This window comes from Azolla caroliniana, unplaced genomic scaffold (genome assembly GCF_043228905.1).
Source record: "Azolla caroliniana isolate FFs.n. ecotype wild unplaced genomic scaffold, voAzoCaro1.0.p SCAF_6, whole genome shotgun sequence".
In the NCBI taxonomy this organism is placed as follows: Eukaryota; Viridiplantae; Streptophyta; class Polypodiopsida; order Salviniales; family Salviniaceae; genus Azolla; species Azolla caroliniana.
Window position 1 is genome coordinate 12,282,584 of NW_028230441.1, and position 72,089 is coordinate 12,354,672.

At 44.8% G+C, this 72,089-nt stretch overlaps 1 protein-coding gene across 3 annotated transcripts; it reads right to left on the minus strand.

The window, feature by feature from the left end:
- Window positions 1-11,281: 11,281 nt before the first annotated feature.
- LOC147863106 (uncharacterized) lies at window positions 11,282-32,522 on the minus strand. 3 transcript variants are annotated; one of them, XM_087321172.1, is made up of 14 exons: window positions 32,211-32,521; window positions 31,550-32,106; window positions 29,779-29,907; window positions 24,338-24,541; window positions 23,969-24,111; window positions 19,723-19,837; window positions 17,868-17,978; window positions 15,295-15,397; window positions 14,944-15,115; window positions 13,248-13,395; window positions 13,017-13,148; window positions 12,786-12,926; window positions 11,675-11,875; window positions 11,283-11,541 (listed from the first exon to the last, which is right to left on the minus strand). In XM_087321172.1, the coding sequence occupies exons 1-14, from the start codon at window positions 32,464-32,466 to the stop codon at window positions 11,353-11,355; spliced, it is 2,601 nt and encodes an 866-aa protein (XP_087177298.1). In that variant the 5' UTR covers window positions 32,467-32,521; the 3' UTR covers window positions 11,283-11,352. The 3 variants fall into 3 exon arrangements, 2 of the variants coding, with proteins under 2 accessions (XP_087177299.1, XP_087177298.1); XR_015529935.1 differs by lacking the exon at window positions 11,283-11,541 and having other exon boundaries at window positions 11,736-11,875; window positions 12,786-12,922; window positions 32,211-32,522; XM_087321173.1 differs by lacking the exons at window positions 19,723-19,837; window positions 23,969-24,111 and having other exon boundaries at window positions 11,282-11,541.
- Between the last annotated feature and the right edge of the window lie 39,567 nt (window positions 32,523-72,089).

Genomic DNA, 72,089 nt, shown 5'->3' on the forward strand with positions numbered 1-72,089 from the left:
TCAGCCGGCGACGGTTCCTCATCACTAAGGTTAACCGTTGTCGCTTCCCGTGCTTTTTCTTCCCGCACCATGGACCGCTCGTAGCTTTCAAACTGGATTTGAGCGTCCAGCCTATCATCGTCCAGCTGAACTACGACCTGCTTGACCTGCGCCAACTGTTCATCTGCCAGGACTTGGAAGTCGTCGGCCAGCTCGTCCCGTATGGCGGTCAAGTCCTCGGAAGTCAATGTATAACAGTCATCTCCTTCCTTTCGCCGGTTTGCCACATCTGCCCGTAGCAACTGGAGTTCCGCCGCGTTTTTGTGCCCACTTTGTCCACCATTTTACGGAGCTTTCATCAATCAAGTGTTTCGTCTGATTCAGCCATGCCCGGAGGATGGACTGAATCCGGCTCGTTCCCAATTGCGATTTGGTTTCCGCCGCTTGCCGTTCCTCCTTCAGTTGTTTGATGATTTTGACGTTGTCCTCCGCCTGTGCCTTGTAATGCGTCAATTGCCTTTGATATGTGCTTTGTAATTTCTGCAATACTGTTGACGCTCTCTCTTTGTCTTCCTGCTGCTGCTTCTGGAGCTCCATCCGGACCTTCTCCGCCTCTTCCAAGCGTCTTGTATTTTCCGCCCGTTCGTCGGCGATCGCCGTCGCGGCCCGATCAACTGCCTGCTGGAGCTCGGTCATCCGTTCTTTATGCTCCGTTTCCAGCCGTTTGTAGTCCCGGTGCAGGTGCTCAAAATCATCCGTCTTTTGCTTGAGCCGTGTGTTGATCTGACGACGGGCCCGGTCCTCGCGGTCCTTCTGCTGGCGGAGCTCTTCCTTTAGCCGTTCAATCTTTGTTTCCGCCGTTTTCTGCAGCTTGTCCTTTTCCTACAACACTTTGTCTTTCTCCTCCTTTAGCCGGTCGTACGCTTGATGGCCTTTCCGGAGGCTCTCCTCTGCTCGGCGGAGGTTCTCAGCAGTCTTCTTTAATTCGGCTTCGGCCGCCGTCTTCAATTCTTGTTCACGGCTCCTTAGCGCGTCTTGTGCGGCAAGTTCCTCTCTCAATTCCGCAAGCTCCTGAGCTTGCGCCGCATCTCTCGCCGGAACGGTTTCCGTTGCCGGGGTCTTATTGCTATGTACAGGTCGTTCCGTTTCATTATTCTGTACACTTACCGGAGTCACCGGTGATTGGATCCGTATTTTGGCCATCTCTGTCGTGACCTGATCCAAGTCTTTTTCAAGGCACCGGATTCTGGACTGGGCTGTCTCTAGTTGTTCGGTTGTGACGAGAAACCGTTCGCTTTGCGCTCTTTCTTCCGCCTCTATATACCCCACTGCTCCGGCTATCTGTTCGCCTATCCACCGGAGCCACAGGCTACCGGTGCCTTGTTGTGCTTGCACGGAGGTTTGACAGATGGGCTCACTTGTAGAGGGGTGGTCCCGCCTGGTTGCGCCGAGTTGCAGTTCTGTTTCTGCCCGTGGACCATCCTGCTATCCTGGTTCCCCTTGCTCTTCTTCTTGGCTGACCGAGGGAGGCTGCAGTGACCTTTCCGGCTCTGGCGGGATGGGACTTGCCGGTGTTGCCGGTGTTGCCGGGGCTTCTGTTTCCGGTGCCATCTGCACCGGTTCCGGTTCCTTCCTTGGCGTGGGAGTCTCATCAGTATGGGGAGCCGGTGTTCCCTTCGTCTGAGGGTTCGAACGTTTCCCGGCTGTCTCAACGGTCCTTGCCGACGACCGTCGCTGGAGGTGCTCCGTAGGCTCCTCCTCTATTTCCTCCTCCTGAGCTCCGGCATTGAGTTTTGCCGCCAAGGGGTCCACTTCTCGATTCACCGGTCGGCGGAGTGTGACCTTTACGGGCCGTGCCGGTGGTTCCTCCTGCGCCTCCGTTGGGCACTTCCGGCTGCCACTTCCTGCTGCCGCCTGTTCTGCATCCGCCACCTTTCCCTTACTGGCCTTAGAGGCCAACGGCTGTTGCCGTTTGGAAGCCGTCCTTGGGGTGCCGTCAGCCACTCTTCCTCGCTTCTTGGGCTGGACGGTCTGAACGGGTGGCACCAGCAAGGTGAGCCACTGCGTTACGGCGTGCCATATCCTTCGTCCGTCTCGGCCTTCTTTGCCGTCTTTGCCTCTGACGATCTCGATCGCCGCACACAACCCGTCTGCGATCAATACCGGCCAATCCACCTTGATCCCTTCATAAGTGGCGATGATCATCCCTGCCCGGTTGTGCGGCATGACAGGGGGTCTAGGGTACACGTGGCCGTATTCATGGAGCACACGAGCAATTTCGCGGAACAACATATCTCCGCCGCCCTGTGTCCGGTAGCCCTTGTTGGCTAGAGAGTACTCACCAAAATACCTGATGAGTTGCTCCGGGGTTGGATTGTCGATCGTGAGTATGCCTCCCTCCGGAAGGCCTGTTAACGCTCGAATCGCCTCTGCCGTTATGACCTCTGTATCGATTTCCTTGATCACTTTGTCGGCTTCTTTGTGTGGCGGTACTTCCATCATCATCAAGAAGCCCTCGAGCCCTTGTTGCTTCAGCCATGTCTTGGCGGATTCCGACAACGTTTGCGCGTCCATCTCTGTGTCGGGGTCGGCTTGCGGTGGCGAGGATGGATGGTGATGAGAGTGGGGTTGAGAAAGAGAGAGTTCAGAAGGCGGGGGTTCTCTATGCGCAGGTTCTCGTCTGATGATCTTGCAGCGTTTCGGTGCTTCTGTGCTCCTGGGTTCGCGAAAGTAGAGGGTCTCTACGCGCAATGGTTTTTGTCTGTGCATTCTGCCGCCTTTTTCGAGTTTGTGCATGTCGCGTACTTAAAATAGCATTATGTCCTGTGGTGGCGCTTTAAATACCCACTACGTACCTTTTCGCTCCACGCTCTTTCATCCATTCATTCCTCGCTTTTGCATGATTGTTTTTTTTTTTTTTTGTTCAGTTATTATTATTATTATTGTGACGTCACTTGTCCGTTGGTCCTCTTGAACCCTTACCGGCCTCGTTCTCCCCAGTTACCAACTCGCCTTCCCTACCGTCTTGGTGGTTGCCGTCCGTCCTTTGCTCAAACGGGTTCTTAGGCATCGGTCCTCTATATGCCTTTAACCGGAATCCGTTGACCCATTTGTCCAGCACTTCGCCGGCAAGTGTCCCCAACTGGTAGGACCCATTATACTCCCGTGTTAGCCAATATGGTCCGGTCCATCTAAACCTTAGTTTACCCGGCATCTTGCCCATCTGGGTTTGGAATACTAATACCGGTTTGCCGATTACGAACATTTTTTCGTTACCTTTCCTGTGCCGGTCGACGAATGCTTTCCGTCGCCGTTGCTCCAATTCTAAATGTAGGATGCTGGCCAACCGTTGTTCCTCCAGCTCACACAGCGCTGTCAACCTTATTGTCTCCGACTCCTTCTCGTTCAGCCGTTCTCGTAGCTGGATCCGTAAGCTAGGTACTTGAAATTCTACCAACATGACCGCCTCGAGTCCGAATGCCAACCGGAACGGTGTTGTTCGGATGCTCGTTTTGTATGCCGTCCGGTATGCCCAAAGCGCACTATGTAGCTTTGTGTCCCAATCCGTCCGGTTCTCGTTGACGATCTTCCGAAGGATATTCTGGAGCGTCTTGTTTGTTGATTCCGCTAATCCGTTCGCCTGTGGATAGTAAGGTGTGCTTCGTTTGTGGACCACGGCATAGAAGGTCGTTAGGCTTTCTACTACTTGTCCGAGAAAGTGCCCCCCTTGGTCACTTATCAATTCAATGGGGCATCCGTAACGGCACCAGATGTACTCATATAGAAACTTTGCAGTTGACGCAGCGGTGTTATCCCGTAAAGCTTTGGCCTCCACCCATTTCGTGCAGTAATCCGTCGCAACGATAACGTACCGATTACCCGTTCTCATTGCCGGTGGCTTGAATGGTCCTACAAAGTCCAGCCCCCACTTTTGGAATGGCTCGAGTGGTAGTACCGGCTGGTGTGGCATATGAGCCTGCTCCGTTGGCTGGCCCATTCTCTGGCATAGGTCACATTCTTTTGCGTACCGTACCGCATCTCTTAATGTCATTGGCCACCATATGCCACTTTGCCATATTTTTCTGGCTGTCGCATCTCCGGCATAGTGACCTCCGGCAACTCCGCAGTGGGCTTCCCTCAGTATCAGTTCCTTTTCATCGCTGCGCACCGCCCGTCTCCATATGCCATCAGCGCCCTTGTGGTACAGTGTGTCTTGCAGTAAGCAGAAATGTCAGCTTTGTACCGCCAGGCGTTTCCGTTCGTCCCGGTTCAGCTCTTCCGGAGGCAGTCCTGTGCTCAGAAACTGGTGCATATTTGTGAGCCACTTGTCTTCCTGGGCCACTGCCTCATCTACTGCCGTCTCTGTAGTGACTCGAAACAGCTCCGCATCCAGAAACTCATCCGGTACTCCGTCACCCGTCTCTCCGGACTCCAATCGGCTTAAGTAATCCGCTACGGCATGCTGTATACCAGGTCGGTGGAATATTTCAAACTCGAACTCCTGTAACACTAAGGTCCACCGGGCCAATTTTCCGGTGAGTGACGCCTTGGACACTAGGTAAAGGAGTGCCGAATAATCTACATGGAAGGAAAACTTCCTTCCCAATACATAGTGCCGAAACTTTGTCACACTGTAGATCATTCCTAGAGCTTCCCGTTCCGTGGTAGAGTAGTTCCGTTCTGCTTGGGATAGCTTCCGGCTGGCATAGTACACTGGTCGGTACCACTTTGGTTCCGTAAGCTTCATCAGTACACTTCCGATTGCGATGTCGGAGGCGTCCACGAACACGTGAAATTCTTTACTCCAATCCGGAGGTTGTACTACCGGTGCTTGCGACAATAGTACCTTGAGGGCCTTATACGCCCTATCCTCAGTATCGGTCCACTGGAATGGTATCCGATGTACGGCGCCATGCAACGGTGTAGCCAGGTCGGCCAAGTATCGGAGCATCCGGCTGTGCCACCGGATCTTGCCTAAGAACCGGCTTAATGCCTTTGTCGTTGCCGGCGCCGGTGCTTCTAATATGTCTTTCACTTTGTCCGGGTCGATTGCAATACCTTCCTGGCTCACGATATGTCCTAATAAAGTTCCACTGGACACGCCAAACACACACTTTGCCGGATTCAAGCTTAGCCGGTACGCTCTACACTTTTCTAGACAAAGACGGAGGTGCTGAAAATGGTCCTCCTCCCGGCTATAGACGGCGAAATCGTCAAGGAAAACCTGCATAAAAGCCGGTATATATTCAACAAAGATTTCCATGATGATTCTTTGAAACGTTGCCGGTGCCGTTTTGAGTCCAAACATCATCACCACGGCCACAAACACCCCCCATTCGGTGACGAATGTCGTTTTCTCTTGGTCGTCGGGGTGCATCCGGATCTGATTATACCCGCTGAATCCGTCTAGGAAGCTATAGACCTCATGGCCGGCGACGGCATCCAACACTCCATCTGTGAACGGAAGTGGAAACGCATCCGTTACCGTAGCCGCATTGAGTTTCCGGTAGTCCACGCAAACTCGAATTTTTCCGTTCTTCTTCGGTACGACTACGATCGGGCTCAGCCATGTCGCTTTCTTTACCGGACGGATAAAGCCAACTCTTAGCAGTTTGTCGATTTCTTCCTTGACCTTGGCAGCATAATTGGGATTCATCCGATACCGTCTTTGTGCCACTGGTTTTGCGTCCTTGCTCAAGTGCACTTGATGCTAGTATAACTGAAGGTCGAGTCCTCGCATATCTTCGTATGACCAGGCGAACACATCCCGGAATTCCGTGAGAAGTGTTATCATCGCCGTTTTGTCTTCGGACTTCATCTCCTTGGCGATGTGCACCGGTTTTGCTTCGTCTGTGGTGCCTAAATTCACCTCTTCCAGTTGCGATGCTTTTACGCGCTGTGAAACGGTCATTTCCCGTTCCAACGCTTCCTGCGCTTGTCGTAACTCCCGGATTGCGTCTTTATCCGGTTCTGCTTCCGCCTCTTCCGGTTGCGGTAAGTATGGTGCTACGGCTTCGGCAATGTCAATTTCGAAGAGGGGTATGATCTTCGGGTTTTCCTGCAGGTATTGAGCTTCTTCTTCGTCCGCTAACCCTTCTAGCATGTTGAGGCATTCCGCATACAACGGTGTACATTCCTTGCCAGTGCTCGTCCTTGGCTGTGTTGGTACCCGTACCTTGGCTTTTCCTCGCCGGAAGGTAATTATATTTTTTCGCCAATTCTGTTTGATATGTGCCGTTTTCAACCATGGCCGCCCCAGCAATAGCGGGTATGCGCCTTGTGCCTGTAATTGTAGCATTATGGCCGAGATGTGAAATGTATGACCGCCGACAGTGACTTCTAATTTCCGTATTAATCCTGTCGGCCGTACTGAGCTTGTATCGGCCATCCGCAACCAGAACGGACACGGCTCCCACTGGTGGATTCCTAGGTCATCACACGTCCGGAGGCTTATTACATTTACCCCAGAGCCTCCGTCTATGACTGTGCCGGGAAGTTCTTTCCCTTTTACAATGGCAGTGATTACTGGGCTGCTGGTGTCTATCACCGTTGGTCCCTCCTCCGGATTCGAGAAGAGTACCGGTGCCGGTGATGGTTCTCCTGCCGTCATGGCCGTCTTCAGTCCTTCCGTGAATCTTGGCACGAGTTGTAGGAGTCTTCCTAGTGGTAACGTAATCTGGCATTCTTGCAACACCTGGCCGGACAATGGCCTAACACAGGGTGTCTACGGGAGACACTTCACCAAAGGGTGTTACAGCAACCGGATTAGACTTCAACGCTTAATCCGACTTAATCAAGTTACTTATTAGGATCGTCTTCATAACACGCGTAAGATATAACAATTAAGACAGAACGGCAATTAACACAGAGAGATAACAACGCTTAAGCTTTCATTAATTAACCGCTAACTATTACATTGTATCCGGGCCTTTAAATAGGTTTCCGGTCTGTATTACAAAACGGTGCCCTCTGCACCTGTTCGGGATCGGTCCGGATCCGGAATGGCATACCGTTTCCGGTCCGTCCGTCCACACTCATAGCTTCATTACAACCACATTCCTACTACTTAATTAGCTCTCCGTTCCCCACTCTGGACTCCTTTCCCGGCCGGTAACAGAATGCACATGAGGAAGGCTTACACATGGACACACGAGGAAAAGTCTTACTTACACACACGAGAGACAGAGTTTCGAATGCCTTTGTGAAAAGAGAGGTGCATGGGCAAGCCCGAACGCTCCCTTGTTACAAGACACGCGAACACACAAGGAAAAGGCTTACTTACACACACGAGAGACAGAGTTTCGAATGCCTTTGTGAAAAGAGAGATGCATGGGCAAGCCTGAACGCTCCCTTGTTGCAAGACACGCAAACACACAAGCAAGGTTTACACACGGGAGACACAATTTCGAATGCCTTTGTGAAAGGAGAGGTGCATGGGCAAGCCTGAACGCTCCCTTGCCACAAGTTTCACAAACACACAAGCAAGATTTATAGTAACACGCAAGACACGAAAGTTTGAATGCCTTTTTTAAAGGAGAGGTGCATGGGCAAGCTCGAAACACTCCCTTGTCACAAGACACACAAACAGATAAGCACAAATGACAATAACATATAAGATACGTAAGTTTGAATGCCTTTGTGAAAGGAGAGGTGCATGGGCAAGCCCGAAACTCTCCCTTGTCACAAGACACACAAACAAATAAGCACAAATCACAATAACATATAAGACACTAGGCGTAACCAAAATTTAGTTTATTATAATATAATAGATTCTTTTATAAAATAAGAATCAATTTTACAACGGGTTTGATATGATAATGAGAGATAATTTATATAGGAAGGGGGAAGAGAGGTGGAGGAAAGAAGAGAGTGGAATATAGAAGAAGGTGATTCTTTGTTGATGATGCCTCTCGATGTTGTTGATCCTTCTTCTTTTGCCTTCCAATTGAGTAGAGCTTCCGTGTTCCTTGTCCCTCCCCCCATCTTCACTAGAATAGGCTCTTATTTATAGGTTTAGGATTGCTTGTCTTTTTCCTCTAAAAATAAGCTTGTCTATATGTGTCGACTTTTCTTTTCCTCACTATTTCTGTTTTCTACCGCCAAATTTCACTTGGAAGATATTATTGGAAGCTCTTTGGGTTAGCTTTCTCATGCATCTTTTCTTTTCTAATTTGGACATCGGACGAGGAAATTATGAGCCTTTTTCTCTACTGTGCTCCTCATATCCACGCGTGCTTCTTCTTTTTTACTCTCCATCTTTTTCTCTACTTTTTTAAAACCGCTTCTAACTTAATATTTATCATTATTTATTGTAAGGTTCAATCCTTTGACCGTTTATTTATAATGAATTATCTTTGGCAAAATGAAAAAGTATTTTTGCTACCAATAAAGTTGACTTCACAATACTAGTTTATTTAAACTACTATTTTGCTTCTTTTCGAGGGTGATTTCACACTGTGTTAGAAACATCACGACAACGGAAATGTATCCATTATTGGATATACAAACTCTAACTATGTTGGCTATGCTAACAACAGAAAGTCTACTTCGGGGTATAATTTTCAGTTTATGGGAGGTGTCATATCTTGGAGATCTCGTCTCCAAGAGTGTACTACTCTGTCCACTACAGAAGTAGAGTATGTTGCGGTTAGTGAAGCATGTAAGGAAGTTGAATGGCTCTCCAGATGAGGTTGTGACATGGGCATACCTCCACTTGTACCCATACTGTTTTGTGATAGTCAGAGTGCCATTGCATTGGTGTCTTTGTCCTTCCGACAAGCTGCTTCATTTAACAAGCTCGACTTCACCTTCTCTAGGGATAGATTATTCCCTTCCGTTCTGGTGTTGCCTAATGTGACAACCAGCGTCTCCGAGCTATCCGGAAGGGATCCCAACAACAATAGTGCTAATACCTCATCAGCAAGATGTACTTCTAGAGAGGTGTTCTGATTTATCAGTCCCTAGAAGGCATTCAAGTGTTCTGCCATGTTGGAGCCATCCTTATACCTGAGTCTCACGATCTTTTTGAAAATCGAGACTCTATTCATGACGTTCTTGTTTTCAAACATCACGCTAATCTTCTTCCAAAGGACGTCGGCACTCATCTCTTCATCAAAGTTGTTATATAGACTCATATCTATAAAACACCTTATCTATGTTGCCGCCTTCATATGCATGACTTCCCAAGTCGATGCATCGATCTTGTCTAGCTTCGTCTTGCCGTATTGCACCGGCAGCCACAGGTCTTTACACACGAGCATATCCCACATTTTCAACTTCCATACTGAATAGTTGGAGCCGATCAACTTGAACATTCCACCAAAATGTTCTTCCATCGCCCTGATACCAGTTTGCCAAGAATCGACCGATCATAGCCTATTTCACGTATACGTATATGGGGTACAACCATCACAATCGACAAAAAAGCAAAAGGTACACAAACACGTATTTTTAACGTGGAAACCCCGAATGGAAAAACCACATGCAGTCCACAAAGTTCACAACGAATCGCTATGTCGAACGGAAGTACAATAAGAAACTCTAAGGCAACGACCTCGAGATCTTCTTCATCTGACAGGTAGATGGTTACAAAGTAGACATTCACTAACTCTCACTCACTCTCTCTCACACACAGTTACAGAGGCAACAACCTCGTCAATAACTATATAACTATGTTCAACTACTCTAATGATTCACCACTTCCATAAAGTTTGCTCTAGTTGCATTTATACTAATACAACTTTCTAGGCTATTTACAAATATGGCCCACTAAGGTTATATTTACACTATTTACAAATATAGTCTCCTAAATCGGCTTCGACCGATTCAGCTAATAACCGAGTCGATTTTCAATCTATTGTCAATTTGTCAAAAAATTTCGGAAATCGATTTTTGACCGAGGCCAATTCGGCTCGTGCTCTTCCCATTCTGAGGGATCTGTTTTCCCAACAAGTACTACATCATCCACATATAACAAAAGAATAATTGCACTCCCAATGACAACTTCTTCAATGCCTTTCTTCCTTTACAAACTTGGTGATTATTTGTTCTAATTCTTCAATGCACGAACCAAATAGAGTCGGTGAAAGTGGACATGCCCACTTAACACCAATAGTGCTATTTTAAAAAATCATTAAAGATTATGGTGCATCAAGTTGCAAACTTCTTGTATGGGCATTCATTTCACCCACATAAACATGCAATATCATCTTCTAGATTAACAATGATCTTTATCCAAATAAACATCAAAGTTAGAATCTTGATAAGGAACGTCGCATCCAACTACAGAAGTGGGCATTTCATTTGGTATTTCTATTTCAAGCCATATATAGCATTTATGTTTATCATTCTTAATGATTGACACATATTTCTCTCTTTCCCTCTCAATCAAACACACCACCTTTTTAGTTCTCACCATTGCTTGAACTTTTTGTCCATATTAAAGAGTTTACATTGTGATTTCCTAAACCTTGATTTGAGTATCGTGCTCACATGTTTAAACAAGAAGTATAATATTTGAGTCATTAATCAAATCCTCTATGCCAAATTGCTCTTTCCATCGATATGCATCGCAATTCCAAAAGCATAGTCATAGAAGGCGTGAATTAGTCCTATAAATCATGGCTCTATTTGTCTATTTTTTTTGTCTTTAATTACATCCTTACCTTTATTTTTCAATCTTCCTTCATATGTTTTATGGCAAGCATTTTATTGTAAGATAATAACTCACAAAGCATTATGCACTTTTGATGTACACCTACCTATTTTCAAGTATGATTCTTCTCTTTGAATTATCCACCATTATGCATACCAAAGATTCATAGATAACCTTTCTAAAAGATACACATGTTTCCATACTCTCCTTGACATTGTATTAAGGAAACCATTGAATAAAAAAGAAATCAATCAGTTCAACCCAAACATATTAAGCCTTAACCGATTTAGCATTCATCCCAGTTCGATCCAATTCAATTAAACCAGTGAGGCTTGATTAGTTTGGGATGGACAAAGCTAAACCGGCCAAAACAAAACCGCTGCCAATTCCTACCACTAACTACCATGCTAATCATAGTTAGCTACCAAGTAATATCGTCATGCATATCACTCAAACACGTGTACAATGGATTCTATGCATATTCGTTAATACTGTCATTTGAGAAAACAACAAACAGAGGAATGGAATGACAAAAATTGACATGAGGGAATTACCTACGCATATTTTCTACTTCACATTGTGCCAATGTAGCATATAAAACAAAAGTTACGGTAAAACTTCAAATGACATTTGAAGGTTTAATATTGGATTAAGTCTTTTCTTTTTCAAAACAAATATTGGTAGATGGAGCAAGACATGCAGATTTCTATAAAATAGGCTTAACTTATAGGAATTACATCTTTACACTCTAAATCTTCCTCCTTCTGTCGCAGTTCAAGATATTCATAGGATTGAGAAAGTTTTCCCTTCAACAAAATAATGATAAATACGAGTAAAATGATTACAACACCCAATATTACAGGACTTCCAATCCATTCCAATATGATTCCTAATGGATTCCCAGCTTGCTGAAAGAGAGACAGAAAGAGAGCAAGTAATTTAGAACATCACTATTCATTATGAAAGTAAACTAATATAGCAAGTATGATACAATCTGCATTAAAAGAAAACATATATAGCAGCAATTTGAGGATAACCTACCCCAATGTAATTTGATACGACATCATACATCGTAAAATTGGATGCAATGGGTCCACAAATGCCACTACTGGGGCTGGTGACAAAAGCTGCTTCCGGGATAATAGATAATATCAATGCTACAAGCAGAACGCCGTAAGTCAAGACTGATGTTCGCGATGCACTGTATAGCTTCTGCATTGATGTACAAGTTTTCAACGTTACCTGTCAGATTAATGGTGCAGATTTAATGAGAAGTCTTTATGGAACAAGGTAGATAATATATCTTGACAATATTTATTTATTTTACGAACAAAAGTCAGGTTATAATAACCATACAAATAACAGAAATTTATGAGAAAACATTGTAAATATTTCTCTCATCTTTGTAGAAACTCAGTTTCATTCCGTTTACACATTGCCAGACATCAAGATTAAATATTTGGCCAAAACTCTAGTGAGCAAGGACATCTTTTATCAAAATAATTCTCCCTATATTGGTATCTGACGTAATTTTTTCAGGTAATATTACAGAACAAATCTTGAACATGCACTTTTTACCCAGATCTGTGTGAATCACGAAACAGTGCCATGATTATTGAAAGCCTGCTATATTCTGCACCATGAAACTTACAAAGAGAACTCCAAATTTTGTGAAGTGACACGGAGTACCAAAAGGAAAGTCACAAGAGAAAACTCTTTGCAAGCAAGACACATACAAGATGTAAGGAATGTCTGAAAGGTACAGAGTGGAGGAATATGAATGAGCGAGTTCATGAAGCGAAGGACTTGGACACAACTAAATAATTAAAACACAGTTTTGGATACACTGATTGTAAGCTTGGGTCCTAAACAGTTTCATAAAGCCAAATGCTTGGCTACATGTAAGGACACTCGTCACACACAAGCAATCAAAATGGTGGAATAAGTGTATGGGTGGGAAGAGAGAAATAGTTTATTGAAGTCATGACTGCTGCCAAAGAATGTGCAAAGGAAACTTCTGCTATATTTGACCAAGAGTTGGTTGGAATTTGAAAACATGCACACAAAAACTTCTACAAATGAAGATTTTCAAGGCTATAAGATCTACAACATTGTTTTGAATTAATTAAAACTAAATATTTAAAGACCTTACCTTTTTTGAGTAAAAAGTTAGCAAATGGCATAGTACTCCAACTGTTGCAGTCATCGGACTAAAATGTGATCCCGTCCACACAAGAACTTGTAAATACACAGTGTCGATTGCAAAATCAGGAATAGACAACTGTTGCTCTATCTAATCAGCCAAATATGTAAAAAATACACATCAAGATCATAGATAAATGTTCACATCTGCTAATATTGCACAAAAATGACTGAAATTTACATGCAGGAGTACTCCAAAAAGGATGCCACAGCCAATATCAAGGATACTGCCAATAAAAGTGTTCATAATGATCAGTTTCAAAATTTGAGTCCCTACTTCATTCTCCATGCATTTAGATGCACAAAATCCAACCTGAAAAGTAGTGGAAATTCATGCAAGTAGGGTAAATAACAAAACATAATTGAATGTCATATTGTTTAAAAACTCGAAAAAACAGATTACAATATTTACCAGTTGTGTTGAGCATGTACCCCACTCCCCATCACTTGGTGAAGTGCAACATAAGAATCCATCAAGTGGACACTGCGAAGTATCTGTACAAGTATATGAACTTCCATTGTGTGTTGATAAATATCCAGTTTGGAGTATCAAATATAACCTGAAATGAAAGTTTTCTGCAATATTAACATGGTCAACAGTCCATTATAAAATATACAGGCCCATAAACTGAAAACAAAATATCAATAGAAAGCATTCAGTTCAGTCACTACTGAAGTGAAACATAAAATGGCAGCTCACCCTGGAACTGTTTCTATGTAATATGGGTGAGATGTCTGACTACATTTTCAGAGGGGATATAGGAGTTCCTTTGGCAGGTAATTGGATACCTATTCTGTTATATATTGATGCTATTGTCATTACAGCAGACCTTCCAGATTGTTTAAAAAGACACCTTGATATTCTACATAGTTGGATAGTGGACTCTCAGTGAACCTTGGGAAACCATGATCGTGATGTTTAATACTTCATCTCAGTGGGCAAGAAAGGATGCATTATCATGATTCATACCCCTACCTTTGTGTAGCGTCCATGGGAACTATCTTCTATATTTGATAGGCTCAAATTACTAGGGAATGTGAAGCATTAGGAGGACTAGAGAGGAGATGCGCAACATCTCAGCTACAAAGAGCCATGTGCTAAGTTGTAGCTTTTTGATATTCATGTTATCTCTACAGTTCCTCATGGAATACAGATTTGGGGCCTATTTTAGATCATCATTGCAGGTGTGGAGGCACTTCTGTTGGGGATAAAGGCCCCAAAAACTCCTTTTTCATATACTTTGACTCTTCCATGTGAAGCCATATTTTCACTATATTTTTGGCCCCAAATTTAGGAGTTATAGGCATTTACATTATCTTTACCTAAAAGCCACTTATCAATAAGAATTGGTCCCAAATCTCTCATAATGAGATAGGGACCTTCAGAGGCTAGGGTTTTCTCTCAATCTTCCTGCACAGTTTTCACTACTTTCTTTCTCCTCACACAGCAGCCTATTCTCTTGGTTTTTTGGAGCAACTGACCACACCATCACAGTTTCAACCTCTAATGGTTGGACAGAGAGACCTGTCATGATCTCTAGAACACTTCCAGCTAGAACATTCACATTCTACAAGATTATCTGCACTAAGATGCCTGCACAACCGATCGCCATAGGTAATGTAGTCAAGCCAGTGTCCTTTTTCATACTACATGGCAGCTCCCTCAACATAGACATGCCAGGTTAGATCTGGAGTCCTCTAAACAAGTATGGGGTTGATACTTCACATTGGTAAGTCCAAATTGAATAGTGGTTCCAGTTCACATCTCACATAAAGTACACCCAGAGATTAGCAAAGTTACCAGGAAGATCTCATGGAGCTAGAGACTATAAGCACATAGGTAAAGCCTACATAGGAGTTAGAGAGGAAGATGAACTTATATTGAGATCATCTTCTCCACAACACTGAGGATGAATTTATATTACACTCTGGATATATGGATATAATCTATTTGTGATGTTTGACAAACAGACACCTCATCACATCAGCAAGGAAAAGAAAAAGGTACAATACACATGCATTAAGGTGTACAATTCACTTCCCTTTTCATGCATGCAAAATTATCTGAGATGGGATTAATAATGAGAATCTGCCTTGAATAATAATACCTATATAGAAATGTGGAAAGATTCAATGCTCGCAAGAAGAAAAGCTTCATGATAACCACTCGTTCTGCAACTGCAGGTTTCCAATCCTCCCACGTGACAAGCAAGCGAACCAAGAATGGTCCAATAACACTCACTAGAATAGTCATCAATGTAGCTTGAGCATAGCCTGTCTCTGCAGATAAAACAAGGCCATTTAAGAATCTATTCAAACAAATCATAATTTTACACTAAGGTTCTTGCGAAGGTACATAATTGAGAATTACGTTTGGCATTAGACACCATAAAAATAATGGGTAATTGAAAGAATCATTATGATATTATGACCTTACAAATGAAGAAATAAATACATACTAAGTTTTGCATTTATAATATCTGATTTTGAAACAAGATAGTAAACAGCTGTGATTGTTCCAGCCATAACCATTGGCCACAATATACCCAAAACTGCATATCTCTGCCAAAGCAAGGACAATCAATTTAAACCGGTAAGTTACAACAATATTTTTGCTTGAAAGAAAGATGTATATATATATATATATATATATTAATTTCTTTTAAGAAGCCAAAATGGTCTCTGAGACCGAACAAGAGATAAATTCTTAGAATGTGCTCTCATCTTTAAGGATAAACCAAAATAAATATTCTAGATTAGTGAAACGGTACTGAATATTCTCATTAGCTAAGTCTTCACATTCTAAGCTTAGATGGCCTAAAAGTCCTGCTTTAGAAAGGTCTCCAGCATTTTTTGGAGTTAGGGAAGCACTTTGGTGAGGTCTCCATAGTGAGGGACATACTTCTGTGTTGGATGATAATGACCTTCATTTGTTGATGACAAGATTGATGGTGTAATTGATATGGACATGTTCTATCACAACAATTTGTTATTGCCCAACCTATGAAACCCCTTTAAAATGCTATGGTCAAGACCCTACATGGGAAACGCAAGATTGACTTGTTGAGTGAGCAATAAATGAGGTTTAGAAACAAAGAAAGAACGAAATAGAAAGAAGAAAGAAAGAAAGATATATCAATGTCTTTTAAGAGGCCAAAATGGCCTATAAGGCCAAACAAGAGATTACACCTTAAGTGTTGTCTCATCTTTGAGAACAACAAATCAAAATAAAATAAATATTATTCCATAAATATAAAAGTAAATAAGATAAAAAGAGACGAGGGAAACTGGTTTTCGGCATATGTGAGATGCTCAAGTTAGATGTATTGTAACTTTTGTCTTCAAAAGATCTCTAGCATAGGTCAATCCAGAATGGACAAGTCTCCGAAACGAGGGAAGCATCTATGATGGCGGGAGATAATGGCTTTTATCTGTCGATGACAACGGTGTTGAGGTCGTGGTCCATGGGGCCAGGGCCTAGGTGCATGACAAATTGCTATTGCCCGATCAATTGTAACCCCTTAGTTATGTCCTGGTCGGGAGCCCATTTGTGTATACCTTGATTGACTTGTAGCATTAGTAGGAGTGATGGGGGTAAAGAAAGTTGTGATTGTTCTTTGTGGATGAGCTCGTGTGGCTGTATTCTTCAACAACTTTTCCCGATGTCTCTTGAGCTCTAGCAAGAAAAGTCCTAGGCACCGATGGTCCTCATATTCCATTACCTTGCGTAGCGAGCCAAAGCCTTGTTTAAAGAAGCAATGGTATCTCCCTCTAATTTCATAAAAGACACTACAGTGACAAACAATTGATGACACAATTGGCAAATTCCTTCTTCTAGAGGTATTCCTGTATATCTGCCTACCTCAATCTGTAACTGATGTGATGAAGTTCGCAACTGCCCTATCACATTGCGCAGCGCATAGGATAGATGTATGCCCATATAAGGTGGCCTGATGATGAATTCATCCTCCAATGTGTCTAAGAAGTGTGTCTTATAGTGGGCCATCTTCGTACCAAGTGATATTTTGGGGCTGATCCATGGTATCTTGTTTTCCAAGTTTAAAATATCAGTTCGGATCACTCTATTCTTTTCCACTTTGATCATATTTAGATGGGGGTAGTCCAAGCTATATTGGAACGGTGGTAGTGCATCTATACTCAAGCCATGTAACTCAAACCACTGTTGCATTTCCCCATGTGACTCGAACCACTCCTAAACCCCCGAATCCCTCTATGTAATGTGATACCTCATCTATATAGAGACCGACAAGGGTGGGTGATAGTGGCATCCTTGCTTCACTCTGATTGAGCTAGCCACAGCCTCTGACAAACCCTTGGAAGACCGCACTTTTCCTAACACAAATTCATAGAGTGCATAGATTCCCCATTGCATATCTGTAGGAACACAACTGGTATTAGGCAACTGGTATTGTGCATAAATAAATACAACTGGTATTAGGCAATCTACATATCTAACAACTTAAGATTCTAAATTTTGAAAGGAGAAAAATCTCCAGCATGGACTGCTCCAAGATGGAGAGATCTCCAAAGCAAGGACGGCACCTACGGTTCCAGGTGATAACAGCCTTTATTTGTTAGTAACAAGGGAGAGAAAATGAGATCTAGAATGAGAAGCTATAGATCATCTGTCAACCTGATGGGAGAAAGAAAATGTGATCTAGAAAGAGACCTCCTAAAAATTACCTGATGCAAGTAGCCCATCTTTTCCTATCACTCTTTATAAAGCATTCAGGAGACACAATTTATCAGTCTCATTATTCTATATTGAGCTGAGTGTCCAACAAGCTTTCCTTGTATTTGTCTTGCTTAAGCTTGTAGTAGTACAAGAACACGGAGCATAAAGTTTTTTTTTAACTCTTATGAACTTTTCAGAGTGCAATTTAGTTTTGCTTTATTTTACCACACTTCTATAACAGTCACATGGATGAAACATTTGTTCTCACGGGTCACTTTGGATTTTTGAAGACATCAATCAACATTTATCATCCTTGACAAGTTGAGAAGATAATACCTTGTAGTACTTCCATTTGCTTTCTTGATTAATTCTGGAGTCCTTAACCATGGAGTCAGCCAGCATCTCTCTCAACTGCATACGAATTCCCTTCCGCAGTTTTGTTGCTGCCTGTATAACATTATTTTAAACTTGTTCACAAAACAATAGCAAGATAAACAAACAGTTGTACCCATGGCAAATGAACAAATATATATGAATCGGTGTCCAATAGACATGCACACTCTCTTATCAGTGACAAAAATAACATTGTTCCATCAATAATAATGAAATACACCAGCTGAAATACATTCTATCTGAAACAATGTTAAAAATATAGTAATAACAGTTCCTATTGCATTCTGTTCTTATCCTCTGGCATGTCGCAATATAGAGTATCTATTGAATGTCTATAAGAAGATGCAAGTCATGTGGGCCATACTGGAACCAATCATAGAAAGAGGTAATTGGTGAGCTTCATAATCGACTTGTGCTACTGCAACAATAGAAAGAGATGCGTTCAAGAGGGTAACCAATTAGGCCAACCGCATGTATGAGAAAGGACCTTAGAACTTCTTTTATGTGAGGACATTGACTACAGGCTTTAACGTTCTCCATTAGATACTAAAGGCTTTGGAGGAGGTGACAGTTAAACAGATTTGTGAGTGCTCGGTTAGTGAAGCAGAAATAAGTGGAAATGTTTGTGGGACTCCTATGAATGCAATGCTAAGGAAGAATGGTTATCCCAATTGTGCCATCAAGATGTGAAATTAGAGGGGTACTGTATACCTTTGCATTATTTTTATCAATATAGAAGAGGGAAAGAGACAATTGCCTATTCCGTCAAGAAAACATTGTTCACGAGGCAATGGAATATGAAGACCAATGATGCTCGGTGTCATTCTTGTTAGAAATCAAGAAAGAAAGATATATTAATGTCTTTTAAGAGGCCAAAATGGCCTATAAGACCATACACGAGATTACATCTTAACTGTTGTCTCATCTTTGAGAACAAATCAAAATAGAGTAAGTATTACTCAGTAAATATAGAAGTAAATAAGATAAAAACAGACGAGGGAATCTGGTATTTGGCACATGTGAGATTCTCAAGTTAGATATATTGTAGCTTTTGTCTTCGAAAGATCTCTAGCATAGGTCGATCCAGAAGCTGTTGAAGGAAAATGATACAACAAAACCTCATTAGCAAAGAACTTCCACAACCTTCTTTAGCACCATTATTCGTGATGCTATGAGTCAATTAAGGTCTTTTGAAGACAGAAGTTTTCAGTCCATCTTAGCTCAGGATGTTAAAAGCTTAGTTTATAGTTAACAAGAACATTTGGGGCCTTGAGAAATTTTACTAATCTAGTTATATTTAGTTTGCCTTATTGTAGATGAGAGAAGAATTTCAGATGTTAATCACTAATTCGATCTCATTGCCCAAGTTCTAGATGGGGTTCCTCGCTTCAGAGACCTCCCCATCTTGGAGATATTTCAAAGGCAGAACTCTGAATCCATCTTAGGTTAAAATGTGAAGTGCTTAACAAACAATATTCTCTGGTACATCAGGCAATTTTTCCATGAAACTAAGCTACAACTCAAAACAATTTTTCTTTCATGGTTCCTTGTGGGGGTACTCTTAATTGTTGTATTCTTTGCTCATGGATAACAGATTTTTCCAACCACCTCATGAATAGAATGTACAAGATTTTTTTGCATCCATACTTATCTCATCAGTGCTCAGGAGTAGGTGAAGGCTCATTTATCAGCATTCATATAACATAATGTTATTCAATATGAGAATAGTGGCTTTGCTAAAGAGTGTCTTGTGTGTGTGCTGTGTCTGCAGAAAGGAATAAACAAGGAATATACATACTTGCAAGGAGGTGATTCGAAAATCCCATGAAGTAAATACAAGAGTAGCAAATGGAGAAACGTCACTCATGTAAACCATGGTTGCATCACCGCTGCCCATTGCTCTTCGTGATATCCTACACTCAGAATCCCATAATTATAATCGCATCTTTTCAAATAGTAATGAATATGAAGCATGTATTGACCATGAAATAAATATGTACTCTCAATTTTATGGCCTCTAGTATATATAAACTATTTCTCTTTTTTAATGAATGCAATCCACCTTGTACAAGAAGATCAGAATACAAGTTAACCAGCATAAAATCCCCAGGGCACAAGTGACAATTCAAGCTATCAAAACTCTTATAACGTAACTATTAACATCTTCAAAAGCCCAAAGGGACCTATGACACAAATACTTAGATCCATGTCAATCTTATAGAAATCTGCTAAATGGAAGAAAAAATCAATTCCAGTTAAATATGTAGTTTCCCTATGTAACTAAGCTATGATCAAAGCATAATTATATATGAACTGTGAGTAAAAGTAATGTGGATGGTACAATGTACAAAAATAAGTACATAAATATTTAGGAGATGTAGAATGTGAGTGGATCAGTCCATGAATGCTCTCATAGAATGACATCATATGCATCAATGGTCTGTTGTGAACCACAGGGGGCCACTCTTGATCTCAGGAAATGATGCTATGCATCTTCAAACGCAGGCAATGTCTTTTAAGTGATAATCTTCAGGCACCTGGAGCACGTCATATCTACTGCTTGGTCAAGCCATATTCCTCTACAAGGTGCTGGTTGGACTTGATCTAAGATATATTGGCACCGCCTTCTGTAGAAAACTATCATCTGCCTTTGCTGGTGAGCTGGTATTTGAAGGAATGATTCTATATCTACAGCTCTCTAGTCAAAAGAGCCCAAATATATCTGATCATAGAAGTCCATGGCCCTGTATGGCATAGTAGACATATCCTCTACCGGGGCGGTATGCACTTACACCTATCTATATATCTCCAAATGATGTGATGAGTTGTGGATTTGTTTCCAAAGATGCATCTCAATCCATGGGACAGACAATATCCATATATATATGGAGTAGCATAAATCCATCCTCTCCTGCATAAGTTTGATCATGTTTAACTTGTCTCTAGCTGAGTAGGATCTTGCCTGCAGTCTTTACAGAGCTCTTTAATTTTTAATCTAGCCAGAAGTAGTTACGACGGAAGTGAAGTAAATGTCTAACACATCTTCTGAGCCAGATTCTCTCATCTATTATTATCTTTAGATTCAGACCACAAATATCATGGATTCATGGGATCTTATATCATGTCTGAAAATACATGCAATAGAAAACATGAAACATCCAGCACCATTAGTCCATAGGCAGAAGTAATAGAGTTCATATTATAGGGAGATCAATGCAGAAATGTCTTGTAGATGGAGAAAGAAAGAAAGAAAGATAAATTAACATATTTTTAAGAGGCCAAAATGGCTAATAAGACCAAACCAAAGGTTATATTTTAAAATGTTGTCTTGTGTTTGAGAACAAACCAAAACCAATGTAGCTAAATAAAAAAGGATGCATAAAAACTGTAAACAGCTTATGAGTTTGCTGTACCACCCATGTTAATGAAGGCCCTCTTCCAGGAGTTCCTTCCCTACACAAATTTAGCAGCATTGATACTAACAACCTTCCCTATAGAGCCTATGCAGCCCACCAAATTTTAATTTATGTTGGAGAAGGTTAATGTTCATATGCACAGGCCCGTCGTTGGTTCTGGAGCATGGCATTGATATCCTCCATCTACCACCACTTATATGGCACAGACACACCATTTGATCCCAATGATGGAAATAGGGTGATAAAAATCTTTATTAGCATTGCGGAAGGCCTAAAGACAATTTCTGAGACAACATAGTACATTGTAGGATAAAATGTGTGCATGTTGATAAGAATAATAGTGTAGCAATATGTTGGATAGTTAATAATATGTAATAACATTTAGCTCCCTCCATATAGTAATATGTATGCAATAACAGCTAGATCCATCAATGCTAAATATGTGGGCACTGGCCCTTGGAGCATGTAGTACATAGGTAGCCGAAGTGTGAAATATCTAATATGTAGTGATATGTAGGATGGTAGATAATATGTGATAACAGCTAGCTCCATCCATGTTAAATATGCAGGCGCTGGTCGTTGGAGCATGTAGAACATAGGTGGCCAAAGGTGTGAACAACTCTCTCAAAATGAGCTGAGGATAAGAACTCATTCTGTCATAATAAAAATAAAATGAAGTAATATTTAGACTAATAGATAATATATTATAATGTGTAGCTCCATCAATGTGACACATATGGGCACCAGTCATCGATCACACAGTACATTGTTGGCCATGGTGGGCACAACTCTTAAAAAATGAGCCCTGTATAAGAGCTCATTTACGTTGCTCTCTCCTAAATGCTCTCTCAATGCTCTCTCAATGCCAGGTGTGGATTGTTTGATGGTATATTGTAATTCGTTCTCTGACACCATAGGGCATCGACACGCTCTGCCTCCTGGAATGCTAATCCTGGGAGCTGTTGGATCGAAGATGGATGTCAGTGTCCTTGAGACGAATGGTCAACTCAGATAAATTGGGTGTGTCAAAGTTGATGCTCTCTCTCATGACCCTGTGTGTAAATGGGCCTCTCTGCCACTCTGGATATCTGAGAGGAATCACCCAAGTTTGTGTTGATCCCTGATGTCCATGATTTTTCTAAAAAAGGGTCACTGAGGCAACAAATAATCATATCTATTTCCAGTACATCTACAAGCACAGTGCTCTTCACTATCTACCTTTACATAACAGAGTTTGCATATCCACTCCTTAGATATTCTGGCTGGCAGATTACTCTCAATCTCTACATTATATGAAGAAACTCCAGGTTGGCCAATCACTACTCTCGTATGATATAGCACATTGACGTCCATGTTGCGAGGTTGCTCAATACAGCCCTGGGGGGAGAACATAAGAAAGCATGCTTTATAGCACGACATCTCCAGTGACGATGGCTAATGTAGGCTAATCCAAGTCTCACAATTGTGAGTTTGCCATATCTCCTGCCTGATCACCCTCTTTCAATCACGTTACAATCCCAGAAATGGTATTTGTAATGTGCTGGTAGTGTGTCCATCCCGGGCATGCTCTGACGGTCACACAAACACCTATGCATACCAACATCCACCATCTCCAACATCAGCAAATTCTGAAAGTATTAGGAATCCATGCTCCAAAATCTGTAAAGAAAACTGACTTGGATCGGCCCATGTTGGAGACCTTTCAAAAGCAGAAGTTTCAGACTATCTAAATCAGAATTTTGAGTACTTGCACTTCATATTTACTTATATTTATTTTGATTTGTAATCTCTCATAGGCAATTTTGGCCTCTTGAAAGAAGTTGATTTCCTTCTCCCTTTCTTTACTCTACCTCCCTCTAAATAAGCATTCTTGGGTAAGTACTATATTTTGTTATAGTTTCCTTTGAAATACATGGACCAAAAGTGCATAGGATTGTTCTTACTAGACGTCAAAGAGGCATAGAGAGAAAAGTTGAAGGACAACAATAAAACCACAACAGATCATCAATAGAGGAAAATCACAATTTTCTATAGCCACATCACTCATGCAACAAGCCAATCAAGGATTACACAAGCATATTCTCGACCAATGCATTTGAAACATATTGATCAGGCAATAGCAATGTTTCATGCATGTAGGACACAACCAGCTGGACCACAGCCTCATCACCCTTGTAACTGAAAAATAAATGTCATTATCACATGGCACCAAAGGTGCTTCCCTCACTTCGGAAATCTCTCCATCTTGGAGTGGTCCATGTTGGAGATTTTTTGAAGACAAGTTTCAGTTTATCTGACAGTTTTAAGTTTCTTTGATATATAGATTCTTTAGTACCATATGTTTAATTCTGTTTATTTGATTTGTTGTTTGCAAAGTCGAGAAAACATTATAAGATGTAACCTCTTGTTTGGTCTTATAGGCCATTTTGGCCTCTTAAAAGAAGTTAATACAGCTTTCTTTCAAAAATTGTGCATTTACAAAATCAGAAGTACAGCTTTGAATTATAAAATAATATTTACTTTTTTAATCTATGTAGCATGTTAATGATCAGGAAATGTTCATAGTTTTTTATTAAATATGTACATTTTCTGACAGTGAATAGTTTCATAGAGGAGGACCTCTCTTACGTGGCAAGGATTGCAAGCAGACTGATGAGGAACATGGCTGCAATTGTACATGGATAAACATAGTCACTCCTATACCAGCCAGTTTGTTCTGATTTGTAAAAATAACCTCCCAAAAAAATCCACGTTTTCTCTAAACCATTTGCCTGAAAGTACTTCATGAAATAAGTTTGAATAATAGTAGTTCCAGCAACAAGATGCATTGGACCAGTTTCAAGATGCTATGCCTAAACCGCATTTCTGTTAGGGAACATATTACAGCATATAATACAAGAGAGCTGTGCATAAAATTAATACAAATAAACAAGCAAATGTTCATTAGGCGAGATCAAAGAAAGTTCAGCACAATGCCATTTGAAACGTGTCACCAACCTGAAAAAGTTGTTTGACTCCTGTCCAGCGGAAGGAGGTCGGAGGAGAGAGAAAGAAAGGTATAATTACAGCTCCAGTCCATAAAATAGCCAAACATACATCCAAAAGAAACACCCAACGAAGAAATGCAAATGTTATCATCACAGCAGATCCAAAACTTCCTTCAATTTCTTTGAGATGTTCCCCCCACAATCCCCAGAATGGCTGAAAAAATGGAACACAAGATGAAAACAAACAAAACCTGAGATTCTGCTCAAGTCTAAGGCAATAAAGACAAACAGCAAACTAGATCGACTGTAACATCTACTGTACATTATTATCTATCATAAATGACTTAACTATGATAGGGCTCTGTATGCCAAGTAATTGACACATACAACAGAGGGCAGTGTAACTGAATGTTAACCAAATGTGGGCCAAGCCTCTTTCCATATGTCTAGAAAACATCATGTACATTAGTCCGTAAAAAATACTCTGATATGCGCATGTGTACTTGCAGGTGCACCCTAACTGGCCTATCTTGTTCTGAAGCCTTGGAAATACAAGGAGAGTCAACATTATATCTATATAAAGCATGGCCTCTTAGAACATGGGGAGCTCATTTTGAGAGGATAAATTTGGAATATGTTATCAAATCTGGCAAATCAATGAGACATGCAAGAGCTTCTCTCATCCACGATGTCATTTATCCTATCATATGATGATTCTTATGCAATTAAGTCATAAAAGAGGGCCACTGCTCATTCACATTTTCTTGCATTTTATGTATTTTCTATAGTTCTAATTTCATTTTCATTTGCTGCCACTTACCTTTGATGTGAGATAGTGGTAATGGTTTATGTGGTTTAAGAAGAGCTCAAGGTTAAGTTAAAATAGGTTAAAATTTGAGGTCTCCATGCCCAGCTAATTTGCAGAGGGTTTGAGATCTTCATGCTCATTTAATTTCGGATTGGGAATGAATTGAGCTTAATAGCCAACTGTGTTTTAGGTGCATTGAGCTTCGTTTCCTTGGGTTCAGAAAAATCCTTGTTACTGCAGGTATTTATTAGAATCTACGATTTAGGGTTGACGTTTTCATGTTTTCACTTTTATGTTGTTGAGATTAGTGTCCCAGTTTCTATTTTTGTTTCATTGTAAGCTTTGATTTTTGTTCCATCATAACTTTTTATTGTTGTTTCTACATTTCAGTATCTTTGCATGTTTTCTGTCACTCACACAAACAAGTGACATGTGGTCGGATGTTGGTTGTTGTGAAGTTCAACTTATACATCTGTCCATACACTCAATTCTAACTCGAGGATTGAGCCATATCGTTTAGCCAAGCAAGTAATGGCCAATCATGATTACCTAATAACTGTTTGGGATCACGGTCTCCACTGTTGAAGATCAGCACATTGGTATATTCTGTTCAGCTAGTAGTGAGACCTTCAGACATAGTTCTATTAAAGTTGTGTACTAGCAACGGGTGCAAGGTATCATGGGCATAGAAAAAGTGTTCACCAACCAATCCATCATGAAGTTGGCCCCAATCATCAAGTTTCTTAGATTGTGTGGAGTAAAAATGGTGGATTCATGTGAGCATGAGCCATATGGGCGGGAGTACGTTAACGTCTCTAAAAGACCAGAATGGTCAATGAAACCCAAGAAAGGGTACAACATGTTCATGTTAACTAATCAACCCAAGTAGCAAAAGATCTTCTGCATCAATCAGATCACTGCATAAGATTAGATATTTCCAAATCTACCACACGGAATTCTGTTAGATATAATCAATGATCAGCCCCAAGTTGTAAATCTATCCCCATATGTGCTCTTAGAGTGCACATTTTGTGATAGCGCCCCAAATGAGGAGCGGCTAGTGTGCAACTCAACCATATGGGTCGATAAGGTGTTAATCTAGGAAACTGTAGATGCGTAGGACACAATGTATTTAGGAAAGAGAGAAATAGGTAATAGGATAGGCTAATCAAGTCAACTAGAATATTTTGTGGGCAAGTTACGATGTACTTAGTCTTGAAGTATGCGTCATTGACTTCAAGCTAAGTACTATCTAGCACTAGCCTGTACCTAGGGAGTTGGTCATATTAAATGACAAGTCAGTTGACAGAAAAGGAATATCTCCACTACTATCAACTGACTTGCACATTTAATGTTATTCGTAGACCAAACATAGAAAGCAATCCACTTTCTTTTCACAGTGGTTGGCTTGATTATCAGTCCCCACCAATTTTGTAGTGAGCTGGTCCATATCCTATCTAAGCTCTAAGGTGTGAGTCCATGGGAAAACTACCATTGTGAGCTACTCTCATATGTAATAGAAGTTTTGTTTTCATATATCCCATCTCTGTAGTTGTAACTCTATATACCTATCTAATTGATTCTCAATATTTCTAACATGGTATCAGAGCTGAGAGGTTGATCTAGATTAGGTATATATGGGCAGTTGCTGTCTGGCAGCACAGAGAAATAGAGAGAGAGAGAGAGAGAGAGAGAGTATCAATGGCCTTGTCCACGAATGTTGCAGCTACTCCACTGCGCATTCACCCACCTCCATTGTCTGATGGAAAGCTAGATGGAACCAACTACACTCTATGGAAATTCAAAATGTCTGCCATTTTGGACTCCTACGAGTTGTTGGAGACAATCATGGGACCCACAGGAGGAGACCTTGAGCCCATGACGACCTTTGACCCTGCACACCCTACCACATCAATCCCTCCAAATACTGATCTACTTCGAGCCTGGAAGAGAAGGAATGCTGATGCGCTGTGTAAATTAGTCAACTGTGTATGTCACTCTGTACTAACATTAGTGCAACATACAACCAAGGCACATGAAGCTTGGAGCATATTGGCCAGCCAGTATGAGACCAGAAACTATACAAGGATACAAAACCTTGAAAATTAGCTTGCTGCAGAGAAGCTCGCCGATGGAGAGAAAGTAGAATCCTTTGTAAAAAGGATTAAGGATCTTCAAGATCAGCTGGCGGCTGTTGGAGTAGTCGTCTCTCAAGAGGATATGGCTCGTCGGTGCATTCGAGTACTTCCTTTCAAGTATGATGGCATTGTGACAGCATTGAACACTCAGGTTCGACCCACTCCTTTAAAATTTGATGAACTAAGTGTGATGCTGCTTGAAGAGGAGCTTCGGCTAAAGACAAGAGAAGGAAGGGAAGATTCGGCATTTGTCTCTAGGACTAAGGGTAAAGAGGCATCCAATTCAAACAATGCGAATAGGATACCAAAGAAGAAGTTCAATGGATCGTGTTTCTATTGTGACAAGAAGGGTCACACAATCAAGGATTGTCAGAAGAAGATGGCGGACGAGAAGAATGGTTCTAGTAAGACCTCTTGGAGAGAGCCCGAGTCCGCCAACAACGTCGTAGATGAGCTTGAGTTATGGGTCGCAACTGAAGAAGTGTGTTCTTCAATTGACACCCAAGTTGTCGACGACTCTTGGATTCTCGATAGTGGGGCGTCCCGACATATGACCAGTAATCGTGACTGGTATAGCTCTTGGACACCACTACAAGAGCCCATCAATGTTGTGGTCGAGAACAATGCTCAATGTCCAGCCAAAGGAACCGGAACCGTCTCCCTCAAAGCAACGACCGGCGGGACAAAGCATCTCTCTCAAGTGTTGTACATGCCAGATCTCAAGAAGAATCTATTGTCCATTTCTGCACTGACCAACAAGGGTCTTGATGTTCGATTCAAGAAGTCGGGTGCAGAAATAACAGATTCTGCTGGCAAGTTTGTAGGAATAGGGGTAAGGCGCAACAATCTCTATGAGCTGAGTGCACTTACCATTTCTACTGACCACAGCACAAGTACTAACACAAAGCAATGGCATGAGAGATTTGGGCATCTCAATGTTGCTGTGTTGAAGGAGATGAAGAAGTCGAATATGGTAGTTGGGTTGCCAACCCTATCTGACTTAAGTCATGTTTGTGATGCTTGTATGATGGGCAAGCATCAAAGATCAGCTATTCCAAAAGAGAGTCAAAATCAGACAAAGACTCCTCTACAGCTAATACACATCGACCTCTCTGGAAAAATGGTGACTCCTGCAATGGGTGGATCTCTCTACTATATGCTGCTAGTCGACGACTTCAGTAGAAAGATGTGGGTTTACTTCCTTCGGGAGAAGGCTGACGCTTTTAAAATCTTCAAAAGATGGCATAAGTTTGTTGAGCGAGATTCCAGAAAGTTAGTGAAGGAGTTACGCTCTGATCGAGGTGGAGAATTCTTATCAATAGAATTCTGTGAGTATTGCAAAGAGCATGGAATTAAGCACCAACTTACAACTGCCTACACCCCACAACAAAATGGTGTTGTCGAACGTCGAAACCGAACAGTTGTCGAGATGGCTAGGTGTATGTTGAAGGCACAAGCGCTGCCTGACCCATTCTGGGCTGAAGCAGTGAATACAGCAGTTTACATCCTCAATCGGAGCTACACGAAGGCACTTCAAGGGAAAACACCCCACGAAGCTTATTCAGGCAAGAAACCTTCAGTGCTGCACTTCAGAACCTTTGGGTGTACGTGCTACGCACATGTTCCAGATGTGAGCAAAAAGAAGTTGGATGCTAAAAGCAAGAAGTGTATCTTTCTCGGATATAGTGAAGAGTCAAAGGCCTATCGACTCTACGATCCAGAGGCAAGAAAGATATTGACAAGCCGCGATGTGGTGTTTGATGAAGAACAACCACAGCTAGCTGAGAACAGCGATTCTCAAGTTATCTCATCAACTGAAGAGGTATTTTACCCAATCCCGACCCATTGTCCAGAAAAGGAAGCTGAACCATCTGATGGTAATGGCTCACATTTGCAGCGCCAGTCCTCATGCATCCAGAAACCCTAGATCTTGTTTCTAAACCATGGCTAAACAATCCCATCCTCCATATGTAAGTGGGCCCCTCAGAACATAATATTGATTAAAATCAGTTATAGATTCCATTGATCATCTGTAACAAAACTTCCCTGATTCACATGTGACGTCTATCAAATGAGAATTCCCACCAGATTCCGAAATCTGATGCCATGTTAAAATGACATTTATTTAATTTCATTCACAAGCAAACTCACTCACATGAAATTTACATGTGACTGATTACCTTAATTTGGAATTGCTTAACCAAAAAACGTACATGTGACAGATTTGGTTGTTAGCTACATCCAGAAATAACTGGTAAAAAGTAACAACTTGTTGCTGAGAAGTCAACTAAGCAGCGAAGAACATCTTCTAGTGGGTAGGAATATGGTCATTTAGTAAGATGTTCTAAAAACTACCCAGATATTGGCATATCCATACTGAGTCCTAAGCAAACCAGTAATAAAATTCATTGAGCTGCTCTTCCATACAGTTGAATAAGAAAGAGATGGACTTATTAATTAATGTTATGCAACAAAAACTACCATGCTATTATATATAAGGCTTACATTGTCCTTCAACTCTTGAATGTGTTTTCTGAGATATGCGAAGCAACCTTTACCATGATGCTTTTGTGCAGGAATTCGCAGACCTAATTGAGAAAGCCGCTCTTTTGCCCTTGTAACAGTGGCCTCTACCTGACATTTTTGAAAACGAGAAGAAAAATACTTCAAATTGGTGCAAAGTTCGGAAATGTTTCAATCATAAAATCCCATTTGGAAAAATAATAATATTAACACATGAATAAGACTATTGTGTCATTGCATAAATCAAAATGCATATACATGTCAAATTCCTTTCATTGCACAACACGTTGACCTCATGAAATTCAGTGGATTGGCTTTTGTGTTACCAGAAGAAAATAAGAGAAATCTATTTAAATTAACCTTATACAAAGATATTGCCAGAATTACATTCAAAGTACTCATAGAAAATGATTGTGAAATAGAATGGTTGACATTGCGTCCTTTATATGCATACTTGCTAGCATACATACATGGATCCTGAGTCCTGACAGTATGTATAAAAATGCCCAAGTCCTTGTCTTATGTGATGGGAAAGCAACTTCGCTTAATGTAGATATGTGAACTATCCAAGATTCCTCACATGGAATCATTAAAAATGGGTCAGATAGAATTTAAAAACATAGTATAGGCATTAGGCTATAAATCTGAACCAAAATCCATATACAGTGAGCCCAAATTCTAGTTACTCCAAATGTGTTGGCATTCTAAAACTCAAGCTTTACAATGAAAATTTTACATAATGTACCACAACAGCCTTGCCTACAAGATCCATGAGTGCCTTGCCCGTCAACTTCCAATTACTTTCCACAAGAGATTATGAAGTAGTATACTGATAAACTGCGCAAAAGGACTGTACAAGATCATGATGGCATAGTTGCACTATGCAAGGCACTTGATCCATGCCTCAGTTATGGTTGGGGAGCTCTATGATGGACCTACTGAGAAATGGAATGCTACCAGTATTATGCCTATGCAGATATTGCTCAAGACTAGTAGATGGCACTAAGATTGGACTTGACGAATGACTGTCAGGCTATCATGATTAGTCACTGCATTGGCCAAGCACGATGCATTCATACTTTGAGCAATGGTTCCAGAGGAAATCCCCTACTTTGCATCATATATTGGAACAGTGTTATTATCAAGGAGGGCAGAACCTGTTTCAGATGGATTCTTGTTGCTTAGTAGATTTTGGCCCCATTTTTATACATTCATGCCACATTTCATTGTTCTTTATCCCATGCCTTTTGTCAATATCCTTGATTTGTTCTCATAGGTCATTTTGGCCAAGTTTTATTTCACATTAGTGTCACATTTTCGTATCATTTTCCCCTCACCGTTTTTGAGCAACATGATTTCGCCTCGTCAGTCATTTTGGCCAATATGTTTTTGTGTGAATATCAGATGTCATTTATCTCTCACCTTTTTTGAGTATCATGCTTTCACCTCATCGGCCATTTGGCCAATTTCTTTTGGTGTAAATATCAGATGTCAATCATCACTCTGAGTAAATGATTCACCCTTTTAGAAAATGTCATTTTGGCCTTCCGTTCATGTTAAAATTTACATTTTAGTTCATTTCATCTCATCCTATGTGGGTACAATGATTCTTTTGAATGAGAAACGCAAAATGTAAAGCTCACATCTGTTTTTCTGACCATAGAGAAACTTAAGTGAGTACAATGAATCTTCTAAGTGCATAACATAAAACTCTAAGAAACTTTATGTCCATTTCACTGATCCAGTAACAAACCTGAGTACGACGTTTATGAATGGAATCCGTCTCCTGCTTATCTGAATGAAGAAAGCTCGCAGCAAGGGCACGACGCTTCTGAAGAAAATCTTGTTGACCATCCTCCACTAGCGAAGAAGTGATCTTTTGAAGTTGGAATGGCAAAACCGGAGGAGCCAGATGATTATACAAAGTCGGAGTTGATGAGGATGTTGTTGTTGTAGATGATGAGGATGAAGGAGGAGGTACAACGTGACTACCAGGAAGCGTGTTGTCAACAATATTGCTTCTTCTTCGGGCTACTCTATGTGATGGGTTCTGAACAGATGCATGAGCAGAGGAGCCCTCCAATATCAAACTGTTGCTCTTTACCTTAGACCGGTGAGAAGGTCTTCTATTTGAAGAGGGACCTTCGCCATCAGGAGAGAGGATTACATTATCATGAGGCGAAGAAGAAGAGGCCATGCCACCTCGGAGCGCATCATTCCGAACATCATTTGTCCGAACTGCATCATTCCAAACCGCATCATTTCGAACGGGAATGGAAGAGAAGAGATTGCTGTCTTTTGATCTTAACCCTGAAGAGCAGAAGGCGTTGTTTTCTGTTGGTGGGTACACATTGAAGAGATGAAATTATTTCCATTTGTATTTATACTCATATTTGTTTCGTATGATCTCATACCTGAAGAGACGAAATTGGTGTCTGTTGATCTTACATTGGAAGAGATAAGATTGTTTTCTGTTAATCGTATGGCTGAATCTCTTCTCGGTTGTTGATGATGATGATGTTGCAATTGTTGCTGTTGCTGCTGCCGGCGAGAAAGGTGTAGATCTTCGACTGTTGGATCTTGGTCTCTGAGCATGGGGCTCACAGAAATACGGGAAGCTGCAATGTCGAAGGCAGAGGGGTGTTTGGAGAGATGGCCTCGAGGCCTCATCCTCCACGGCGGCGGCGGATGCAGAGCAGACTTCTTCTTCTTCTTCTTCTTCTTCTTCTTCTTCGTCTGTGTAACGACCATGAGATGCACTCATTGGGTTTTCTGTTAGATGAATATATGTATGTACATATGTATCTACATACATATGTACATACTCATGAATATTGGTATTTTTGGGTTTTCTTTTCTCTTTTTTTTCTTTTCTCTTTTTTTTCTTTTTTTTCTTTTTTCTTTTTATGTACATACATACATATTGTGAAATCCACATACAAAGAATCAAAACCAGCTTGCTTACTCATGAAGATACAAAGACCTACCCATTTGGGTTGGCTTAGCTACATGTGTGCTAAAAGGGGTGGTGTGTTAAAAGGCATGCACTTGCACGAAAGGGACACCACATTTCCCCCTTGAGAGAAACAAGGAGTTTTACAACATGGGGAAAGGATGAGTACTAGAAGATGGGCTTGGGGTAGCATAGGGCTTGATCCAAGCAACATGAGCGCAAGTGAATCGGCTGTTGGAATAGCGTCGAAGCAAGTAGTGGATTTGATGGTGCAAACTATGGTGAACTGGGTGATCCATTGGTGCATGAGGGATTCACTGAGACCATGCTATCGGACCAGGAAGTAAACAAGGACTTTGGTTCCATCGGCATAAGTCAAGGTAATTCGACTCAGGTTGTAGTGCCACTTCTGGCGCTGCTGTGCAACTTGTATGTTTCGGGAGTTGGCTTGTCGAAAGAGGGGGAGCATTTGTTGGAGATAGAGCCCCCAAGTGGCACTATCCATGTTGGAAGGTTTGGAATGGACGTCAATGGACGATTCTGGTGGGAGCCGAGGGTCGCGCCCATAAAGTGCTCGAAAAGGGCTTATCCGTGTTGACGCCTGTACGGATGTATTGTAGGTGTTGGTGATGAAAGGCAATATTTGATCCTAGGTTTTGTGGCATGGATCGATGCAAGCGGCAATCTCCTACTTGAGGGTCTTGTTGAGGCGTTCGGTGAGGCCATTTGTTGCAAATGGTACGGGGATGTAAACACCTGTTGGACACTTAGTTGAGTTGCAACAGCGTTGAGGACATCCCTATGGAACTGGCGGCCCTGATCAGATAAGAGTTGGACAGGGCAACTGTGTTGAAATATTACCTTGTGCAAAAGTTAGGAGGCGATTGTTGGCACAGTGACGTCAGGGATAGCAACGCTTTCAGCCCATCTAGTGAGGTATCCTGTTATGACCAAGATGTACTTGTTGCCCCTGGGGGTTTCAAGAAAAGGTCCCATGAAATCCCATCTGAAAAACTCGAAAGGTGATGTGACAATGATGGGTTAGAGTGCTCAAGCGGGCTTGCCCGCAGGTTTGATGTGTTGACACAAAGCACATTGTTTGATGTAGGTAGGGATAGAGTGTCACATGTTGGGCCAGTAATACCTAATACCTAAGGTGTAATTTTTCGAGAACCTTATGGAAACCTAGATGGCCAGACAATGGGTGGTCATGATAAAATTGGAGGTACGTTTGTTGTAGTGCATGTAGAGACGAGGCTCGTGATGCGCCTAAATGAAGAACACCAAGTTATCGTGGAGCATGAACCATCGTTGTGAAGGAAATGGTTGGATGGAGCGCAATTGATGCTAATTTGTGAGGGTTAATGGCCCATGGCAACTAACAACGGTATTGAATATCGATCATTAGGACCCTTGGCCATGGTCCTCCTGAGCCACATCCAAAACCTTCTGTAGTGTTGTGCATCATCGACCTTGTTTCCATTTCCATGGCAATCACTTTCATTTTCAGATTTGTTTCTGTCTTCATTTTCATTGACTTCATCAGTTTTTGCATCCTGTTTCGGGATGTACCAACTACCCAACTCATCAAATATTACATCACGGCTTACTACAATCTTTTTTGTCAAAGGGTTATAATATCTATACCTTTTTTGCTCCTTTGAATATCCCACAAAGACACATTTTTCAGTGTTTGGATCAAGCTTACTTCTTACTTCAACGTGTACATGAACATAAGCAATGCATCCAAACACTTTTAAGTGTCCTAAACTAGGTTTCCTGCCATAGAAACATTTTTCAAGAGTTACTACATGTACTCCAGATATTATGCATCTACTTAGAATATAGTTTGTTGTGTTTACAACTTCAGCCCAGTAATACAATGACATATTTTTTTCAGTCATCAAAGCTCTTGCTATGTTTACCAAAGTTCTATTTTTCCTCTCAGCCACTCCATTTTGCTATGGAGTATATCTACATGTGAACTTTCTGTTAGGAATTCGGTCCCTCCAGATGGGATTTGGATGAGAACCGGAGGAGCCGGATCGGACGAGTCGGATGAAGGAAGCGGATCCGGAAGGGTTCCGGATGGGACCCGGAAACCGGATCGAGTGAATTTGGATGGATCCGGTGCAAACCGGATCGAAGGACATATGTGTAAATATGTTTCATGGTTAGCCTATTGAGGTTATATTTGTAAATAGCCCAAAAGTCATATAAGTATAAATATGACTTAGGGCAATCACTTTATGTGAATATGGTGTAGTAGTGGTTGTATCATCATTGTACACAGGGTGTGAGAAAGCGAGAGAGAGAGATACAAAACTAGTTTCTGTTGTAACCGTCGGTTGGCGAAGACATAGAGTTGGAGGTCGTTGCCTCTGAGTCTCACATTGTATTCCTCCCCTCATAGTGATAGTTGGAGTCTGTGGGATCCCGTGGTTTTTCCCATTTAGGGTTTTCCATGTTAACATTCTGTGTCATCTTATTTTCAGTTTCCTCTCTTCCATTCACTGTTTTAAGACTCGGTTGTGGCCGAGCATCATTTCCACATCAATCCTGGTATCAGAGTGAACAAGAAAATGGAAGAGTCATTCGGAAGCATGTTCAAGCTCACCGGCTCCAACTACCCAGTGTGGAAGTCGAAGAAGAGGGACATGCTCGTGGTCAAACTTCTCTGGCTGCTGGTACAGTTCGGGGACAAGAAACCGGATAAGATCGATGCCGCGACATGGGAGGTGATGCACATGAAGACGATGGCATACATACGGTGCTTCATCAACATGAGCATGTACAACAACTTCAATGAAGAAAGTAAGGCTCATGTGCTCTGGGAAAAAATTGGCACCATGTTGGAGAGTAAAAACATCATAAATCGGGTTTCGGTATTCCGGAAGTTAGTGAGACTCCGGTACCAGGACGGATCCAGCATAGTAGAGCACATGAATGCATTTCAAGGGCTCATAAATCAAACAACTTCGCTTGAAGTACCTCTAGCCAACGAGGTACTTGCATTGCTCCTGCTCAGATCCCTCCCGAATAGTTGGGAGACACTAATTGTCACTTTGGGCAACATTGGACCGGAAGGAAAGCAACTATCCCTAGCAAGAGTGAAGTCGAGCTTGCTAGATGAAGAAGCTCGCCAGAAGGACTAGGAATCCGGAACCGACCTGAAGGCCTTGGCTGCGGAAGATGACCATAACCGGGGGAGAAACCGGTACCGGAGTCCCCAGAACCGGGATAAGTCGGGGACAAGGTCGAAGTCAAGGGGGGGGGGGGGGTGGGGGCTCCTTACTTCCATTGTGGGAAGCCAAGGCACTTCCAGAAAAACTGTCGGCATTAAGAGAAAGGAACCGACAGTGTTGATTCGAAGAAGGGTTCGGACTGGAAAGGCTCGGATCGGAAGGGAATGTCGGCAATTGCGACAAGTGAAGAAGAACTGTTTCTCATCACCGAGGAGAATGAGTTAAACCTTGTCGGTGACGAGACAACGTGGGTTGTCGATTCCGGAGCATTGTTCCACCTAACACCGAACCAGAGATGCTTCTCATCCTACACAACCGGAGATCACGATTGTGTCCGGATGGGGAATGAAGGGACCTGCCGAATCATCGGCATAGGAGATGTGTTGTTGACGACATCAACCGGATGCAAGTTGTTGTTGAAGGATGTCCGACACGTTCCGGAGGTTTGGTTGAACCTGATATTAGTCGGTCGGCTAGATGATGAAGGCTACATGGGTAGCATCCGGAACGGAGTCATGAAGTTCAGCAAGGAAAGCTTGGTTGTGGCTCGAGCCTGGAAAATCAATACATTATACCTGATGCAGGCTCGGATATTCCGAGAAGAAGTGAACGTAGCATCTAACAATGCCAGTGAGTTGTGGCACAAGAGACTATGCCACATGAGCCAGAAGGGGATGAGAAGACTTGCCGAAGTTAACCTCATTCCGGAGGTGAAAGACGTGCAGCTTGATAAGTGCATTGATTGCTTTGCCGACAAGCAAAACTGAACCTCCTTCCAGTCAAGACCACAGATGAGACGGAGTGCACCATTGGAATTGGTGCATACCAATGTGTGTCAAGTCGACACGAAGTCACATGCCGGATCGTAGTACTTCGTGACGTTCATAGACGACCACATCCGGAAGCTATGGGTCTCACCGTTGAAGATGAAGGATCATGTGTTGTCTATCTTTAAGGAGGTCCACACAAGAGTGGAAAGAGAAACCAGCCGAAAGCTGAAGGCGGTTCGAGCAAATAACAGAGGAGAATACCGGGGGCAGTTCGAGGAGTACTACAGGTCGAAGGGAATCCGGCTCGAATTCACCATGCTGAAGACGCCGGATTTGAATGGGCTGGTGGAATGAATGAACCGAACAATAATGGAGAGAGTCTGAAGCATGCTAGCACATGCAAAGTTACCCAAGACGTTTTGGGTTGAGCCGCTGATGACAACAATGTACGTGATTAGTAGGTCACCCTCGGCACCCTTGGAAGGAGACACACCACAGAGAGTATGGACCGGTAAAGACATGTCTTACAGGCATCTGAAGGTGTTCGGGTGTCTCGCATATGTGCATGTTGCAAAGGACAAGAGAGCAAAGTTGGATCCGAAATCCCGACCCTACCATATTCCTTGGATACGGCGATGATGAGTTTAGTTATCCAGTGTGGGACCTGGTCGACAAGAAGGTCTTCCGGAGTCGGGATATAGTCTTTGTAAACGTAAGTGTTTGCAGAAGCGTAAAACAGAGAACAACACACATAGAGAGAGAGAGAGCGAGAGAGATAGAGAGAGCAGAACACAATTCAAAATTATATCAAGACTCTATATACACACTGTGCTAAGTAGCACTATTTATACAAGTCCTCTTGGGACTGACAGAAGTACCATGTACTTCAATGCTCACACGAGCATCTAACACTTACTACGAGACTATAGCTACCTAGTAGTCTATCCTATACTAGGCTTCTGATTGGACTTCCGGTTACGGATTGCACTCGGCCTCCACTGCTTGTCGGTTCGGTTGCTCACCGTCATACCGATCCGTTTCGCCCGATCCGTCTCGCTTACCGGCTCCGGCTTATTCAGCCGATCCGACTCCTGTTGAGCTTGCCGCTCAACACTCCCCCTCAAGCTCAACCTGAGGTGGGGTCGTAGTGTCGACCTCTGTGGCAGTCGGTTCTTCCAACCAACTTCTCCTGGTGTCACTCCGCCTTGCTCGTGCTCCTCGTCCGGTCACGTCCCGTTTGCCGCGACCCCTTTGGTTCTGCGCGCCTTGACCCTCTCGGTCGGCATGTCTGCTCAATAGGCCAATCTCAGCACTCACGTTGCTGTGACTCCGGCGCTTGCCGATCCGTCGGTTCTCCCACGATGGCATCGACTTCCGCTGTGTCCATGTCCCCTTGGCCTTCAGTCGATCCAACTCATCCGGATCCATCTGTTGATCCGAGTCAGCTATCTCCGACTCGTTCCAGCTCTTGTCCGAATCGGTACACTCCGATTCGACTTCCGACTTCAGGCCTCTCACCACATCGGACCACTTCCGAGTCTTGGCCTTCTCCATGCTTCCCTCGGCTTCTTCAGCCGGTGAACCGAAATCGAATTCTTCATTCGACTCTGTATCATGGTCAGTACCGTCGTGATGACCTCTGCACAACATGCACTTCTCTTCCTGAGTGCACAACTCTTCTTCACAGCCGCTTGCTCCGACCTGTTTGGATGTGTCGACTTCCTTCGTCGACTCGGCTTCCTTCTTCTTGTCTCCTCTTCTTCCGGCTCTCCTCTTACCGACGGGTTCAACAGTTTTTTGGCCTTTGCCCGTTTCGATAGAGACTTTGCCCTTGCTTCTCCCCCTCAAGTGCGGCACGTCGAGATGCTGAATACCAAGCATGTCGGTAAAGTGCTGCAACTTGTCCGATCCGAGCGGCTTGGTGAAGATATCGGCAACTTGCCGATCCGTATGAACATACCGTAGGTCAACTTCACCGCTCAGGACCTGCTCACGCATGAAGTGGTAGTGCACCTCGATGTGCTTTGTGCGAGCATGGAACACAAGGTTCCTGGCGAGCTGCAGGCTGCTCATGTTATCGCAGTAAATCGGGATCGGGGTCGGTACCTCGATCCGCAAGTCTCGCAGCAGTCGCCCAAGCAAGATGGCTTCACAAGTGGCAACGGTAGCGGCCCGGTACTCAGCCTCAGTGCTTGACAAAGCCACTGTGGGCTGCTTCTTGCTGCTCCACGCAACGGCCGCGCTACCTATGGAGAACATGTATCCGGAAGTGGAGCGGCGATCAGACGCATCGCCGGCCTAGTCAGCATCTGTGTAACCGACAAGCTCTTCGGGTATACCTCGCCGGTATAGCAGTCCCCGGTCCTTAGTGCCGCTGACATACCGTAATATTCGTTGCGCGCACTGAAGGTGCTCTACGGTCGGCTTCTGCATGAACTGACTTACCATCCCGACCGGATAGCTGATGTCGGTCGGGTGATGGTTAAGTAGATCAGGCTTTCGACAACCTGTCGGAACCGTTTCTCATTGCAGGTCGGTTCGGAGTTGGGACGGAGCTTCTGGTTCCGGTCCAGGGGTGTGGAGACAGGTCGGCAATCCGTCATGCTGAACTTATACAACATATTCAACACGTAATGTCGTTGTGAGAGCAATATGCCGTCGGGGGTCCGGATCACTTCGATCCCAAGAAAATAATGAAGGTCCCCCAGGTCCTTCATTTCGAATGCGTCCGACAACTGGGACTTGACGCGGTTGATTTCGGGAAGACCCGGTCCGGTGATGACTAAATCATCCACATACAAGAGTATACATAACGGACCGTCAGAGCCTTGCCGGATGAACAACGAAGAGTCCGACTTAGAGACAGCAAACCCTAGCTTACGCAACCGGTGCGTGATCTTCGCGTTCCAAGCTCGGGGGGCTTGCTTCAAGCCGTAAAGCGACTTCTTCAGTCGGCATACCGCCGACTTGTTCATCTCCGATTGAAATCCGGGGGGCTGAGTCATAAAGAATTCTTCTTCAAGCTCTCCTTGAAGGAAGGCGTTCTTCACATCCATCTGGTGAAGATGCCACCCCCTTGCCGCAACAACCACCAGTACCACACGAATCGTTGTCATCTTCGCCACAAGAGCGAAGGTCTCGTCGTAGTCGATTCCGTGGGTCTGCGCGTATCCCTTCGCCACTAACCGGGATTTGTACCGGTTAACAGAACCGTCAGCGTTGTACTTGACCTTGTACACCCACTTGCATCCGATCGGTTTACAGTGATGGGGAGGATCAACTAGGTCCCAAGTTTCGTTGGCATCGAGTGCCCGCATTTCTTCGTCCATAGCGGCACGCCAATTTGCGTCCTTTGCCGCTTCGGCGTAGCTCTCCGGCTCACACACTTCTGTCACCTTAGTCATGTACGCATAATGATGCGCCATGTATTCATTGTACCCGTACCCATGACGGGATCCTTCTGGCGGGTTGATCGGCGCAACGCACCGTCACATGATTTGAGGCCCTTCTTGGCCAGTTCGGTCTTCGTTGCCGAAGATCCGCCTTTCTCCTTTCCGGAGTCGGATACGCACCGATCCGACTCATCGTTGCCGGTTTTGAATTCCGGCATCTTCCTCTTCCCCTTCTCTTTGCGCGTGAACCGTTTCCTCGGTTCCTTGCGCGGGGAGAGCACGGCAGAGTCTCCACCACTTGTCGTCTCTTATTCGACTGGTCCAACCGACTCAGTCGCTCGTTCAGTCCACTCAACCGTAACGATTCCGGACTCTCATCTTGAGTCCCGGCTCCATCATCCTCTGGCAGGGCTGATTCAGGCTCGCTGGCCTGATCTTCCGGCATTGGGTCGGGATCGGAAGTCGGTACGGAGTACCAAGATGCCGATTCATCGAACTCGACATCCCGGCTAACTTGGACTTCCTTCTTCCGGGGGTTATAGCACTTATACCCCTTTTGCTCTTGAGCATAGCCGACTAGGATGCATTTTTCCGATTTTGCATCCAGCTTTCTCCGCTTCTGATCCGGCACATGCACATACGCTATGCTGCAGAATATCCGAAGGTGTCTTAAGTTCGGCTTGCACCCGAAATACAGCTCATGAGCTGACACCTTGTCACCAATGCGGTTTTGTATGTAGACGGCCGTCCGGACCGCCTCCACCCAGTAGAACCGGGGCATGTTCTTCTCCTCCAGCATTGCCCTTGCCGCTTCGACGAGTGTCCGGTTCTTCCTTTCGGCCACACCGTTTTGCTCCGGTGTATATCTGCAGCTGAACTCTCGCCGAATTCCCTTCTGCTGCAGATAACTAGTGAATTGGCCGGAAAAATATTCCTTTCCACCATCCGACCGAAGGCATTTGATCTTCCTCTCCGATTCCCGTTCCACCATCTTCTGGAGGCTCCGGAAACAGTCGAAGACTTCGCTCTTCCGCTCAATGAGGTAGATCCAAGTATGTCGAGTATAGTCGTCGATGAAGGAGACGAAGTATCGGCTCCCGCTAAGGCTTACACTTTGTGTCGGTCCCCACACATCCGAATGGATGAGATCGAGCTTGTTACGGCTCCGGTTCCGTTCGGTGGGGAATGGAAGCCGGTGTTGCTTCCCATGTTGGCAGGCTTCACAAATTTCGGCTCTCCGGCAGCTGAACTTCGGCAAACCGAAAACGACTTGTTTCGTTTGCAGGTCTTGAAGCCTCTAGTAGTTGACGTGGCCTATCCGCTTGTGCCACAGGTCGATGTCCGACTCGACCTTCTGTCGTTTCGCGAACAGAGCAGTGCCAAAGTCATTGGTGTTGAGGATAAACATCCTCCCGTCTCTGCACCCTTGCGCAATGACTTCGCCCTCATCCTCAATGAAGCACCCGAGGTGCGTAAACCGCACCTGCATCCCCTGGTCGACAATCTGACCGACGGACACCAGGTTCTTCGTGATTGTCGGAACGTGTAATACGTTCATCAGCTTCCCTTTCTGTCCGACGTGGCTTAGAGGGACTTCTCCGACGTGCACGATTGGGTGAGGAGTGTCGTCTCCGGTTTCGACTACTCCTGGTTGATCCGGTTTCTCCAGAAAGGAGAACCACTCTTTGTGGCTCGTCATGTGGTTCGACGCGCCGGAATCAACATACCACACTTCCTCCATTTTGGAAGTGGTCTTCTTCATTGAGTTTGCTTTGTGATTCATCACCAAGGCTGGTCCCTTACCGGCCTTTCCGGTTCCGGATCCTTCTAATCCGTTTGCGTAGTGCGAGTTTTGCCGGCCATCCTTACCGGTCTTGCCGGATCCGGATTTGTCCGAATCGGCACGCTTTCTCCAGCACTCGCTTTCCTTGTGGCCTTTTTTGCCACAGTACCAGCATTCCGTAGCGGATTTGTCTTGCTGGCCTCCGGCACCGCCTTGACTCCCCCTGCTTGTGGAAGTCCTGGAACTGCTGTCGGCACGCTCATAGTGCCTCCGTTCCTGCTCTTGCCGGCCGCCTCCATTGCGTGCCGACCCGCCTCTTCCACCACGCCCACGGAGCCGATCCGTTCCCGTGTATAGCATTCGGTTGTCCGGGGATGCACTGGTAGGTGCACCGGCGTGGTTCTCCTCTACAAGGAGCATCGACTGTAAGTCGAAGAATGAGGGGGTATTCTCCCTTGTACACACCGCAGTCCGGAACGCTCCGAACTTGGACGCCAGGCCTCCGAGACATACCTGCACCATCTCGTCTTCCTCTACAGTAACATTGATAGAGGCGAGCGAGTCGCAGATCTCCTTTATCCGGCCCGTGTAGTCTGCCACAGACATGTTCTTCTGTCGAACATTGCTCAACTCCTGTCTGAGTTGCAGCTTCCGGGCAGTGGTGCTTGCGGCGAAAACCTTTTTCAGGTTCCCCCAAGCATCCTTCGGTGTCTTGGCGTCACGGATGTGGCTGAGCAGCTGATCGCCGACACTGGACGCGAAGCAGTACATCACCCTGCTTGCCGCCTGTTCCCATACCGGGAAGTCCTTGTGTGCCGAGTCGGGCGCCGCATCATTCGCTCCTTCGACATAACTCCAGTACTCGTGTCCAAGCAGGTACTGGTGCATCTTGTAAGACCAGGATGCGTAGTTGCTCCTGTCGAGCTTCTCCACCGGGAGCGACGTAGCCATGCCTCTATCCATGTGTTCTACTGTGTCTGTTTTCGACCTGTTAGGGTTTTCTTCTCAAGAGTAAATGTCTGCAGCAGAGGTTCTCAACCCTCGCACTCTGATACCATGCAAACGTAAGTGTTTGCAGAAGCGTAAAACAGAGAACAACACAGAGAGAGAGAGAGAGAGAGCGAGAGAGACAGAGAGAGCAGAACACAATTTCAAAATTACATCAAGACTCTGTATACACACTATGCTAAGTAGCACTATTTATACAAGTCCTCTTGGGACTAACAGAAGTACCATGTACTTCAATGCTCACACGAGCATCTAACACTTACTACGAGACTATAGCTACCTAGTAGTCTATCCTATACTAGGCTTCCGATTGGACTTCCGGTTACGGATTGCACCTGGCCTCCACTGCTTGCCGGTTCGGTTGCTCACCGTCATACCGATCCGTTTCGCCCGATCCGTCTCGCTTACCGGCTCTGGCTTATTCAGCCGATCCGGCTCCGGTTAAGCTTGCCGCTCAACAGTCTTCATGGAAGACAAGATCATTGCCGATTGTGCACCCGACCGGATATTGCATTTGTTGTCAGAGTAGTCAGTCAGTTCATGAGCAATCTGGGAAGAGAGCACTGGAACACGGTCAAGTGGATACTCTGGTATCTGAAAGGCACCTCGAGTATGTGCCTCCGATTTGGCTTCGGTAAACCCCAACTTGACGGATTCACGGATTCGAATATGTCGGCTGATGCGGATACCAACCTGTCTACATCCGGATATGTCATGACTTATGCAAGGGGAGTTGTATCATGGCAGTCGAGGATGCAGAAGTCCGTTGTACTATTGACAACGGAAGCGGAGTACATGACAATTGTGGAAGTCGGCAAGGAAATAATCTGGATGAAGGACTTCATCAGAGAGCTAGGGATCCGGCATGAGGAATTCCGTCTCTACAACAACAATCAAAGTGCCATCCACCTTGCGAAGAATGCGGCCTACCATTCCCGGACGAAGCACATCCATGGGAGGTATCACTAGATCCGGGAGAGAGTAGAAGATCAAGACTTCGTGCTGACGAAGATCCACACGAAGGAGAACGGATCGGATATGCTGACCAAGGTGCTGTCAACTGACAAATTGGACACGTGCCGGAAACGGATCGGATTAACGAGAAATCCCATGCTGGAGTGAAGGGGGAGTTTGTTAGGAATTCGGTCCCTCCGGATGGGATCTGGATGAGAACTGGAGGAGCCGGATCAGATGAGTCAAATGAAGGAACCAGATCTAGAAGGGTTCCGGATGGGACCCGGAAACCGGATCGAGTGAATCTGGATGGATCCGGTGCAAACTGGATCGAAGGACATATGTGTAAATATGTTTCATGGTTAGCATATTGAGGTTATATTTGTAAATAGTCCAAAAGTCATATAAGTATAAATATGACTTAGGGCCATCACTTTATGTGAATATGGTGTAGTAGTGGTTGTATCATCGTTGTACACAGAGTATGAGAAAGCGAGAGAGAGAGAGAGAGAGGGAGATACAAAACTAGTTTTTGTTGTAACTGTCGGCTGGCAAAGACATAGAGCTGGAGGTCGTTGCCTCTGAGTCTCACATTATATTCCTCCCCTCATAATGATAGTTGGAGTCTGTGGGATCCTGTGCTTTTTCCCATTTAGGGTTTTCCCCGTTAACATTATGTGTAATCTTATTTTTAGTTTCCTCCCTTCCATTCGCTGTTTTAAGACTCGGTTGTGGCCGAGCGTCATTTCCACGTCACTTTCTTCTTATTCCTTGATTGCATAGAAAATCAGAAAATTCATTTGAGAAGTATTCTCCTCCTCCATCAGATCTTAAACATTTTATTCTAGTTCCAGCTTGCTTTTCTACCATGCATTTGAACTTATGAAAACACTCAAATACTTCACTCTTGTCTTTCACGAAGTAAACCCATGTTTATCTTGAGCAATCATCAACGAATGTTACATAAAACATACAACCACCAATTGAGGCATTTTTTGTTGGTCCCATACATCTGTATGTACCAAATCCTACAAGTTTTTGCTTATATGTCCTTCATGAGGAAAGACATCCTATTTTGCTTTCCATATTGACACGCTTCACATATTTTGCTCATCTCACAGTCTTTCAACTTTGGCAGTCCAACCACTACATTTTTTCTCAACATATTTTTCTAGGTTTGCATACTTATGTGTCCCATTCGTTTATGCCACATTTCTACATCTGAGATTACATTCATTTCTCCTACAAACGTGACTGTAATCTTTTTAGGCATATCCACATCTAAGACAAACATTCTTCCTTGATGTTTTCCTTTTGTAATCAACTTTTCATGTTTCTCTATAAAGCACCCACTTTGCTTAAACTTTACTTGCATTCCTTTCTCTACTATCTGTCCAACAAAAATAAGATTTTTTGCAAGGTTTGGAACATGCATAACATTCAACTTATACTTTGTTTTTCCCTTTTCTTTCCACAATGGAATATCTCTAACATGTTCGATTGTATGAGTAGTATTATCACCTGTATGTACATAACCAAGAATATTTGGTTCCCTTAGAATTTTAAACTAGTTTGCATGTCCGGTCATATGATTAGATGCCCCACAATCTACATACCACATATAGTCTTCATTACATTTTTGTGAACTTTCAGCCATTATTGTTGTTTCATGTTGCATCACAAAAGCACCCTCTTTGTCACAGTTCTCACTAGTTGAAGCATAGTTATTTTTTGTCTCTTCCCTCTTTTTTCATCATTTTTCTTTTTATAACATTCAGCCTATGTATGGCCTCGTTTCCCACAATACCAACATCCATCATCACTCAAAAAACTTTGCTTACCTCTGCCTCGATTGCTCCCCCTGCCTCTGATGTTATTTCTTCCACTATTTCTTGTTGTCCTCTTCCTTGATAATTATTATTAGTTCTGGTTGAACCATATCGGCCATGGCCTCTTCCTCGGCCTTTTCCAACACTATTGTAGAGAGCTTTCCCCTCAATTTCAGAGTTTCCTTTGTTTATATCTTCAATTTGATTTCTTTCTTCCACTACAAGCATTGAAACTAGATCTGCAAAACTTGGGTTACTATCCCTTGTGAGAATGGATGTTTTGAAGCTTTTATATTGAGGTCCTAAGCCTCTTAAGCATACTTCTACTTTATCATCATTTTCTACCTTCACATTAATAGAAGCAAGTGACTCAGATATACTCTTTATTTTCAGAGCATACTCATTGCTCATTGATTGACATCTTACCTTTCTCTAAGGTATTTAGTTCAGTCTTCAACTAAAGTTTTCTTGCCTTTGTATTTACTTCAAATAGTTTCACCAAACTATACCAAGCTTCTTTTGGAAGCACAACATCTTGTATATGTCCAAGCATCGAATATGAGATGCTAAGTGACAGCCAATGCAATACTTTTCTTGCCCCTTGATTCCAATCCTTAATTGCTTTGATATGTGTAGCAGTTGCATTTTCTTCAAGGATCTCTAGAGCCTCTTCTAGGTCTCCTTCAATGTAATCCCAATATCCTTTTGTCCAGAAATGAATCGTCAATCCACACGAAAAGGAATATGCTGAAATACACAACTTCGAAACACAAAAAACAGTGTACACAGATTTAACGTGGAAAACCCTAAAGCGGGAGAAAAACCACGGAGAACGAAGCTTCATTATACAATGGATATACAACAACGAGATTAGAGTACAACACTCTCTACATAGAGTGTAAACAACATCACAAGGCTCTTGGTGTATGCTGTTTCTAAAGCACAACTATGGCGCCTCTCACTCACTCATGCTCCCACACACTCTCCTCTCTATTTCACTACGCTACAGAGGCTCACCCATATATCTGTTCTACTACGTGTCATCACACATACATTGTTTGCCATAGGTGTATTTGTACTAATACACAGTATTGGCTATTTACAAATGTAGCCCCTACGACACATCATTACTTATTATTATCTATAATAATAAGTGTCGTCTGTCTAGTCGGTCCGACTAGTCGGCCTAGTCATCGACCATCCGGTCGGCCCGACTAGTTGCTCGTGTCTTCGACTTGGATCTCCTTTCTGTCAACTCACCCAGTCGACGCTAGCAATCAACTTTCTCGTAGTCGACTCATCAACCATCGGCACTCGGCCCGAATAGTTGGCTCCTCCTAGTCTTCGATTGTTGGCTCTCTCCGAGCAGTCGGCTCCTCCCACTAGAGGGAGATATTCCTAACAAACTCCCCCTTCACTCGAGTGGGGAGGAGCCTATTATTCCCGTCCTCTATTGACAGACTCTGAGTCGGTCCATCGGTAGGTTCTTTGTCAGCATGTCGGATCCATTGTCACTAGTATGGATCTTCACGAGGGTTAACTCTCATTCATGGACTTTTTCCCGTAACCAGTGATACCTTCTCTATATGTGCTTGGTCTCGGAGTGGTATGCAACATTCTTGGCTAGATGTATGGCACTCTGGCTGTGACAATGAAGCAAGAAATCGCCTTGCTTCATCCCCAACTTGCTGAGAAAGTTTCTCATCCAAATCAGCTCCTTGCCAACGTCTACCATTGTCATGTACTCTGCTTTTGTGGTCGACAAGGCCACAGACTTCTGCAGTCGTGACTACCACGACACTGCTCCCCTTGCATAGGTCATCACGTACCCTGACGTGGATTGTCTTGAGTCTACATCCCCCAACATGTCTGAGTCGGCAAACCCTTCGAGCATGGGTTTTCCGACACCATACTTAAGATGCAAACCCGAGGTGCCTTTTAAGTACCTGAGTATCCATTTCACCGCTGCCCAGTGTTCTCGACCTGGATTACTCATATATCGGCTTACTGTTCCCACAACAAATGCTATGTCTAGTCTCGTACAGACCATAGCATACATTAAGTTGTCGACGACTGAGGCATACGGTACTTTCTTCATCGCAACCTTTTCTTTCTCTCTTTTCAAGCATTGTTGGGCATTCAACTTGTAGTTTGTCGGCAACACCGAGCCGACTGGCTTTGCCTATGACATGTTGAACCTTTGTAGGATCTTTGTCACATACTTTTGTTGTGACAACCATAACACTTTCTTAGTTTTGTCCCGAACTATGTGCATCCCCAAGATCTGTTTAGCCGGTCCACGATCTTTCATGGAAAACAATTTGCCTAGAGCCTTCTTCAAGCTTCCAATCTTCCTTGTATCTTGACCGACTATCAACATGTCATCTACATATAATAAGAGAATCAAGAGGTCACCTTCATCATACCTTTTGACGAACACACAATGATCTGCCTGTGTTTTCTGGAACCCATGTTCCACCGTGAAGGATTCAAACTTCTTGTACCACTGGCGTGGAGCTTGTTTCAGACCATACAAGCTTTTCTTTAGTCGCCACACTAGATTCTCTTTCCCTTTCTCCTCAAAGCCTTTGGGCTACTACATGTAAATCTCTTCGTCTAGCTCCCTGTGCAAGAATGTTGTCCTGACATCCAACTGTTCGATCTCCAGATCCATATTGGCAGCTATGCTTAGAACAGTTCTAATGGATGTCATCTTCACGACTGGAGCAAATATTTCGTCAAAGTCGACGCCTTTTTTCTGTCGGAAACTCTTCACTACAATGAGGGCTTTATACCTAGGCGCAATGTCGACTTCTCCAGTCTTCACCTTGTAGACCCATTTATTCCTGAGTGCTCTCTTACCTTTCGATAGTTCTACTAGGTCATAGGTGTAGTTCTCATGTAGGGAGTCCATCTCATCCTGCATTGCGCTCAACCATTTTTCTCTATGCTCGTCGGCAATGGCTTTGTCATACACTCGGGTTCACCTTCATTAGTCAAGAGGATGTATTGACTGGCATATGTCGTCGGTGCTCTCCTTTCTCTGAGTGGGTATCTTCTTCCACTCATTGTTGGCCCTTGTTTGGATGTCTCTGCCAACTCTTCTCCCAATTCGTTCATGTCGATCGGTTGTCCGTGTCAGGAACAGTACTAAGATAGAGAGGGACTTAGTACTAAAAGAGGCGCATTAGTACTAAGAGAGAGAAAAAGGTGTACAACTCACGAGAGAAGGAGAGAGAGAGAGAATGATGATAACAAAAGATATATTATATTATATGAAGAGTAAGTACAAGAATAGCTATGAGGCTTAAGACTGGCGTTGAACCGATTTGGTTCAAAATAATGCCTTGTGCCTCCTTTTATAGTGTTTTCAGGAGTACTCCTGAAGTTTCTAGAATGTTCCAGAGAAATCTGGAAATATATATCAATTTTCTATAGTGAAATTATAAATGAAAATAATATCTTTTGTATTACAATATATAGTCTAATGGCAAGGGCTCGACACATGTAACATAAGGTCATGGGTTCAAATCTTGCCATATCATGACACTATCCCTCCTTTAAAGAGACGAGTGTTACGAGTCGTTTTGGATTGAGGATCCAGTGTCGTGCCTTTCGGTGCCGGATCGTTTGCGTGAGTCGGGTGAGAATCACCGAGGTTTTGGACTAGGAGAAAAGAAATTTCTAAGGCAATGAAGAATATGAAATATGTTGTAAGAAAGAAAGATATAAAAAACTCGTGAATCCCACGAGTATAGTATATTATTGAGTACTCAGATTAAGAGAGAAAAATAGTTAGCAAATTCGTGAATCCCACGAATATATTATATTAATCAACCCTTGTAAAAAAATCAACAACCACTATACATCTTTCTCTCTTCCTTATATAGTGTTGGAAGAGTCTAAGTTTATCCTATGCAAGCATCATGCTTTTCCTAACTTTAGTTTTCATGCACAATGCATGTGCATGATTAGCTTTCTATCCAATCTTTTCTTTTTAACTCGAGTGTGTATGCATGAATAACTTTTTGTACCATGCATATCTAGAATATTTACATGGGATAAAGTTTAGTATAACTTTAAAATTCATAATATGCTAGTATAGTGGTAAGGCTTAACATTATTCACATGGAGGTACAAGGTTCGAATCTTGCCTTATGCATGTAATATATATATATATATATATAATTTCTTCTATTTACAAATATGTCTCTTCATCCAGTGAGACTCTCACCAGCCTTCTTCATCCGGCTCTTGTCGGTCTCCTTAGCGGTTTCGGTCCTTACCAAAAGGCCTTCATTATTCGGCTCTTGCCGGTTCTGCTTGATCCGGTTCTCCTTACCGGTTCCTCCTTGCCCATTCCATTCGGAGGGACAAAAATGTAATTTTTCACGTCGTGTGTGAATTACACTACGACACTTGCCCCCTCCAAACCTGCACATCCTCCGCTATGTGTCGAAGTCCCCGATGCTTGCTATTCACCTTCATCCGAAGCTTCATCCGAAGCTTCCTCCGATTCTCCCCTTAAGTCGACTATGAGTTGTAATCCACTTTCTTCGCTTTCCACATCACCGCGATATTCATCCGATTGCTCCTTCTTGTCGGTCTTGTCTAGGATCACATAGGGTTCTTCATCAGTCCGCTTCTTGAAAATCTTCACCCGTTTCCTGGCTATAGGCACTCGTAGTATCGTTCCATCCAACTCGCATAGTCGGTAAGTTGCGTTGTCGAAAACTTTCCGAACCTCGTATGGCCCGAACCACCTTTTCGTGAACTTCCGCATCATTGTATGTTGATGATCCAAACTACTGTCGTAGACAATCACCCAATCTCCTTCTTCAATCTTCCGCGGTCGTAGTCGGTGCTTTGTGTCGAACCGGCTTTTATTCCGGAATCACGCTTCTTGTTGTCGGCGTATTGCTTCCGCTATGTCTTCCGGTCTTCCCTCTAGTTGTCGTATCCGGACCGCTAGTAGTTCTTCCCGGCTCCTCTCTTCCTTCCACGGTAGCACTGTCCATGTCGCGATGGCGGTTTCCGTTGGCATTACCGGTGCTTGTCCGGTCATGAGTTTTGCTGGCATGTAACCGGTTACGGAGCTATGCGTCGTCTGATCACCCTTCCGTCGCATGCTTAGGCATGTGCTTTGACGATCGGACTATGTCCTCGTTCGATTTTCCCGTTGGCTTCCGGATTGTATGTCGTTGTTAGTGTTAACCGAACTCCATGTTGGGTGAAGAATTCCTTAGCTTTATCAGAGTCAAGTTCTCCCCGATCCGCAATCACTTGTCCTACGCACCCGTACCTGCAAAACACTTCCTCCAAAAGAAATCGGCATACCGCAGAACACGTTTTCCTTCGTAGCGCCCGACCTTCTACTTGGTTTGTGAGATCTTCCCGAGCTAACACCAAGTACTTCTTTTGTCCGATCCCGGTTGGCATGGCTACAATATCAACCATCCATTTGAAGTTGATTGTCGGATGTAACTCATCTCGGTGTCGAACTCTAGAGTAGATTTGACACTTCTCGCAGCTTTCCGTGAACTCCGCTATATCTTTGTACATGTTCTTCCACCAATATTTTTGTTTGATTTTCACAAAAGTTGCCGATGTTCCTCGATGTCCAGCCCAATCAGATTCATGAAATTCGGACATTATCCGGTTTCGTTGCTCTTTCGTCCTAACTACCCAAAGTTGTATGCCATCCGGTCTTTTCGGCTCCCTCCATATTAATCCATTTTTCAAGAAGAACTTTCGGACTTTCCGCTTCTTACTTCGGATCTCAGCTCTCTTCTCTTTATTGTCTGATGATTTCTCGATTTCTTGTAGCACTTTCCCGATCAACAGGCTTTCTCCCTCGTATTCTTCTTCCCGGAATTCTCGGATTATGTTCACCCGGTATATGTGCTCCGAAGCAAAGTAGTCTTCAGAAACTTCTTCATTATCGGATTCGGTTATGTCATCTCCGAACCGTGCCCTTGATAGCATATCTGCTACCGCGTTGTCTTTCCAGAGATGTGTCGTACCTCCGGATTAAGTGACTTAACATATGCAATCCATCTTAGCATAGCCACATCCGGTATCGTGCAACACCGCATCATCCCGAGTATCGGAAGAGAATCCGTTTCAATCACTACTTCGGCTCCGATCAAATAATCTCGATCCGATTTGATTGCCGACACGACTCCCCATAATTCTCTTTTGACTTGTGCATAACCACGTTGCATTTCATTGAGAACCTTTGCTCCGAATCGGATCGGATATCGCAAATGTAAAGAATCAAGAGATGGATTCTTGTGAAGCGGAAGAGATGTGAGTTATGTGTGTAGAGAGAGAGAGTGTGAGAAAGAGTGAGTGAAACACAGAGAATACGCAAGGTAAAAGTATATTGACAAAGGAGAAAGACTCAACGTTATACAAAGTGGGAGGAGGGTGCTTTATATAGTCACCCTCTCTCTTCATTAACTACAAGACTCATGGAGCATGGGGAATGTGAAAGCTCATAAGTTATGTGTCATAGAATATGATTCTATGAATCATATTAAATGCTAGAATACAAAGTGGTGACACAGTGGTGACTCTTGACCGTTGGAGTGTCTATTCACTCTCAAGGTGAGTTCACATACTAGACCAAGTTGAGCTTGATTCTCAACAGCGAACCATCCGGATCGACTTGATTGATGACCCATCCGATTCTGGTTGGACTTGTGTCAACCGTTACTATGATCGGTCGGTCATAGTTCGGCTTCTTTAGTGCTTTTGCCCTCTGTAGTGATTTCTGGAGCTTCTTCACGGATTTGGTATTCTCCGGTTTCCATTCAAACTTCTTACCCTTTTGCAACAAGTGATAGAGTGGGTCCGCAATATGTGCATAGTGCGGAATCCATATGTGGTAGAATGCACACGCTTCGAGAAACCTTCGGACTTTGGATTGTGACTCGCATATTTCTTTCATAGCTTGAACTGCATCGATCTTGGTCGGCAATGGTCTTCGGCCGTAGGGCCCACATAGATGTCCGACTACCAATATTTCTTTTTGCCCGTTGAGAACCTTTGCTCCGAATCGGATCGGATATCGTGAACCATCCGGATCGGCTTGATTGATGACCCATCCGATTCTGGTTGGACTTGTGTCAACTGTTACTATGATCGGTTGGTCATAGTTCGGCTTCTTTAGTGCTTTTGCCCTCCGTAGTGATTTCTCGAGCTTCTTCACGGCTTTGGTATACTCCAGTTTCCAATCAAACTTCTTACCGTTCCGCAACAAGTGATAGAGTGGGTCTGCAATATGTGCATAGTGTGGAATCCATATGTGGTAGACTGCACACGCTCCGAGAAACCTTCGGACTTTGGATTGTGACTCGCATATTTCTTTCATAGCTTGAACTGCATTGATCTTGGTCGGCAATGGTCTTCGGCCGTAGGGCCCACATAGATGTCCGACTACCAATATTTCTTTTTGCCCGAATGCCGATTTCTCACCGGAAAGTGTTAGGTGCACATCTTCTAACTTCTGAAGAATTTTCTCGCAATCTCGAATATGGTCGACTACGAACTTTCGGCATCCCCGATTATCCATAGTTTCATCTTTTTCTTCTACTGAGCATCCTTTCATCGGAATGTCATATAGGAATGACATCGTTATCTCCGGAATGCAGTCTCGAAGCACCTGGTTCATTGCATTCATCATATGTGCGACCGAGTTCGTCGCGCCTTGTGGTAGTGTACACATCCGGACTAATCCTATCGGTGTCCGCATGGTAGTGATGTCTCAGCTCTCCACGGTTAGTTGGAATTGGTCATATCTGGAGTATAGGTCTCTGATGGAGTATATCGCGCGACTGCCAAATGCTTCCGCAAATTCGTCCACTATCGGACGAACTCCGGAGTTCCGGATTGTGACCTTGTTCACCAGTTTATAATCTTGAGTAAATCGGAGTGACCCATTCTTCTTCGGAACCGTAAACCATCGATTTGAGTACGGAGCGTTTGATGGCTCTAGAATCCCCATCACCACCTTCTCCTTGAGCAAGTCGATGACTTTCGGTATATGCGCCCGTGGCACCGGAATCGGCTTCAGGTTCCACGGCACATGGTCAATCGTGAAGATCACGATCGGCTCCACTATCTTCGGATCAACGCACCCTATCTCCTTCGATGTGAATGCAAGTGCTTTCCCATGTTCCAACATCCCTCAGAATCGTTCTTCTTCATTTTGTAGAAGGAAACCACCTCCACCGATCCGAAGTTTCTTTCGGGTCTCATCCGTGAAGGCATGTCCGATATCCATGGACTTCCGAAGTGTCGGATCCCCTGAGACCTGTTTCCTCTTTTGTTCGCTATCGGCAGGTAACGGTCCCGCAACCGGTTTCACTTTCTTCTCCATGGTCTTGTATTTCGTACTTACCATTGCTTCTTCTTTGCGGAGTGCATCCGGCCCCATTTTCACAATGATCTCGTACATCCCGACCGATTCCACCGGGACTACCCGGTCTCCCTGGCTTGTATCTTTCGCGAGCTCTTCATGCCATTGTAGCGTGCTCCCATAGAACACTTCTTCGACTATTCACACGATTTCGTCATCTTCTTTTATTATTGATGCCGACCGTAACTTATCCTCCACTTTTCGGTATTCTTTCTTCTTTCCTCCGGTTACGTCCGTGTACGTAGATGCCCCATCCGGACTGATTCGTACTTGTTTTGCTTCGAGAGTTTTCTTCCTGTGTGGGGTATTAGGGCTTCTCGGACTATCACTTCCCCACTCCGCAACAGTCCGCTCTAAAAATCCATCCTTGTTTGGGACAAGAACTCTCTCTTGTTCCTTTCATGATTTGCCAGCACCGTTAGGAATTGGACGGATTTCCCTCCGTTTTGGCTCCGAATTCGTGCGAAAGCCGCACCGCTATCGAGCACCTTCGTCTCCATCCGTGATGCCGTGATAAATGGTTGCCCAAGGATCATGGAATGTGAGACCTCATCTTGTATGAAGAAATTTTGGTCGATTTCGACATCCCCAATCTTCACCGTCACATCCGGACAAGCCGCAAATAGATCTTCTGTTGATTTAGTGGCCACCCAGATCTTCCATCCATGACTGCTTTAGTAGAACTCCTTAGACATCAAATTGATCTCCGATCCGTGATCAATCAATGCTAGCACGGGCTCTTTGATGTTGCCGATTCGGACCGGAGTCTCGGTAGTTGCACGCGCCCAGTGTGGCTTTATATAGTGGGAATTTGGAATCTCGTCCTCCACTTCGGTGTCGTTCATCAGAACGGTATTTGCATTCACCATTGGCACATTTTCCTCCGTAGTTTGTCTTTTTCTTTTTACAAGATCCACAAGAAGATCATGGAACTCCTTTTTTGCTATTCCGAGTAGTTCCCGAAGTGAAAAATCTACCCGGTTGTCGAGGATTCTCTCCTCGAACACTTTCTTTATGTCCGTCCGTTGCTCGATATCCGAAGCGAGTTTGAATGTCGGAATCGATTTTTCTTTCCCTCTTCCGTCAGAGTTCCAGTTCTCCGGTGTTACGGGCATGACCATTTAATATCCCGTGGTGAGAATTTACCATAGTATTCTATACACGTGGATAAGTGTGAGGGTTAAACGAGAGTGTAAAGAAGGGGAGGATTACATTTAATCCTCGGGATTGAGACAACCCATTAGGTCAAGTGTGAACTTGCCTGGGGGCCTTGGGTATCGCTATAAATAAGAGGCCTAGCTACCCTCATTTCATGATCTTTTTGACTACATCGAGACTCTGCTCTTGTGGTGGGTCAACTCTTGTAGCGAGCGCGCCAGCACCATGTACGACTCGACGCCACGACGGTGGTATGGGACACCGATCGAGGCTCGAGTTCGTCTCGATCCCTTCGCTCGGGGGTGGTCGGGTGGATCGACACCCTTCTTTCTCTTTCTCCTTTCTATCTATCATTTGTTTATCCTTATCTTAAGCTTACTTTAGTACTTAGATGTCTAATATTTGGTATCAGATTTATGTACTAATGTTTCTTTGTTTTTCATTTGTGGTTTGATTGATGCTGATCGATTGATGTGCGGTCGGCCTTGATCCAGACAATGATCAACAAAAAACTTCGGTAACTCTTTCCATAATTTTTCTTTCTATTCTCTCTTCTCCCATCTAATCATGTGTTTAGTTTATATGTCATTTTTTTTCATTAAGTCAATGATGTTGTAGTGGTCTTTAATTGATTATCTAAAACGTTTTCATATGTGCACGAGGTCAATACCTCGTTTGACATATTAATAATATGTGATGAGTGTCGTATGCGTACGAGGTTAATACCTCAATTACGTATTACGTTCACGAACATATGTTACGTTTGCGTATGAGTTGAATACCTTGATTTGTTTTAGACGATATGCGGTTGGTTTCGTATGCGTAAGAGGTCAATACCTCAATTGTGTTGGGATTTTCGGTCCCTCCGGATGGGATGTCCGGAGATGAATGACGGCAATCCCGGTTACAATTACGGTTACGGTTATGGTTACGGTCCCGGCTACGGAGCCGGATGATGAAGACCCCGGCTACGGAGCCGGATGATGAACGTACCCGGAGCGAGATCCGGATGCGGGGACATATTTGTGAATATGCTCACCAAGGGCCCTTGAGGCTATATTTGTAAATAACCCGAAAGTCATATGTGTATAAATATGACTTAGGGCAAACAGGTTTACGTTGTTGCTCATTTTCTGTTTTCCACTTAGAGAGAGTGAAGAGAGCAGCCGAGAGAGAGAGAGAGAGAGAGAAAGACGAAGAGGTCGTTGCCTCTGTGTATTACCGCCGCCTATGGCGAAGACAGTGAGCTCAAGGTTGTTGCCTTGTGGCTTCACCATTGTACATCTCTGTTCATAGTGATAGTTGGAGTTTGAGGACTCCCGTGGTTTTTCCCATTTAGGGTTTTCCACGTAAAACATCCTGTGTATTTTTCTCTCTATTGTCTTCGTGCATTTTTTGTATTTCCCGTTTTCTGTGAGTTGGTCCTATTCCTCGGTTGTGGTCGAGCACTGTTGTTCAACAATTTGGTATCAGAGCACGGTTAACACAGAAAATGGAAGGCGGCGGTAGTGGGCCTCCGGGCATGATGGTGTTGAACTCACAGAACTACGCCGACTGGAAGATAAAGATGGAAGACCTTCTCATCGTCCGAGACCTGTACGAACCGATCGACAATGCTGAGATACCCAAGGGGGTAATAGAGTCGGAGTGGAAGCTCCTGAACCGGAAAGCCGTAGCGACGATCCGGCAATATGTAGATGTAAGTGTTCTGCAACATGTGGCGAACGACACCAACGCATATGAGATGTGGAAGAAGCTGTCGGGCCTCTACGAGAGGAAGAATGCGTTGAACCGGACCTCCCTGATGAGGAAGATAGTGAACCTCAAGTACCGGGACGGCGAGAATATGGTGGAACACGTGAGCACGTTCATGGGATTCGTGAACCAGCTTGCGGCGATCAAGTTCCCGTTGGAGGATGCAATGCAAGCCATCATTCTGATGTGTACATTGCCGGAAAGCTGGGAGAACTTGGTGGTGACTCTCAGCACCTCCTACACCGAAGATAACTTGTCTCTACAAACGGTAAAGACAAGCATTTTGAACGAAGAAGCGCGTCGGAGAGATAAAGAACCGGTTTCCGATCCGAAGATGCTGCTTACCGAATCGGATCGAGGAAGACAATGGAACCGGAGTCCGCAAAGACGGGAGAAGTCGGGGACCCAGTCGCAGTCAAGAGGAAGACCCACATGCTTCCACTGTGGGAAGCCGGGGCACTTCCGGAAGAATTGTCGGCATTACCGAAAGGACAACGGAGCCGATGACACCGATTCGAAGAAGTCACCGGAGAGAAACGGTGCATACCGGGGAGCCACGGACCGGAGAGGTCTGGATCGGCGAGGGCAGGACCGGAAAGGAACGACGGCACTCGCGGCAAGTGAAGAAGAGATAATGCTCATTACCGAAGAGAGGGAGCTGAACCTTGCCGGTGTAGAGATGACCTGGGTGGTCGATTCCGGAGCGTCGTTCCACCTGACCCCGGAGAAGAAATACTTCTCATCCTACATAGCCGGTGAGCACGGTTGTGTCCGGATGGGAAATGAAGGCACATGTCGGATTGCCGGCATAGGAGACGTGTGGCTGATGACATCAACCGGATGCAAGATGCTGCTGAAGGATGTACGACACGTTCCGGAGGTCCGATTGAACCTGATTTCGGCCGGGAGGCTAGACGATGAAGGCTACACGGGTAGCATCCGGAACGGTGTCATGAAGTTCAGCAAAGGGAGCCTGATAGTGGCTCGGGCCCGGAAGGTCAACACGCTGTACCTGATGAATTCCCGGCTATGTCCGGAGGAGCTGAACGTGGCAGCCGATACTGCCGGTGAGCTGTGGCACAAGAGACTGTGTCACATGAGTGAGAAGGGGATGAAGAGGCTTGCAGAAGACAACCTTATTCCAGTGAAGCATGTGCACCTGGAGAAGTGCACCGATTGCCTGGCCGGTAAACAGAACCGAACCTCCTTCCACTCAAGGCCACCGACGAGACGTAGTGTACCATTGGAGTTGGTACACACTGATGTGTGTCAGGTAGAAACGAAGTCACATGGCGGAGCCCAGTACTTTGTAACATTTATAGATGACCATAGCCGGAAGCTGTGGACGGCACCGTTGAAGACAAAGGACCAAGTATTGTCCGTCTTCAAAGAACTCCACGTGAGAGTGGAAAGGGAATCCGGCAAGGAGCTGAAAGCGATACGAGCGGATAACGGAGGGGAATACCGGGGGCAGTTCGAGGAGTACTGTCGCTCGAAGGGAATCCGGCTCGAGTTTACTGTGCCGAAGACGCCGGAACTGAACGGGCTGGCCGAGAGGATGAACCGGACCATAATGGAGAGGGTCTGGAGTATGCTGGCGCATGCGAAATTACCCAAGGGGTTTTGGGCTGAGGCAATGTCGACGGCGACATACGTGATAAACAGATCACCCTCAGCACCTTTGGACGGAGACACGCCGCAGAGAGTGTGGACCGGTAGGGAAGTATCCTACCGGCATCTGAAGGTGTTCGGGTGTCTCGCATATGTGCATGTGGCAAAGGACCGGAGAGGAAAGCTAGACCCAAAGACCCGGCCATGCATATTCCTCGGTTACGGCGACGACGAGTTCGGCTACCGAGTATGGGACCCAGTCGACAAAAAGATATCCCGGAGTCGTGATATCATCTTCATGGAGGACAAGACACTCGCCGACTGGGAGTCGGAGAAGAAGATGAAGAGCTCCGAGTCGTCCGGTGAGGATCAACTCTACGAGGAGCAGTCCCGACCGGCAAGAGACCGGTTAGCACTCGAGGATCCGGCCGAAGACGGTGAAGAAACAGAACCGGCCGAGGAAGATGAAACTGATACCGGAACCGGCCCCGATCCCGAAATGGATTCGGATGAAGAGGAAACGGAGGAGCCGGTTACCGAAGCTCCGGAACGGAGATATCCTCTAAGAGAGAGAAGGCCCCCCCGGAGATTTCCGGAACCAGAGCACGTGCTGCTAACCGACGAGGGGGAGCCGGAGAGTTTTGAAGAAGCAAAGCTTGACACCCATAGCCGCAGGTGGTTAAGTGCCATGCAGGAGGAGATGGATTCCCTGCATGAGAACCACACATATGAACTTGTGGAGTTGCCGAAAGGAAAGCGGGCACTTCGAAACAAGTGGGTGTTCAAGCTGAAACCGGGAGATGCCGGAAACCCCCCGAGATACAAAGCCAAGATCGTGGTGAAGGGGTTTCAGCAAAAGAAGGGCGTCGACTTCGACGAGATATTTGCCCCGGTAGTGAAGATGACCTCCATCCGGACGGTGCTGAGCATAGCGGCAAGCATGGACCTCGAGGTAGAACAGATGGACGTGAAGACGGCATTCCTTCACGGTGACCTCGAAGAAGAGATCTACATGCAGCAACCGGAAGGATTCGAGAAGAAAGGGAAGGAGCACCTGGTATGCCGGTTGAAGAAGAGCCTTTACGGACTGAAGCAGGCTCCCCGGCAATGGTACCGGAAGTTCGACTCTTTCATGACCGACGAAGGGTACCACAAAACGCAGTCCGATCACTGCGTGTTTGTGAAGAAGTTCGAGGGAGGAGACTTTCTAATACTCCTCATGTACGTGGACGACACGTTGATCGTCGGACGGGACTAGGTCAAGATACAGAGGCTGAAGAAAGCGCTTCACCGAACCTTCTCAATGAAGGACCTGGGTCCGGCGAGGCAAATACTAGGGATGCACATCATCCGGGACCGGAAGAAGAAGCAGTTGTGGCTGTCACAGGAGAAGTACGTGACAAAGGTGCTTCACCGGTTCAACATGTCGGAAGCAAGACCGGTCGGGTCAACCCTCCCAGCAAACTGCAAGTTGTCCAGCAAGCAAAGCCCCAAGACAAAGGCTGAGAAGGAGGACATGATGAAAGTACCATATGCCTCTGCCGTCGGAAGCTTGATGTACGCAATGGTGTGTACAAGACCGGACATAGGATATGCAGTCGGAGTGGTGAGCCGGTACATGAGCAATCCCGGCAAAGAGCACTGGAACGCGGCCAAGTGGATACTCCGATACCTGAAGGGCACGGCAAACGTATGCCTCGGATTCGGCTCCGGTAAGCCCGAACTCGACGGCTTTACCGATTCGGATATGTCGGCCGATGCAGATACCAGCCGGTCCACATCAGGGTATGTGATGACGTATGCAGGGGGAGCTGTTTCGTGGCAGTTGAGGTTGCAGAAGACGGTTGCGTTGTCAACCACGGAGGCGGAGTACATGGCGGCCGTTGAAGCCGGCAAGGAAATAATATGGATGAAGGACTTCATTAGAGAGCTCGGTATCCGGCAGGAGGAGTACCGACTCTACTGCGACAGTCAGAGTGCCATCCACCTTGCGAAGAATGCGGCCTATCACTCCCGGACGAAGCACATCCAGCGTAGATACCACTGGATCCGGGAAAGGATAGAAGACAAGGAGTTCGTGCTGACGAAGATCCACACGGACGAGAACGGGTCGGATATGCTGACCAAGGTACTTACACCCGACAAGCTGGAAGCATGCCGGAAGAGGATCGGATTGGAGAGACATCCCATGCCGAAGTGAAGGGGGAGTTTGTTGGGATTTTCGGTCCCTCCGGATGGGATGTCCGGAGATGAATGACGGCAATCCCGGTTACAATTACGGTTACGGTTACGGTTACGGTCCCGGCTACGGAGCCGGATGATGAAGACCCCGGCTACGGAGCCGGATGATGAACGTACCCGGAGCGAGATCCGGATGCGGGGACATATTTGTGAATATGCTCACCAAGGGCCCTTGAGGCTATATTTGTAAATAACCCGAAAGTCATATGTGTATAAATATGACTTAGGGCAAACAGTTTTACGTTGTTGCTCATTTTCTGTTTTCCACTTAGAGAGAGTGAAGAGAGCAGCCGAGAGAGAGAGAGAGAGAGAGAAAGACGAAGAGGTCGTTGCCTCTGTGTATTACCGCCGCCTGTGGCGAAGACAGTGAGCTCAAGGTTGTTGCCTTGTGGCTTCACCATTGTACATCTCTGTTCATAGTGATAGTTGGAGTTTGAGGACTCCCGTGGTTTTTCCCATTTAGGGTTTTCCACGTAAAACATCCTGTGTATTTTTCTCTCTATTGTCTTCGTGCATTTTTTGTATTTCCCGTTTTCTGTGAATTGGTCCTATTCCTCGGTTGTGGCCGAGCACTGTTGTTCAACAAATTGCGTATTACGATGATCTCTTATTTGTGGATGTTTCGTGTGCGTAGAGGTATATACCTCGATTACGTATCTCGATCACATCATTTGTGGCTATTTAATATAACGATATGTTAATATAGGCATATCTGGTCACGTATATATGTATTTGATCGTATATATGTGATAAGTAAACATATGTATATATTCGTTATTACGTGATTATATCGAAAGTTGTCCTTGTCGGGAAAAGGATGTTGGTGGCCGTCCTCACATTTTTGTGAGAATGGCGTTGTCACCATCCCTTTTTCATCAATTTTTTATTGTTGACAACCCCGTTGATGACCTCGATTTTGTTACGTAAAGAAACTTCTATAGCCATAATGATGTTGAGTACGTAGGGCTTGACCTATTTCAAGTGAGGTCGCTCCAATGACACACGTATCCAACATCCCTCCCTCGTTACATGGATACGATGCCACCATGAGCTCGTTCTTACAAGAGGCATTCGTAATGACGTGACCATGTGATGGGCCACGTGACCCTACTACGAAACGAGGGCTCATTTGGCTTGACCATTAGGTTGCACTTTGGCGTATGCCATCGTAATTACGAGACTTGAGGTTAGGTAACGTACCAACATAGTTTTGGTAAATGAGGGCGAAATAAGGACCCTTGACATATATGTTCTTTTAGAAAAAACATATATGATCTCGCATATCTCTTATACGCATCAAACATTAAGCATTCAAGAAGAGCAACTTACTTGGTTGGCTCAAGTGTTTAATGTATTTGTTCTCGAGGTCTCGAGTTCAAATATGACCAAGACCATACAACATCCTTGATACATATGACTATAACACATGTTTAGACTTAAGGTCTAAGTGCACCTCAGGGTCTTCGTAATAGGACTTAAAGAGCCGAAACCACATATGTGGGCACCGAAACATAGTTTATTGTTAACATTTTTTTTGTGTATAAACTATTCATGACGCGAACATATATGGTTGAGCCTCGGGGAGCCACCATGAAAAAATTGATATAGAGATCAGGGAAAGACATTTATTTGTCACCCCCATTATTAGAGATCTAAGTACTAAAGTAAGCTTAAGATAAGGATAAACAAATGATAGATAGAAAGGAGAAAGAGAAAGAAGGGTGCCGATCCACCCGACCACCCCCGAGCGAAGGGATCGAGACGGACTCGAGCCGCGATCGGCGTCCCATACCACCGCCGTGGCGTCGAGTCGTACCTGGTGCTGGCGCGCTCACTACAAGAGTTGACCCACCACAAGAGCAGAGTCTCGATGTCGTCAAAATGATGATCAAATGAGGGTAGCTAGGCCTCTTATTTATAGCGATACCCAAGGCCCCCAAGCAAGTTCACACTTGACCTAATGGGTTGTCTCAATCCCGAGGATTAAAAGTAATCCTCCCCTTCTTTACACTCTCGTTTAACCCTCACACTTACTTATCCACGTGTATAGAATACTACGGTAAATTCTCACCACGGGATATTAAATGGTCATGCCCGTAACATACTCCCCCTCTTTAAAACATTGCACTCTTGCAATGGAAAGTTAGGGAAGTTAGTTCTAAGAGTATTTTCGCGTTCCCATGTGGCATCTTTTATTGATTTATCCATCCATTTTATTTTAAATTCTCGGATTTCTTTAGTACGTAATTTTTTTGTTTTAACATCGAGAATTCTTTCTGGTACATGTGGTTTAGAAGATAATTCTTCAGAAGTAACCAGAGTTTCAGTTGTAACTGTATTGTCGCTAGAACCTCGAAGTTCTTTTAGATGACTCACATGGAAGACTAGATGAATTCCAACACCATCGGGAAGAGCAAGATGATAGGCTGATGACCCAATGCGTTTGAGGACTGTAAAAGGTCCACAAAACCGTGGGGCTAACTTAGCGCACTTACCCGTAGACAATGTCTTAGAATTGTGAGGTACACGTAAAAATACCTTCTATCCAGGGTTGAATACACGAGGTTGCCTATGATGATCGGCATAAAAACGCGCTCTATCTTGAGCTATTTTTATATTATCTCGTGCAATATGCAACATATCTTGCATATCCCGAAGAAAGTTTTGCGTACTTCACAACTCATCATGATGTATATTAACATCAATCGGGGCTCGTGGCTGAAAACCATACATCAACATAAAAGGACTATATCCCGTCGACGTATGCTTGGAGCTGTTATAAGCAAACTCCAAAATTGGGAGATAACGTTCCCATTTTGTTGGTTTTGCACCAACGTATGCTCGAAGCATGTCCTCAATAATTTGATTTACTCGTTCTGTCTGTCCATCAGATTGAGGATGATCCGTGGAGCTCATGCTCAACGTAGTTTCTAACTTCTTAAAGACTTGCGTCCAGAAGTCAGTAGTAAACTTTGGATCTCGATCACTCACGATATCCATCGGTAACCCATAAAAACGAAACAATTCGTCAACGAATTGGTAAGCCAATTCAGGAGCTGTTATCGTGGTTTTAGTAGCAATAAATCTGGCCATTTTAGTTAGTTGATCAACGACAACCCAGATGGCATCATGACCTTTTTGGGTGCGAGGAAGGCTAACAATAAAATCCATGGATATACTTTCCCACTTATTATTGGGAATGTCCAAGGGATGTATCAATAGTAATTCCTAATGAATGAATCGCCCCGTTGATGTATTGTACTCTTCCATCAGCCAAGTGCACCGTGTAGGTGTGATCACTTATGGTGGGTTGGAACTATCTTCCAGTCTGCATAGTTCTAAGGGTTTAGAACTATCATTCCTGGGAGGCCACTCACACCTCCTTCCATGCTTGCACCTCAAGCTCTGATACCAGTTTGTCGAGAAACGAATTGTCAATCCACACGAAAAGGAATATGCTGAAATACACAACTCTGAAACACAGAAAACAGCGTATACAGATTTAATGTGGGAAACCCTTGAAATAAACGAAGGTGCAGAAGCGTTAGACAACTGGCATAGCCGGATAGCAACAGAGAGAGAGAGAGATTAACACACAGAAGGTACGTAAGAGAGAAAAAGAAAGAGCAGAACAACATAAATCTATTATCATCAACTTTGTAAAATACTCTGTTCATACAACGTGCTCAACAACACTATTTATACAAGTCCTAAGAGGACTGACAGAAGTACAATGTACTTCAATGCTCACACGAGCGTTTGACACTAACTACGAGACATTAACTACCTAGTAGTCTAGGCTGCTACTAGGCTTCCAGTTACTACTTGATCCAGTTAACCGGCTCCCCATCTCACCGGCTCACTTGGTCACCGGCTCACTTGGTCACCGGCTCATCCTTCCGGATGCTGATCCGGCTCAGGCTTATTCAATCGATTTGAATCCGGCTGAGCTTGCCGCTCAACAGTCCCCCTCAAGCTCAACTTGAGGCCGGATCGTAGTGTCAGTCTCCATGGCAGCCGATCCTTCCACCCGGCTCCTTCTGACGTCACTCCGCCTCGTTCACGCTCCTCATCCGGTTCGGTCCCGTTTGCTGCGACCCTTTTGATTCTGCGCACCGAGACCTCCTTGGTCGGCTTGTTTGCTCAATAGGCCCAATTCAACTCCCTCGCTACTGTGAAATTGGCGCTTGCCGATTCGTTGATTCCTTCGTGTTGGCGTTGACTTTCGCTGCCTTCTTGTCCTCTTGGCCTTGAATTGATCTGATTCTTCCGAATCTGTCTATTGAACCGAATCGGTCGCTCCTGATTTGTCTTCCGGTTCCAGGCCCTTCACCACATTGGACCATGTCCGGGTCTTCGCCTTCTTCTTCCGGTCGGCTCTGTCCTCCTTGACTCTGCCGCCGCTGCCGCTTGTTCCGACTTGTTCAGACGTGTCAACTCCCTTTGCCGACTCGGCTCCTTTCTTCTTCTTGTCTTTCCCTTTGTCGGTTCTTCCCTCACCGGCGCAATCGACAGTTTCTTTGCCTTTGCCCGTTCCGGTGTGTGTGCCCATTCTTCCCCTCAAGTGTGGCACGTCGAGATGCTGAACACCAAGCATTTCGGTGAAGTGCTGCAACTTGTTTGATCCGAGCCGGTTGGTCAAGATGTCGGCAACTTGCCGATCCGTATGAACATACCGAAGTTCGACTTCACCGCTCAGGACACGCTGTCATGAAGGATTTGCTTCACGATATAAAAATAAATTTAAATATTGAATTCAGTAATATTTCAAACCCTTGAACCTACAACCTTATAAGCCAAGCACAATGTATATACCACTAGGGTAGGCTATTTGTTTTTAGAAATGTTGTCAAGAATGTGCTTCACTATATAAGAATAAACTTAAATATTGTATTAAGTAAAATTGAGGGACTTGAACCCTCAACGTTGTATATCAAGCACAAACCATACACCACTAAGCGAGGTTATTTGTTTTAGGGTTATATCCATCATTATACTTATCCCAATACATGGGAGCTCAAATGAGCATGATGGCTATCATGCATCACATGTAATGCATGTGCGCCAAATGGCGATCATGCATCAGATGTAACTCATGCATTACATGCATGACATTACCATATGCATGGAAATACTTATAAAAAGAGGGGAAAGGAAAACAAAAGGGGGGGAATCAAAAAGAGAGAGTGAGAAAATAATACAATCAAGTAAAGAAGACTAGCTCATTGGGTGGAGAACCTCTCGTTTTGAAGTTGAGGTCGTGGGTTCAAATCAAGGGTCGATAGAGAATGTGTTCAGTTTGCGATCAAGGATTGTAAAGTTGGTAAAATATTGTCTTTTTAATATACATCATGTTTATATAATATACTCTTGCTTCTTGAATCATACTTTGTCTCAATCTTCTTCTAGAATCATACTTTGTCTCAATCTTCTTCTAGAATCATACTTTGTCTCAATCTTCATTCTTGAATCATACATTGTCTCTATCTTTTATCTATGCTCATCTCTCTCTCTCTCTCACACACACACACACATTACTCGTAACTTTTCTTCTTGCTACTCTTAACCTTTCTAACATCACCATACAAGCCTTATTAAAATTGAAGTTCCTTCAACTCCCCTAAACCTTCGTCCCTGCGACTTCGCCGCACGAACCACAACTACCCCGACAACGCTCACACACGAAGTGGTAGTGCACTTCTATGTGCTTTGTGTGAGCATGGTATACAGAGTTCTTGGCGAGCTGCATGTTGCTTATGTTGTTGGAGTAGATCAGGATCGGGGTCGGCACCTTCATCCGCAGGTCTTGCAGCAGTCGCCGAAGCCAAATGGCTTCACATGTGGCAATAGTAGCGCCCCGGTATTCGGCCTCAGTGCTCAAAAGGGCCACTGTTGGCTGCTTTTTGTTGCTCCACGCAATAGCCGCGCTACCAAGGGAAAGCATATAGCTGGAGGTGGATCGGCAATCCGATGCGTCGCCGGCCCAGTCGGCATCGGTGTAGTCGACTAGCTCTTCGGTTATACCATGCCGGTATAACAGTCCCTGGTCCTTGGTGCCGCTCACATATCTCAAAATTCGATGCGTTCACAGAAGGTGCTCCATGGTCGGCTTCTGCATATATTGGTTGATCACGCCAACCGGATTTCTAATGTCGGGTTGGGTGATTGTCAAATATATAAGGCTTCTGATGATTTATCAGAACCGCTCCTCATCGTAGGCCGATCTGGAGTCGGGATGGAGCTTCTGGTTCTGGTCCAGGGGTGTGGAGATCGGTCGGCATTCCATCATGCCGAACTTGTACAACATATTCAACACATAGTGTCTTTGTGAGAGCAATATGCTGTCGGGGGTTCGGATCACCTCGATCCCAAGGAAATAGTGAAGGTCTCCCAGGTCCTTCATCTCAAATGCGTCCGACAATTGGGACTTGACTCGGCTTATTTCATCGAGTCCGGGTCCGGTGTTGACTAGATCATCAACATACAACAAGATGCAAATTGGACCGTCCGAACCTTGCCGGATCAACAACGAAGAGTCGGACATGGAGGCCGCAAACCCCATATTACGCAACCAGTGCGCGATCTTCGCATTCCAAGCTCGGGGGGCTTGCTTCAGGCCATAAAGTGACTTCTTTAGCCAACATATCGCCGATTTGTTCATCTTCGACTGGAAACCGGGGGGTTGGGTCATAAAGACCTCTTCTTCAAGATCGCCTTGAAGAAATGCATTCTTCACGTCCATCTGGTGAAGATGCCACCCCCTGGCCGCAACAATCGCCAGGACCAGACAAACCGTCGTCATCTTCGCTATCAGAGCGAAGGTCTCGTTGTAGTCGATTCCGTGGGTTTGCGTGTATCCTTTTGCCACTATCCGGGCCTTGTACCGGTTAACCGAACCGTCAACATTGTACTTTACCTTGTACATCCATTTGCAACCGATCAGTTTACAGTGTCGGGGAGGGTCAACTAGGTCCCATGTGTCGTTGGCATGTAGTGCCCACATTTCTGAAAGGACTACACGCTCCGAAAACAATGCTCGGCCACAACCGAGTCTAGGATCAAACACAGAAAAACGGGTAATGTACGCACAACACAGTAAAGAGAAGAGTACACAAGATGTTTACGTGGAAAACCCAAACACGGGAAAAACCACGGCAATCCACAGACTGCAAACTATCACTATGTTACAATGTACAGTAGATGAACACAGAGGCAACGACCTCTTGTTCACTGTCTTTGCCACAGGTGGCGGTTACAATAGAGACAACGTCCTCTTCGTCTCTCACTCACTCACTCTCTCTCTCTCTTTGTGTACACGGTTGCACTCAAATCTTGCACCAACAAGAATGACAACTTCTCAACACTAAGTTTGCCCTAAGTCATATTTATACTAATATGACTTTTCGGCTATTTACAAATATAGCCCGAATGGACTCTCAGAAACATGTTTACGAATATGTCCCTTCATCCGGTGAGCACTCCTCACCGGGCCTGCATCATCCGGCTCTTGCCGAGCACTCGTCATCCGGTTCTCACCGGGCCTTCCTTGCTGGGTACTCGTCATCCGGTTCTCATCAGGTCTTCCGTTGCCGGGTACTCCACATCCGGTTCTCACCGGGTCTTCCATTGCCGGGTACTCCACATCCGGATTCAGCCTTGGCCGAGTTGCTCATCAACACTGTTCTTCTCACTTCCCATCCGGAGGGATCTGTTTCCTAACAAACTCCCCCTTCACTCCAGCATGGGATGTCGTACTAGTTCGATCCGCTTCCGACATGCATCCAGCTTGTCGGGTAGCAGTACTTTGGTCAGCATATCTGACCCGTTCTTGGCCATGTGGATCTTCGTCAGCGCGAACTCTCGATCTTCTACTCGCTCCCGGATCTAGTGATACCTACGTTGGATGTGCTTCGTCCTGGAATGGTACGCTGCGTTCTTTGCAAGGTGAATGGCACCTTGACTGTTGCAATAGAGCCGCTATTCATCTTGCCAGATACCGAGCTCTCCGATGAAGTCCTTCATCCATAATATTTCCTTGCCGGCTTCCACAGCTGCCATGTACTCCGCTTCCGTGGTTGACAATGCAACCGTCTTCTGCAGCCTCGACTGCCACGAAACAGCTCCCCCTGCATATGTCATTACATACCCGGATGTAGACTGGCCGGTATCCACATCAACTGACATGTCCGATTTGGTAAAACCGTCAAGTTGAGGTTTACCGGAGCCGAATCGGAGACACATATTCGAAGTGCCCTTCAGGTATCAGAGTATCCATTTGACCGCGTTCCAGTGCTCCTTGCCGGGATTGCTCATAAACCAGCTCACCACTCCGACTGCGTATCCAATATCCGGTCGAGTACACACCATTGCGTACATCAAGCTCCCAACGGCAGGGGCATATGGAACCTTCATCATATCAACCTTCTCTGCTTTCGTCTTCGGGCTTCGCTTACCGGATAGTCTGCAGTTTGCCGGGATTGTCGATCCGACCGGTTTTGCTTCTAACATGTGAACTGTTGAAGCACCTTTGTCACGTATTTCTCCTATTACAGCCACAATTGCTTCGTTGGCTGGTCCCGGATGATATGCATCCCCAGCATCTGTCTTGCCGAACCCAATTCTTTCATTGCGAAAGTTCGGTTGAGAGCCTTCTTCAGCATCCGTATTTTGGCTTGGTCCCGTCTGACGATCAAGATGTGGTCCACGTATAGAAGGAGTATTAGGAAGTCGCCTCCTTCGAACTTCTTCACAAACATGCAGTGATCGGCCTGCGTCTTGTGGTACCCTTGATCGGTCATGAAGGAGTCGAACTTCCGGTACCATTGTCGGGGAGCCTGCTTCAGTCCGTACAGGCTCTTCTTCAACCGACAAACTAGGTGCTCGTTCCCTTTCTCCACGAATCCTTCCGGTTGCTGCATGTAGATCTCCTCTTCGAGGTCACCATGAAGGAATGCCGTCTTCACGTCCAGTTGCTCTACCTCGAGGTCCATGCTTGCTGCTATACTCAGCACCGTCCGGATGGAGGTCATCTTTACTACCGGGGAAAATATCTCGTCGAAGTCCACACCCTTCTTCTGTTGGAACCCCTTCACCACGATCCTGGCTTTGTATCTTGGGGGGTAGCCGGCATCTCCCGGTTTCAACTTGTACACCCACTTGTTTCGGAGTGCCCGCTTTCCTTTCGGCAACTCCACCAATTCATACGTATGGTTCTCATGCAGGGAATACATCTCATCCTGCATGGCACTTAACCATTTGCGGTTGTGGGTGTCATCCTTCGCTTCTTCGAAGCTTTCCGGCTCTCCTTCATCGGTCAGCGGCACATATGCTTTGCATCCGGAAATCTCCGGGGGGCCCTTCTCTCTCTGAGAGGAGATCTCCGTCTTTGGCCTTCGGCAACCAGCTCCACTATTTGTTCTTCATCCGAATCTGATTTGGGGTCTTCGCCGGTTCCGATTTCAGCTTCCTCTACTTCTTCTTCTGCCGGTTCGGTATCCTCATCGGAACCAGCTGGTTCCTCGAGTGTCAACAGGCTCTTAGACGGGTGTGTCCGAATCTCATCGGAGTTCATTATCTTCTTCTCCAACTCCCAGTCGGCAAGAGTCTTGTCCTCCATGAAGATAATATCTCGACTCCGGAAAGCCTTCTTGTCAACCGGATCCCACACTCGGTAGCCGAACTCATCATCGCCGTATCCGAGGAATATGCATGGCCGGGTTTTTGGGTCCAACTTTCCTCTCGGTCCTTAGCAACATGCACGTACACGAGACACCCGAACACCTTCAGATGCCGGTAGGACACTTCCTTACCGGTCCACACCTTTTGCGGTGTGTCTCCATCCAAGGGCACTGAGGGTGATCTATTTATCACATACGTCGTTGTCGACAACGCCTCAGCCCAAAACGTCTTGGGTAATTTTGCATGCGCCGGCATACTCCGGACCCTCTCCATTATGGTCTGGTTCATCCTCTCGGCCAGCCCGTTTAGTTTCGGCATCTTCGGCACAGTAAATTCGAGCCGGATTCCCTTCGAGCGACAGTACTCCTCGAACTGCCCCCGGTATTCACCTCCGTTATCTGCTCGAACCACCTTTAGCTTCCGGCCGGTTTCTTTTTCCACTCTCGTGTGGAGCTCTTTGAAGACAAATAACACCTAATCCTTCGTCTTCAACGGTGTGGCCCACAGCTTTTGGCTGTGGTCATCTATGAACGTCATCAGTATGCACCATCTCTAGTGGTGCATTACGTCTCATCGGTGGCCTCGATCGGAAGGAGGTCTGGTTTTGTTTCCGGCCAGACAATCAATGCACTTCTCCAAGTGCACGTTCTTCACTGGAATGAGGTTGTCATCTGCAAGCCTCTTCATCCCCTTCTCGCTCATGTGACACAGCCTCTTGTGCCATAGCTCATCGGCAGTGTCGGAAGCCATGTTCACTTCTTCCGGGCATAACCGGGCATTCATTAGGTACAACGTGTTTACCTTCTGGCCCGGAGCCACAATCAGGCTCCCTTTGCTAAACTTCATAACATCGTTCCGGATGCTACCCATGTAGCCTTCATCATCTAGCCGACCGGCTGATATTAGGTTCAGACGAACCTCCGGAACGTGTCGAACATCCTTCAGCAATAGCTTGCATCCAGTTGGTGTTGTCGACAATTCGGCATGTACCTTTATTCCCCATCCAGACACAGCCGTGATCACCGACTGAGTAAGATGAGAAGCATTTCCGGTCCGGGGTAAGGTGGAACGACGCTCCGGAGTCGACCACCCAGGTCATCTCGTCGCCGACAAGGTTTAGCTCACTCTCCTCGGTGATGAGCATCAATTCTTCTTCACTTGCCGCGATTGCCGTCGTTCCCTTCCAGTCCGTTCCCCTCCGGTCTTTACCGTTCCGGTCTGGTGTCCACTTTGAATCGGTACCATTGGTTTCCTTGTCTTTTCGGAAGTGCCGACAGTTCTTCTGGAAATGTCCCGACTTGCCGCATTAGAAGCAGGTAGGCCTCCCCCTTGACTTTGACCATGTCCCCGACTTTTCACGGTTCTGGGGACTACGGTTCCTTTGTCTCTTGTCCCCGAACTGAACCGGCAACCAAAGATCTTTAACCACGAGCATGTCCCTCCTCTTCGACTTCCACACCGAATAGTTGGAGCCGGTGAGCTTGAACATGCCTC

Bases quoted from the DNA above. Each gene is read 5' to 3' on its own strand.
- LOC147863106 (XM_087321172.1), bottom strand. From the start codon at position 32,466: ATGAGGCCTCGAGGCCATCTCTCCAAACACCCCTCTGCCTTCGACATT. The intron at 24,542-29,778 runs GTAAGCCTTATA...CCATTTTTTCAG, and splicing joins TTCAAGAGTTGAAGGACAAT to CCATTCTGGGGATTGTGGGG. The intron at 17,979-19,722 runs GTATGTATATTC...AATGTTATACAG, and splicing joins TTCGAATCACCTCCTTGCAA to GCAGCAACAAAACTGCGGAA.